Source organism: Mytilus galloprovincialis, chromosome 3 (genome assembly GCF_965363235.1).
Source record: "Mytilus galloprovincialis chromosome 3, xbMytGall1.hap1.1, whole genome shotgun sequence".
Lineage (NCBI taxonomy): Eukaryota > Metazoa > Mollusca > Bivalvia > Mytilida > Mytilidae > Mytilus > Mytilus galloprovincialis.
Genome location: NC_134840.1, coordinates 93,137,183 through 93,209,271, shown reverse-complemented (window position 1 = coordinate 93,209,271; position 72,089 = coordinate 93,137,183). Strand labels below are relative to the sequence as shown.

Genomic DNA, 72,089 nt, shown 5'->3' with positions numbered 1-72,089 from the left:
TCTACATAAGACTCATCAGTGACGCTCATATCAAAATATGTATAAAGCCAAACACGCACACAGTTGAAGAGCATTGAGGATCCAAAATTCAAAAAGTTGTGCCAAATACGGCTAAGGTAATCTATGCCTGGGATAAGAAAATCCTTAGTTTTTTTTTAAAAATTCTAAATTTGAAATAGACACTTTAAAAAGTTTTTAAAGATCAGCACTTCAGACAGTCGGATCACAAACTTGATGACTTTAGCCGCATGAAAATTCTAGTAATTGAACAGAACATTCACTGGAGTGATGCACATCGACAAGTTCGGGAAAGCTTTTGGATAAAGGAACTTAATGTACATCACCCAAACGGCATCAATAAGAAATACTAACAGTTTTGTTTTTTACTTTTTTTTTTATTGATAATATACATAGTCACGTATATTGATTAATAGTTTTTGTTTATATTGTGATATTCAGGATTAAAATCAATCGACCAAAACTTACCTGTATTATTACTGATCTATTTTCACACCTTATACATTATGTATCAGTATTGTTAAAACTTGTGACACAAGAAGAAGGCCATTTGTTGAGCCGAAATATTTGTCAACACGATTTTATAACAACATTTTCGTTTAATAACACCTTATATCAGTACCGTTGTGCAAATATTTAGACTGATATAACCAATACTAAATGTGTTAAACAACCAAAATGCTTTTATGTTAATTTACTTTCATTTTCAGTTCTCAGTTTAAGCTCATATCCAAATGATGTTATAATTTACACATATTCGAAATATTTCGTTCATTTGTTAATATTTCATGAACAATTACATAATATCAGTATAAAAATAAGTGAGTGAAATGTTTTACGATCACAAGTTAATAGAGGAGTGACAAAGTCGATGAATTTTCAACTTTAATGGACCACTATACCTGCAGGCTAAATTATACATTTTTAGATAGAGAAATGATTAAAGTTTAATGTTTGCATGGTCGTAGAATCGAAATATGGTGCATTTTTTTTTATTTGGGGTTAAAGTGCAGTGGTCGATTTTTTCCACCGAAGTACATTTATTTCACACGGGGTTATGAACAATCAAAAAAATAATATCACATTTGCTTTAATAAACAAAATTTAATACTTAAATGAAGCAATAAACTTATGTGACCAACGATATTTACGATGGTGTTGGGTAAGTCTCATTTGAGATATCTAAGGACTGCAATTGTCTACGGATTATTAAAGCGGCTGCGTGTAAAGTCTGGTCTCCATTTATCGGTCCTATTTCAGAAAGTTTTAGCTCACATTTTAAATGGCTAGCTGCTTGAATGGCATCGGCAATTGATATAGAACTGCTGAATTCTATATTGGATCTTCCCTGCCCTTTCTGTGTCTGAATGACGATAGAATTTCCATAATGCTTTTCTAGCCTTCGTTGAAGTTTGGCTGATGTATATCTCGTTTTTAATTCAGGAGGTAAGAAGAAACAGTATTTTTCTAAAAGAAAAGACATTAAGTATGCCTTTTTGTGAATAAGCAAGTCTTCATTTATGTGACCAACGAAGGATTGAAATGCCTTGTCATGTACAGTAATGTCCACCTCATCATTAAGTTCTTCTTTCTTTGGAATGCTAAGTAAATAATTAGCAATGCAAGCTCTGTGGTAAAGAGATTTTGATTTAAATTCTTCCGAAAAAAGAAGTGACTTCAACTCTAAATCACGTTTATGGTCTGCTAATTCACTTATTTTTTGTAGTCTTTCATCACTTTCTAAGTGACGTAGGTTTTTGTCGCGCTTATACGACTTGTGCTTACAGAAAATGAAAGTAGTCCAATCAAACGGCGTGAACATTGATCTGGTCTGAACAGGATGGGAACAACATGGTTGATTCGCATTGGAAGTGTCTTTAAGATTGTTAACATCAGGCATTACAAACTTTTCTAAATTGACTCTACTAGTGTAGGATTTGTAACAATATTTGTGATAACACAATCTTTCAATATCTACATCTGCAAGTGAACTATATTCATCATTAAGTCGACGAAACACGTCATCTTTTCTTGTATTCACAGCATCTAAAAGTGTTTGCTGTCCTTTCGTAGATAAAGAGGACAGTTTTTCCACTGTTGAAACTTGACATATAATGCAAAGATTCCACTGGTTTGACATACGGCGAATTTTAGCTTGCGAAGCCGTAAGCTTCAATGGGCTACTAAAAGTAGACATTTTCCGGATAAACAACTTATCTGCACCAATTCAACTTTTAAATTATAAAAGACCTATTAATTTGTCAAAGTAAAAACACATTTTAATAACCATTTGACTCAAAATTAATCAGTAACAAAAAGTCAATTAAACACTAACAATGTTTAATAACTCTATAATACAAAAATATTAATAAAACGACTTTAAAAAGGAACAACTACGAAAAATACTATAACAAAATGTTGATGTGATTCATCCAGGTAAATCAATCAAAAGTAATAATACTGCGTATCGGTAAGGAATTAAAAATCCGGAAATTCAATGAATTTCATAGCAATGTTTATAAATTGCTAAAAATATAGATATACTCATCCGAATGAACTGAAGTTGGTTTCATAAGTTTAGAAAATGAAGTTTTACTACTTTTCATATAAAAAAAACTTTGTAATATATCGATAAATTATGAATTACAAGTTTTGTAACCTCTCCGTTCAAGTAAAAAAAAGAGTATGCATTTTTCAAAGGATATAAAAAAGTTAAAAATATGGTTGAATAGAACAAATTTTCATTTTATAATATACATGTGTAGTTACTCTCTTAATAAAATCCAATATTAAGAGTTGTTGGATTATAAAAATGAAATCATGTTAAAAAATGTTCTTGGAATGCATTTCAAGTTAAAATCGAAAATTCATTTTCTTTTCACTTTAAACAAAAATTGAACCGTACGAAATGTCTACGACCGGGCAAAAAAGTAAGATTAATATATTGGCTTTGCAAAAATATAATTTTCAGCCTGCAGGTATGCCGGTCCACTAAACTCTTAAAATAAGCACCTTTTTCGTGATTTGTCAATCCACTAAAACCACTATTTTCAAGGGACCCAATGATAAGTACATGATTGTATAAGTTTTGCAATCATCCATTTTTTTCACAATGGAGGGGCGATAGATACCAGAGGGACAGTCAAACTATAGCTAACAAGCTACGATAATATACCAATAATAAGTAAAAAACAAACACACAAATCTTGTAAAAATCAAAACCACCACCATCTTGGCAAAAAATTAAATAAAATATCCAGCATAGAAAAACAAATTCAAACAGTGTGAAACAATAATGTTATACCATCACATATATTTAATAAAATAGCGTAGGAAAAGAGATATAGAATAATTGCAACATTAAAATGTTCATTATTCAATATATACTGAACGACTTTAAAAACGCAACACTCATTTTTTTGAATTTATTTTTACCAAATCTTGTTTTATTCTCTTAAAACTTCTTTTCATGCTAATCATACTTCTTTCTCCTTACAAAAAAATCAAAATCTGACTTACCTGTGGTAATTGAACATACCGAATTTTTTGAGTCGCACGAATTTCTTAAAGCGAAATTTTGGACCCATGAAAGATTGTTTCAGCTTTGTTTGCTCTGTGAAACAGTTCTTTCAATCTTTTGCCTCATTTAATTCAGTTTAAAAATGTTGCATCTCCATTTTGCCAAGACTGACAAATAAAAACACTGAATTAGCCCTTTTTTTAAAAGAAAACTGCAAACATGAAAACATAAACGTGCTGCAATCATACTTTATGACTTCAGAAACTAGTCTTACTGTCAGAAACCGATACAAGTAGACAACATTTGTTGCTGGCCATCATTGAACAGATCAACGTGTTGTAAAAATGAAACGTGAACCGAATTTGAATACGCAACGTCATTTGAAAGACATGTTTACTGCCGCAACGTCAACTGCTAATCAAATTGCCGAGTGCAATTTAGTACAGATACATACTATCAATGTTTCCCATCTACTGAATTGCCAAAAAATCGACTGAAGGAAAAACCTTTAAAGCCCTCAAGTTCCAACCGTATAATTGCCAATTAATGGGTTGAACAAATGCAAAATCAGAAGGTGTAAAACAGAACCTAAAACATGTCAGCCAGAAATTGTTGACCTTTCTGACAATAATTTTGGCGTTTTTTACAGACAGTCATCGCTTTTGACGAAGACACATTCGTTCAAAAATAACACAAAAATAATATAGTGTTGCGTCTAAAGTCGGTCAGTATATTTAAATAACTTTACCAACGCTGACAAATTTCCACGTATGTATATCATATCCGTATCCAATATTGATTTCGCGCCAAGGTAGCTTTAATTGACGATGTTACTACGGTAACTACGTAAATAATCTCCAGATAACGAAAGTAGAAACTACCCATAACTACCTGTGCAGTCTTTATCAAGTTATAAGTAACATTTAGTTAAACTGCAAGTCTTCGGAACTCAATAACTTTATTTTGAGTAAAATTCGAATTTAGTTAACTTTTTTTCTGAAGTTATGACACAAAAACAACTAAAAAACTTTTACAGAACTTCAAAATTGATCTTTGAACATGGGAAAGACGTACTCGTATTATTACTAGACGATGATTTATCCAACCAAAACATTACTTTAATAGATTTTATAAATCTTAACCAACATGAAATATATCATCTTTGTTATCACGAAGATCCGTGTTGTAGGTGTACACGAGGAACACTCACAAGAAATACTCCTTCACAAAGAGTTCTGTTTCCATGTCATCTAGATATTTTGTTTGATAAAACAAGTAAAAAAATTTCAGGTCATAACTTAAACAGTAAGTCAAAGCTATGTTGTAGTTCTGCTAAACAATCTTTAACAACAACCTGTCTAGACTTCACACTTTTGGCATGTCTGTTAATGAACTTTACTTCTACTTGCACGGGTGCTGTCCGGAAAAAGGTCAAGGACTTACTCAAGTACAAGAATAACCTGCACGGCCATTCGCAAGAGAGGTTTATTTCAGACGCAGATTATTCTATCTACAAAATACAAATATAAAGTGTTCTACTTTCAATTGCCAAACAATACATCAAAGAAAAGATGATAGGACAAAAGCTGAAAGAGACAGCGGTCAGAGCAATGGATGATACTGTATACATCGAATATCGAAATACGCTATTACATGAGACAGGCTGTGAAAAGGGTATGAAGAAGGTAATTTTACGAATTTAATTTTTAAGATTGATAACGTCATTTTTATCTTTATTCAGATTCTGATTTCTCTTCAACTATGCACTTTTTTTTAGTTTTTTTTTCTTTATGACTTAAAAGTGTTTTGTAGACAAAAAGCGCGTATGATACAAATACAAAATTCAAACTTGGTATCTATGATGACTTTATGTTCAGTTAAAAATTAAGACTGCTAGGCAAATAAAATTTTAAGATTCATGGAAAAAAATAGGAAAACATAATAAGAATATAAAGCAAATACTAATGTACTAATAAAAAACCCACAAATACAAGAACACCAAGGCATTTAAACGACGAACACATCGACCATGCAGACATCGTACACAAAACACGAAACAGATAACCTCAATTTGTGTGTATATAGTATTTATGTACTAGTTACATCACAAAAACGATACTTATATTCATAGATGAACTGCTATATACTTTGATATGAATATTTACAGAAAGATGACATGCAGTTTCTATAAGTCAATACTCGTGAAAGTTAGATTTATACAATAGCATTATACGTTAACTACGAAAACGGTTGTGTTATATTGATATTATAGGTAATCGTCAATTTGCAAGGTGTGGTAGAACAACTGACACAGAAAGTTTGAAACTGTGTTGTATTTTAACTTATATTTCTTTTCTTTTATTTGCATTAAGCAAAATAATGAAGGTGCTTCATTCATTACACAGCATACCTACACAAGGTTTTGACTCCAAAAATAAAATTTTGTCCTTTAAGAACAAACATGTTTGTATTCTCGATCATTGTAGAAAAACAACCCCAGAAAATATATTCTCACTTTTTTTTTATATTTTATGTTAATACAAAAGAATGCCTTACAACAAGAGATCTTCATAGATATTTGTTGCAATTATTATGGATATCAAAATGTTTTTCTTTTTGTCTTTACGAAGTAAAAAACCCGAGACTTAAGTTATATAAAAAAGAAGATGTGGTATGATTGCCAATGAGACAACTATCCATAAAAGACCAAAATGACACAAACATTAACAAGTATAGGTCACCGTACGGCCTTCAACAATGAGCAAAATCCCATACCGCATAGTCAGCTATAAAAGGCCCCGATAAGACAATGTAAAACCTTTCAAACGAGAAAACTAACGGCCTTATTTATGTAAAAAAAATAAACGAAAAACAAATATGTAACACATAAACAAACGACAACCACTGAATTACAGGCTCCTGACTTGGGACAGGCACATACATAAAAAATGTGGCGGAGTTAAACATGTTAGCGGGATCCCAACCCTCCCCTTTACCTGAAACAGTATATGTCTTTCTGACGGCATCGGTGGTGTCTTGGTCAACTATTCATTTGTTTGTGTGATTAGATCAATTTATTGAGAATCATTAGTTCTAGGTCATTGATATTTGGTGTGAAGCTATTTTAACATTTGCACATCACATATCCATTAAGATTATATGAGCCCGCCCCCTTAGTCATGTTCCATTAACTTTGTCAATTATCCTAACGTGTACGTTCGTGACTAGATGATTTTACGGAAACCTTTTGATAGTGGTAGATTAATGATATTTCGTATTTAGATGCATTATCATTAGCACATCTGATTAACAAAATATACTTGGCTCCTCCCCTCAATCATGGTCTATTGACATTGAATGTTTTGTATTAGAGAAGGGCAAAAGATACAAGAGGGACACTCTGACTCATAGATAGAGAACAAACTGACTATGCCATTGCTTTAAAAATGGAAAAAACAGACAAACAATAGTACACAAGACACAACATAGAAAAGTAAAACCCAAGCAACAAGAAACCTATCAAAAACTGCGGTTATCTCTGGTGCACTGGAAGGGTAAGCAGATCCTGTGGCACCCATCATGTTCCTCATGCTTTTAAAAACCCTGTTATTCTAATTGGGTAGGTCACATTCGTGGAAAGTTAATGTCTGTGATAAGATTAGTTAAGAGGATAAATAATAATAAGTCAATGATATTCGATATGTAGTTGTATTAGCATTTCCGTGGAAGTTGTTAAATAGGATTACATCCCCTCATAATTGTTGATAAACTTTAAAAGTAAGGCATTGATTACAAGAAACTGTTTTTCTTTTGGTTAGTGGAACTAGCACCACTTGTGGTAAGATAGTGATATTTGGCACGCAGATTTTAATATAAACATTGGCATTTCTCATTCCCATAGGTTTTGGTCATGCAAATTAAGTTTATTGACATTGAATATTTGCAAAATTTACATGTTTTTAAATATTAATATTTGGTTTCAATATTTCATTGTACAACCATAAAAAAACAATTGAAAAAGGTGAGACATATATTTGTGTCAATAACAAAGTTTGCCGTTACCAAAACAACTGAAATTCACGAGACCGATTTCGTTATTTAAAAATCTCGAAAAGACTCCTCTAAAGTTTTCTATCATACTTACTGAGTACTTTTGTCCAGGTTGATCGCTTCCCTACTTTACTTTATTCTTTGTTTATCACGCGAAGAGGTGACCAGTCTAGAATTGCTGTCCGCATATATAAAAGAGAAATTCGAAAAGAAGCGTTCTGGTTGTAGTTGAAAAGAACTTGACATAACTGAATGCAACTAGGCAAAGTGAAGACTTCGAATGGTTCTTAAACGCAACATTACTACATGACAAGAAGTCAAACTATTAACGTTTGCTTATTTGATTAATTAATATTTATATAACAGGTCTGCAGTCTATAGGTATCTGATGTAGTCCTTTTCGAGACAGTATTTGACGTGATATTTTTGAACCAATTTTTCAAAAATGTTTCACATATTAAACATTTTCTTTTTAGATTGGAGAGGTAGAAATATTCCAAAGAGTTTGCTGTTTTCTGTGTATTTGATAGGATATGGTGTGACCTATTACTATATGTTGATTCCAGATTTCATAGCTTTCTTGTGTTTTAGCTTTGTATTGTATTGTTTTTCATTGGGATCATGTACAGACCTTTTGCTTTGCTTATGCCATCAGTTCCTCTTTTATTTGTCATAAATTATTATAACCCCGACATGTTAAGGAAATTGAATGCGGCTGTAAATTTTTGTATCGATAGTTTTATCCAAATGTTTCCTCTTGTCGTCAAATATTATGAAGGATTTCCGTGGTTTTTTCTTATATATTTGTTTGTTCTCTTTAAAGCTAGGTTTGAAATAACGAATTATTTATCAGTATCACTGAAAGTGGCGGTTTTTTTATTTCCATTTGGTTGTGTCATTTTGTATTACGTTTCGCCGCTTATTTCATCGATAATATATGATAAAGTCAAAGTTGTTATTGCATTTATAATAGTTATAGTTGGCTTAAAATGTTGTATCTGGTAAAATTTCTGTAATGAAAAGGTTTTATACTAACAGTTAAACTTATAAACTTTGAAATGAATGTTTGCAAATGTATTTAAGTTAGCATTAGATAGATTAATTGACTGAGAGCGATTCAATTTTAATTTCTTTGTAATCAACTTCCATTTACGCATGCGCACTTACAATTGACAGGAGGTTTGTGCATCATGGATAATATTTCTGTGTGACTTAGTGATAATTTGCTTTATAAAAGGCTAATTATTAATTCAACTAAATCAGAAATAATATTTGAGTGATTTCATGGTCATGTGTGTGGGGGATAACATTTTCTATTTATTGTTAATCATGACAATTTTGGCATGTTGAAAGTGTGTTAAATATAAAGTCAGGAGAAAAAAAAAGAATAATAAAGATTCAAAATATGGACACAGCTTCTTCCAAAAAATCATTAAAATAATCGAAAAATAAGTAATGAGGCATTTCGAATTATCGGGAATTGGTCAGCTAGTAGGATACATTATTTTTCGTTACAGACCAATCCTCAATAAGTGTATAACTCTCCTGAAAAACGCATTGTGTGTTTACACTTTATCTAATTATAAAACCATTATTGAAGAGGCATAGTTTTTGCATATCATATTAAATAAAATAGAGTCACTTAAGGTAAAAAAAAGAATGCAATCTTATTGCATATGATGTACCGTCAAAGTAAAAAAAACATGATCATTGATAATTTAAAAGAAACTTTTATCAATGTAAACGAATCATTTGACACACAAGAATAAATACTCAAAAGATTTTCAACAAAATAGATTTAACTGCATTTGTTCATGTTGTATGTTTTAACCATCATGCACAGATCTATTTGTTCTATTGATAAAAATCTTAGATAAGTTCCAATGGAGAGAAAACATCAAATTACACTGTCAATATAGAGATTACAGTTTTATGGTCTTCACATGCAAATAAGAACAAGTTGAAGATTTCCTTAACAAAGTACACGAAATTGACCCTCAACTTAAGTTCAAATATGAGGTGTCGACGTCTAGTATGAACTATTTAGATACCGAAGTGTCCAAAGGTGACTGATTCCATAATAATAACATTCTTGATATTAAGTCACATATTAAAAAAACCAGAAACGTACAATATTTACCATAGACTACATTTATAACCCCCAGGGGTTCACACAACAAGGTCAAACCAACCATATTTCAATTACTATTACGTTATATTTAAAATCAGGTTACAGATAACTGGGTATCAGTTTACACTCCATTTATATTGGGCAAGTTGTATGTTAAGTCCTAGTTATCAGATACTTACAGATAAAAGTATATAAATTGTGCCTCTAAAATTAAGACTATTCTTGTCTACATTTGTGAATGTTAACCTTTATAAAATTTAAGGTGAAAGTTCGTGTTGTTTATTCTTTAGTTTTCTATGTTGTGTCATGTGTACTATTGTTTTTCTGTTTGTCTTTTTCATTTTTAACCATGGCGTTGTCAGTTTGTTTTAGATTTATGAGTTTGACTGTCCCTTTGGTATCTTTCGTCCCTCTTTTAAACGTTTGATACAAATGAATATAAAATCAGCTTGACCGTAGACTACACTAAGAACAAGATATCAAATATTTACTGAAAAAGTTCAGGTCATTTTTATAAATATTCAACAGTAAAGTATGAGTTATTCGAAATACTAAGGATTTTCTTATCACAAGCATTGAAAACCCTCAAGTAAGCCGCATACTTGGCACAACTTTTTGGAATTTTGGATCCTAAATGCTCTTTAACTTTGTACTTGTTTTGGTTTTTTAACAATTTTGATCTGAGCGACAATGATAAGTCTTATGTAGACAAGACACGCGTCTGGCGTATAAAACTATAAGCCTGCTACCGTTGATAACTATGTTCGGACACATCAATTCAATGAGTTATATAAATCAGGATTGAATATTTCCTGTATCTGAAGTAATGTTTACTGTTATTTTCGTTTATTTAAAGTAGCTTTGTTACCATAAAAATGAGGAGATGTGGTATGATTGCCAATGAGTCTATTCACAAAAGTATGACGTTGCTGTACGCAATTATAGACAACCGTTCTCCTATTCAAGATCACTGATACCATGTGGTCTACCTTATTACAATTTTATGTCATTGTATACCAAAAGTTAATTGTCAGGTTCTTTAACTGTCGATGAAATGTTCTTTATTATGGTTTAAACACTTATCAAAGTAATCTAAACTAGTCTTAAATTAATAATTGTAACTATCGTTATTAACATCATCATTTTGTTTAATATCACATATTTCATTTATTGACTGTTAAATCATACATGTAATATGCCATTAGATATAATTCAAATAAAAAAATGTCATAGTATTGTTTTGTATACTTCTGTATGTATAGTCAGTTTCACACCATTTAAAAACACAACATTAAATTTGTATTACAGTAATAAAATCAGTTAAATAAAGAGGCCCAAGTACACAGCACTAGAAATAGAGTACGATGGTTACTTAGAGCGCATGGTACATTTTCCTTCAACAACTTCAGAAAGCTTGAAAACACAAAATAAAACCCACATCAATTACCACAAAAGTAATGAAAATATTCCTGATATCGAATTCAAAGTTCAAAATTCATTTTGATAGGCCTTTTAATAAATTATGAAATCCCATTTTTTATAGTGACATATTCACCAACAAAATACAAGGTAAATATATATGTATATCTTACTGTTTTGGCAACTGATATCCCTTACAAATAATTATAATAGGTTCTAAAAGCAAATAAAATATTTTGACGACACGAAAACGGCTCTAGGTTTGTTGTTCAGTATTGAGTCATGAGAAGTGCAAATTGATCCAAGAACATGTTGCATAATTTTGAGTTCCTTATCATAAATTTTAACATATTCAATCACGTTCAATGTAAATTAACAATTAATGTTCAAACAAAGTGATTTTTACTTAAATGTTAGAATTATCGCGTTTATGGAATTAATTTGTTTAATAAATTCAAATAAATTGGTTTTTTTTAGATATTTGATGCGTCCTTGGACCTACTGATACGATCTTACAATATCATTTAAATCGTATATAGATAATTGTGAGAAGACATTACCATTGAAGTGTTTATAAGTAGAAATTTAAAAAAATGTATTTCTGGAATAATATTTTTTTTAAAGAAAAAGAACAATGATAAGGTACATATATAAGGCCTGTTGTTTCACTAACGGACGAAAAAGTTGACAGCCAGGAGAAGGCACTTTGAATTGACGCTAGCGAACATAACATAATAAATACGCCAATATTCGGGCAATATATGTAAATGATAAAGAATTTAGTTAGTAACGTACGCTGTTTTAGGTCAGAGAATGAGCCATGTGTCCCTGCAAAAGCTGGAACTAATGCGACAAATACCGATATGGTCTAAATACCCATATGGTCCGACCCGTGAATAACGAAACGAGTATGATACTTATATGGTCGGGCCATATGAATATACGTATAGAGTCCAAATACTATATGGTCTGGAAAATATATACAACAAAAATTCGAAACAGTGATCAACAATCATAACGTTATAACCTTTTATTTGCTATACTCAATTATCAATCATCAGTTACCTATTATTTAAAACTTAAATTTGAACAAAAGAGTTACATAAATCAATAAACTTAGTGCGAAATAAGACACTTATATATGTTTACATTTCATGTGTACCTTATTAAATGCCGATTTATTGTTGCTAACAGTATAAATGCACTGTTGTGTTTTGATCGTCGTATAATTAATGTAAGCGTTAATTGATAGTGTTAAAATCATATTTGTAAACCTTATTATGTGTTGTATTTACAAATAGTTAGCAAATGAAATACTACACGAAGTTACCATTTTGAAATGGATGCAAACAATTACTAGAGGAAGGCTTATCAAACGTCACAAAATCATGTAAGTAGTCAATAAAGATTACGTTTTGAATGTTTGAATGGTAGTTTCATATTTCTTTTTTTTTATAGAATTGAATGACTTAATGATGATCTAAAACACACTTTTAATCTTCCACGTTGATATGCTTGATGCCTGACTTAATTATAATAAAAGGTGATATAAAATTCATCTATTTTCAGTATTCAATATTATACACTGCATTTCCGATTCTTCAATTAATAATATACATAGATTTTTTGATGATTTTAGTAAAAGTTTTTTACATATCAATTACACTTTCCGGTTTCTAAAATTAATTAATGTTTCTCTTAATAAATTAATCTATTTTTAAGTTAGTGAATATATTTGTCAATGTAAATAATTTAAATTCGAAGAAAAAGTTGATAATGTAATTTTACGTCTTATAAAGTTTACAAACTATTTTTTTATCGAATAAGAATCTTTTCAAAAAGACATGCAAAATTTGACGCCATCAAGAGTTGTTTGACCGTAATTGAATAACCGTTTTCAAAGATGATATCGGGTATGTTCGTTATGTCGTAACTACAGTGCCCTTCCCTTTTCACGAATGTGACATACCTAATTAGACTATTTACCGGATTTGTAATAACACAAGCAACACGATGGGTGCAACATGTGGAGCAGGATCTGCGTACCCTTCCGGAGCACCTGAGATCATCCCTAGTTTTTAGGTGGGGTTCGTGTTGCTTAGTCTTTAGTTTCCTATGTTGTATTTTCTTTACTATTATTCGTCTTTTTGTCTTTTTTTATTTTTAGCCATAGCGATGTCAGTTTATTTTCAATCTATGAGTTTGACTGTCCCTCTGGTATCTTTCGTCCCTTATTAAGTATACAATTTATAATATGTGTCTTAATAGTCGTTGATAGTATATATTTCAGGCATGTAATCTTGTTTGTCAAATCGTTTTGGATATGCATAAAATCTTTGTTGTTTGGCATGAATCAACCAGTCAGCAATAACTAAACAGATTTATCTCATATTTTGCATGTTTTAAGTTGCATACACAGTAGGAGATTTTCTACACAGACTCACCTATTCAAACAGTTTGAAAAAACAAAAGCAGCAGAAAGTTTTCTTTATACAGCCGAAAGTCGAAAGAAAAGCCTACTCTTGTTTAAAATTTTAAACATAAAACAAATATGAAACAGACTTAAAATAAAAATGTCCATGATGAATGATAGTTTTTTTTGTAGATTGGAAAGCTGATAATGGCGGGAAGGTGCGAAGAAGCAAGTGATTCGTTGACTTTTTACAATTATCTTTGCGAAAAGATTGGATCTGAGGAGGTCGTGAAAATTCGGAGGGTGACTTTCCTAATTTATGACATTGGGCAAAGTGATAATTTTATCAGTAGTGGGAGTAAAGCCGAAGGACTCAATTTGATTGGCAGTGACACAGATGTAATGATTGTTGATAGTGAAATGAAAGCGTATGAGTCAGAAACAGACGTTGTTATTGATTTCAAAGTGACACCATTTATTATGAATACTGACGACACACAACCATGTTTTACACAATTATATGCTCCAATTGATCTTCAGAACTATACACTAGAGGCTTCTGAATCACTTCTGAATATGTCACAACAAAATCATCTTGGGTATCTGCTTTCAAATGAAAAATATAAGCTATTTAAAATGTCAAATTTTGGTGCAGAAAACAATTCAAAAATTCATGGTCCATGTATATCAGATGGAGATAATGAATATGATTGTGCATATTGTCTAAAATGCGATACATGGATATCTCAAGCAAAACCGTGGGTAAGTAGACCACGTACAGAATGGCCGTCACCTGAACTTATTTCAAAAATAATATCTTGTGGTGTACTTTTTGTTCCAGTTGGCAACAAAGGATCCACAAATGAAAACTTTGAATGGCGAATGTCATTTTCTGTAGCGGAGAAATATCTGATATTTACCTTCAGTCATACACAACTGTTATGTTATGCTATGCTAAAAATCTTGTTGAAAGAAATAATAGAGAAACATGAGGATTTGAAAGGTTTGTTGTGTTCTTACTTCTTAAAAACACTGATGTTTTGGATTTCAGAAGAAACAGACCCGTATGTCTGGAGACCAGAAAAGTTGATACCATGTTTTAGGGCATGTCTACAAAGACTGCTGTACTGTACAAGATATTCAATATTGTCACACTATTTTATACCTGATAACAATTTATTCTTTTTACGGTTTGATACATATAAAAAAGAAAAATTTACAACCATACTCATGAATTTGTATAGACAAGGAATCAGTTGCTTTGAATTTTCTGACACCCTACATGATTATCAAACTCAGCCCTTCGAAATCAATGAATTGTTTATTAGAGATAACAACAACTTTTTACAGCAATTAATGCCAACATTTTGTATTCTTCGTAAATTAAACTATTTTAGAAGAGTTGCTAGATTTTGGAGACTGATGCATGATTTTCTACATCACTCCAGAACTAGTTTATCCAATGGGTTATTTGCTATACAATTCTCGTTTGCATCTCGGATTGTTCCGGAAGTTACACAATATCCGAAATACTCAGGAAATAAATACCATTACGTAAGGTATAAACATGATCTTAGTTATTTAATGATCGCTTTGCATTCAGATACGGTATCTGGGTTGCTAATGTTAGCTTCTTTCTTCTATGTTAAGAAACAATACTTATCTTCATTAACTGTAATAGCATATACATTGAATAAATGTACAGCTGAGAACATTTATCCTGGATTATTAAATGATAGCAAATTTGATTCTATCAAACAACATATGATGAAACTGGTGAAAAAAGAAAAACTTCATACAATTTTAAAATCATTAACAATGTTTTCTTTTCGACTTAAGCATAATTCATCAATAGTTCCAAAAGAATTACAGCAAGACGTTCAAAACGGTGATACTATATTTCATCCATTGCCGTATTCTCATTTCCTCAACTTTCTGTGTCACTACCATCGACATGACATTACATCAAGCCGACAGTCTTTGAAACAACTTATACAGGTTGAATGGATTATATCAGACAGTCATAACTTTTTTTCCCGTCCTGATGGCATACATTCCATTATTATGTGCGGAATAGCTCACCAGTTATTGGGTGATACATACCTTGCTAGAAAAGCTTTTGAAGACGCTGCTGAGTTTGATGAGTATAATGAAACTAGTGCGGTATCCAGGCTGTTTAGTCTTATCTGATATTTATAGACCTTTTACTTTTATTCACATGTTTGTTTGTATAATTTGGAGGATGTATCAACGTAAAGTCCTGAATTTTCTTTCGACATTTTTTTTGTATTCTGTATCATTTAAACTCTTGATTAAACTGATGTGGCAACCAATTATCTTTATTTTTGTCACACAATAACAGTAAAAGGTCGATATCAACCAATTCAAATGTTCTGACTTTGGACATAACTGACTAGCTGATATGTGCCACATGCTTTACGTTGGAGGTATTCATACATGAAATTACATTTACTTTGTATGTATATTTGTTTATCAGTATTGTGAATAAAAATATAAGGACTTAGACATTTGATAATCAATGCACCGATATGAATGTATAATGGAATCTTTTTCTTATAAAATAACAAAAATGATGTATAAGCTACCACCTTAGTTGTTAGTTTGTTTTGGGTCATTTGGTCTCTGGTGGAGAGTGTTCTCATTGGGAATCATACCACATCACTTTTTTTTTTATATTATGGACATTCAAAATATATTCCTTTTCAATTGCTGCAACTACATGTAAAATCAAATAGTTCTATAGTCAATTCATAAAAAAAAGGTGACTTTCACTGTTTCATTGAATCAATTTGTTCGTTAAGTTGTTACAGTATGGCAGAGGTAGGACAAGAAAGAACTGTTCACATTTATTTATGATGTCTAGAACTTGTATAAAGATGTAGCAAAGGTCGTAACAATCCTTCAGAGTATTAATACAAAAGTATGATTTACATAACTGTATGTAGTTATTATTTTTCTGACCGATAGGTCATTTTTACGAAGAATCAACCTGAACGACACCAAATTTCAATGAAATATGCTCCAAGGCATGAATTAATTACCTGTAAAAGGTCATACTTTCCCATGATCAAAATACAAACTATAATTTACCTAAACATTTTTATAATTCGTTTGAAAGTTTGTTGTTTCTGATTGGGAAATTATTTTTTTATTTTCCATCTTTAAAAGGCTGAAGGCAGAACCAATCCTTTCCTACATATATTAGAATGAATAACAATGTGAGAGGAATTAAAAATGCAAAACTTTTCATAACACTTAAAACCTGTAAGATTTAACACATTCGTGTGTAGGATTTTTAAAATCTTATTGGTTCACAGATTCACACTGAATTTGAAATCCCACTTCGACCTATATGTACGGATACTTGTGTTCGTGTCAGTTTTTAGCTTTTTACGCCTTTATATACTTTTTTTCCTATCAAATGATCACCTGAACTTATATTATTATTTTCTGTAGAATAACAGCTACATGTATACCTCACAATGTGGTCGGGGAGTTAAGAATTGAATCCGGATTCTCTACTTATAAAAAATATTACCATACCAAAGAAAATTATTCTAAACAATCTGCTCTTCTGCGATAAAAATGTCATTACAAATAGAGACAACAAAAGTGTGTGGATAATTATTTCTCAAGTTATTTTTAAATCAAATAGTGAGTTTTATTTCACATTATAAACGTGCCGTAGGGAGTATCAAAATCTGCATGCATCAGAAAAGAATACCCCACTTAAGTGCGTTGGGGAAAGTAGGATGCAAATTCGACAAATCTTTGTAGAAAACAATATTATTTTGACGTTATATAAAGTGTATGAATCAGTAGAATCTGATATTGGGTATGCACTAGCTTCCTTAACTCTCACATTTGTACCTTATGTGTGTGATCATTTTGTCGGGGATTTCTTATGTGGATAATGACGATCAGACAATTCTTACACTTACCTCCCAACCCCGTCATGTTATTTATGTGCTTTTCTTGAGTCAGTAGTCCACGATTCTTTTGATGTTGTTGGTTACTGTCTATCATATCGTTTATTGTATAATAAATAGATCAGTCCGATGATTTTTACATTTGCTTTCATACAAATTTTCTCATGTCAGAGCCTACTGCGTCTTACTAGTAAATTGAAGAAATCTTTGACTTATCAATGACGATAGTTCTCAAATTTTTAACCGCTTTATTAAATACAATACTGTATATATATATATATTTTTTTTCTCAACGGAAACATGTTTATTGAAGTAGTGCTTATCAAAAACAATGTTTATCACATAATGAACCAAAGGCGCAAAACAATCAACGGATCGTTAAAAAACTGAATATTCTTTGACCTAACTTGAGTTTAGAATACTTTAAGAGATCAACTTGTTATCTCGCTCCTTTTGTAGTTCGTGCGATTTCCTCAGGTGTTGTCCTAACCCTTATTTATCTCTTCTTAAACGATTTACAAGATTGGAAATTGAACATTGGTACAATACGTTCGTCTTAAATTGAAAAATACATGACAAAAAAATAATAGATATGCAATGGTGTTAAACGCAATCCTTCCGCGGACTTCTTCAGTTATTTGTGGTTTAAGATGTAATGTAGTATTGCTGTAATTCGCCAACACTAACAAAAGGCAGTGAAATATACAAAAAAATCATTTCCACCTATTCAGCTTTACTCGTGTTGATAATTCAAATTTTGCTACATATTATTTTATAATTAAATTTTGGATGTAACGTGTCTTCTGGCTGACGTCGTTTTCTTTATCAGCCCATATATATAATTTTATTATGTGACCGTGACGTCATTAACGTTTTTTCATGATTTACTCCGGTTTAAAAGGAAATTAAGAATTAAATTATAAGAAATGTCTGTAATTTTTTTTCTGCCTATTCGAAATAACATAAAAAATGTGGTGCACACTGTAAATAACACGCTACGCGGTTTATTCAGTGTGCACCACATTTTTAAAGTTATATCTTCATAGACAGAAAAAATATTACAGTCATTCCTTATTAGAGCTTTCTTACAAATTGACGAAAGGTACGTATGCTTGACAAATCATACGTGAGACTCGTTTTTAGGGATCCTTTATTTTGACATATTTAGATAATAGTCGTTGAATTTCGGACAATTATCCTACATGCAACGACACTTATTAAATTGGACTTCTCTTGGGATATATTTAGAATTTCGGAACGTACGATAGGTTAAAATATGATACCACCAGGTCGGAGGAGGTAACACTACAAAATATCCTAAATACATCTAGTAGTCAGATGAATAAAATGTCCCTAAAAAACTAAAAACCGACCCCTCCCCTACACTTCAATATAACAATGTTGCACTGTTTAACCTCAGAAAATGTCAAAGCAAATACATTATCTTCTTCCCTTACAGAAAAATAAGAAAAAATTAAAACACAAATACTTCCTTGATTCAAAATGTTCAACGCTCGAAATAATAAAACGAAAATGAACAAAAAAGATTATCTTCATACTTTGCCATATGCTGGTGCTCGTTTAAGTTTAATAACTTTTGAATCATCGCCTCTCCTCTGGTAATATTCACCCCCCCCCCCCCCTAAATGTGTATATATGATACACCGCAGCAATGGAACGAATATTTTAGCGTATAATTGTGTTTTGCCTATAATCCTGAACATTCATGAAATATTAGCCACTGGACGATAAGTGACAACTTCGCGTCTATCTTCCAAACATGTGTACTGTTAAATCGTCATTATATTAAAATCCACAATGTATATGGTGCAAAATTGTATATTTATTTTTTTGATATACAAAATCTGTTTTTCTAGATTTATTCAACATTACTTTTTAAAACCATACAGCATCATTTTTTTTTTTTATCAAATCTCGATATTCCACTTTGACAATTTGCTGAAAGTGTACTATACAAAATAAAAATAAATGTGAATCTTGTCGTTAAATTTAGACTAACGTACTTCAAAATGCCATTGAAAAGTTAATCGCGAAACTCGTGCTTAAAAAATTCACGCTGAAATGTGTGTACTCGTGGTTTACGGAAGTAACGTATCGGACGTAAGTGTATTTGACACTATTTTTCTCTGTTTGATTATATTAAAATCGTGTATTATTTGCAATATTATTATTTTTGAAAAATAAACTTGATTTAGAAAAGAATGTTGTTTTACTGGATAAAACAAAGACTCTTTTAACTGTTATTGTGGAAATGAAATACGTGCTCCCTTTACGTTCGTTCGTACCTTTCGTCAATTTGTAAGAAAGCTCTAATAGGCGAGTGACATTTTCAGAAAATACGCTTAGTTAGTTACTTTAATGCACCCACCTAACACACAGCTGAATTTTTTATGTGATAGAATATCTGAACTTCCTTTTTTGGTCGGTCGTAAAAAAAATCGTACGGTGCAATTTTTGTAAAAATTGAATTAAAATCGAGAAATAATTCCAAATTGAAAAATGACCAACAGTGTTGAAGCGTGAAGAATAAACATGTAGCTTTATTTTCTGTTGTCACAATGCAAAAATTATGTACGTTCAACATGTCAATGTATAAAAAAATATTTTTCAAAAATAAAAGAAGTAATTTTTGCGAAAAAAATAGATTTTTGTAACACTTTTGGATTTTTTTTATAAAAGTTGTTCCAATTTTCATTTTTTTTTCATTTCTTCGATATTTTCAGCTTGAAACCCAAATTAATGATGTTCGTATTATTCAAAGGTTCATTACTTGTTTAATACATCTCGTTATCATTGTATTTTTCTGGATTTTATACATTTTTACACACTCCCCCTTTTCAATCAAATTTCCGAAATCGCTTTCTTTGTTAATTTCCCTCAAGTTAACGGACCTAAACGCTTCGAAAAAGAGTATGAATAACCATGAAGGCATTTTTTTGTTACAAATATTACGCATAAGTATATTTTTTTTTCTAAAATAACCATAGAAGCTGAAATGTCAACGTTATTTCTCGGTAGAAAACCAATATCTTATTGTTCTTAGTCAATTTGCACTTACATGTACAAAAGGCAGATATTATGAATAACTATTGAAAAATACTTCTTTCTCAATTGGATCAATGCACATTTTAAACTAAAAGTACGCAAAAATGTGTCAAATCCGATATTTCCCCCATGAACTTGAACGTGAGAATGATATGCCCACCTTTTAAATTTCCTACTGTTTTAACCATCGCATACGGTAGACTTATTGATGGTGCATTCAGTTGACAATTTTAAATTTTACGTCGATATTTGAAAAACAATAAATGTTCTACCTCAGGCACAGTGTGTTACGGCCAGAAATCGCCTTTAAATTGTAGCCAACAAAAGACACAAATCAATAATAAAATTTAACAATATTTATTATACAAAAGTTTACAAGAAGTATTACACAAATATTACTGTCAACTTAACTGTCAAAATATGAGTCCAATCTTTTATCTTTATCTGTATCCGGATATCTTTTGATCCAATCTGAATATTACGGTCACAATCCAGTATGATGTTGTTTGCAGAATAAAAATGTCAATCCAAATGCTATAAATGTTAATGTCTATCGATGTCTAAGTCCAAATCCAAGAGTGAGTGTTTTACTTTAGTGTCTGTATATATATATAGTTGACACGGAAAACTCTAGAACATTCTATAAATGGAAAGTTCTAGAAACTATAACGGAAGTTTCTGGAATAACGTAGAAGTTTAAATTACGCATCTTTTATAGGGATCATTCCGGAAAGTTCCAATCATTCTGTAATTGTTCCAGTGATTTCTAAACTGCACAGTTCTAAGATTATTCTGTAAAGTAAACAACTATCAGGCCACACAACACAAATTAGGCCAACATAAATAAATATAATAATTACAATATCATAACAAGTGTAGATACTATTCTGTACGCTATCCGGAAGTCGCGATTTTCGAAGCGAGAACTTTTTGGATCACATTTTAAATTTGATGGGTATACTGAATTAAACGGTAAGTTGATCATCTGTACATTGCTTAATGATTAATTCAGCCGACATCGATATTCTCAAATGGTTTAGAATTAAGTTCCGCACATTCATTATTTGTATCTTTGCCTTAATCAAGAGATTTTCAAGTGCATCACTCAGAAAATTCAGTCGGCGAACCTAAAACAATCTTTTTACCCTCTTAGTGTACAAATTAACGTAAAAACCAGACTTAATTAACTAAATGAAGTATATTTCAAGTGGTGGTATAAGTTTCAACCAGATCTTTGAACCCAGAAATAAGAAAATTACACTTGTTTGAATTTCTCACTGTACGATCAGTCTCGCTTGTATATTTTAAAACTGTATGATCAGTCTTAATGTCACTGTATTCTAGTGGTGATTTCAAAGTTATTTACGATACATTAGAAGGAGGCATTTTTCTAAATAACACAAATATACTTCAATACATTCACATCCTGAAAACTTAAAAAGGGTGTACTCGACTTTCTAAATTAAGTATAAGGATGTTTAAATGTTGCTAAAATAAGAGGAAGGTTTGATGTATACTAGTATATAAGTTTCAGAAATGTCCTCCGTTATACTTAAAATTGTACAAACACAGATTTAGTTGTTATATAAAAATGCATGTATTTACACACATTCGAGGCCGCACTGTAGCCTACAATTGATCACAGTTTCTTCACTTTGTTTAAGATGTAGAGCTGTCTCTTTGACACTCAATTGTACACCACTTTGTCAAGCTGGGGGTTATAGTGATAAAGAAGTCCGTCTTTCCGTTCGTCCGTTGGAACGGTACAATATGTTTCGCCGGTTTTGTACGCGCATCTCCAATCGGAACTACTCGGCCTTTCTGGTTGCACGAAGAAATAACTATTGTACTGCATAGCGAGAATGACCGAGTAGTTACGATTGCGCGCATCTCCTCATAAACCACTTTATATACATTGGGGGTTCCGGCCATTTTTAAATGGAGAGGGGTTCAATCCAGGAGAAAAGGGGATTTCAAATATATGTTCCCATACAAATGCATTGATAGTTAAAAAAGGGTTTCAAACTGCCGGATCCCCTTTATTTGAATCCGTCATTGATATAACTATTAATTAATCTTATTCGGATTCCTTATCATAAATGATAATGACTGTATTGTGCACCGTCTATTTCGAATTTTAGTAAAAATCTTTTATGGGGTTACTTTATATAAGATACGGACTTGAACATTGCATTATATGGGGCACCTATCAGGTATTTCCAACACCTCCTAAACCATTCATTAAAGTTTTCTGAAATTGCTCCATTTTTACTCGATTAATGCATTATGGACCTTCTATTTCTGTAAACTTACCAACATTATATCACATGAATTAACCCCCTACGCAAAGCTGTCTGTATCTAATTTTTGTTATTTTAAAAGAGACAAGCTTGATTTATGTTACCATCAATTGGTCAACGGAGGACGGTGTAAATAAAATTTTTAAAAATGTTATAGCTATAAACAGTTAACTGTAACGATACACTATTACAAAGTCCACAAGCGAATCATGTATTACTTTTTATAGGCATTTGATTTTAAATAAGACTGATGGAACAAAAATACAATTATTTTGTCATCTAAAAAACTCATCAGAAATATATTTGTATTGTCTGATGAAAGTAATTACACGTTATAGTTCCCTGGATAGTTCATAATATCACATATACACGTCTATACCTTCAAATTGCTGTTGTTTTTTCTTCAAAATCACGACTGGTCATACAGTCAAAAAATCTGAAATCGCTTCTAGAATACAGTCAGTTCTAGACTGATCGTACAGTAATTTATTTTTAGATCCTCAAGGAAAACATATTTTTTTATGGGAAATACGAATATTCTACGTAAATACGAAAAGAATATTGAAACAGTATATATTTAATTGTAAACTGATGCAAATATTTGCAATAAAAGATTATTTGCTTTGTACTACGAGAGAAAAATTGTCCATCGATTTCACTTTTTTCTACCAAGTTGATGTGATGCACACGTATATTTTATATTCTAATGCATGTTTTTGTTACAGTATCTCATATTTATGATGCTATATATACCTTGACGATGTTCAGAGCACTTTGTAGATATAGAAGTAAACAAATGATGAGAAAAGTTACCGTAGGCAAAACCGTCCTGTTAGCCAGTTGGAAATCATCGCTTCGAAAATCGCGACTTCCGGATAGCGTACAGAATAGTATATACACTGTGTCAGGGGTATATATTATCTAAGCCGTATTTTAAATAGGATTACGTGTTTTTAAATATTCTTCGAAGTTTTACTTGTTTCGAGCATCACCAATGAGTTTTATGTCGACGAAACGCGTGTCTAACGTAAACAATCGATCATTTGTCTGATATCTTTCAAATTGATTTGTTATTCATTATGGTTGTCATTAAGTGTTTTTTATGGTATTTGCTTGTTTGTAGTTTTGAGCATGAATCAAGCTTTTGGGTATCTAATTAAAATTGTTTTGGAACCTTTATAGCTGATTATACAGTGTTGGCTATTGCTTCTTGCTTAAGGCCATACGATAAGCTATAGTTGTTTACCTCAAAGCATTTACTCTCTGGTATACAGAGATCATAGTGTCCTTTTAATGATACTTATCAAAGGTACCGGGCTTATAATATGATATCATCAGGCTTCTTATTCTAAATACGGATTAACAATTTAAGAGGAGTAATGTCAGAGGGTCAACGACGACCTGACACTTTGTTGTATTCTAGACATGTAACAACTGTGTGCTGTTCACGAGTTCTATAACCAGTGGGAATTATGTTTGGCGATGCACCATGTTTATTGTGCATGTAAAGTTTCTTTTATTAAATATATGTACCTTTACCAGCAGTTCATGCTCTGACAGGTTCTATAGCTCATCATCTAACTTTGTTTCTAAGAAAACTCTCTTTTAACGCTTTCGAAATCACCAATAGATGGCAGGTCTATCACAAATTAAACAAAATTCATATTGACACGTGGATCGGTGCTGCAAGAAAACTCTAAAGTGTCCGAAACCAAAAATAAGTATGTATAAGACTAATCAAGACAATTTGAGTAAGCTACATAATATCAGACTTCCAACCAAAAAGATTGCCATCGTGTCACGCCTACTACCAAGTGCATCATCATTCAAACTACATGCATGTTCTGAAAGCTGGGAAACAAAGACATGGCGTCATAACAAACGGTTTCCGTCTAAAATGAAAGTGGCCGCATTCGTGTTCATTCATAATATTGAAATGTAAGTTGTATTTGATGATAATACAAAACATGAATAAAGGTTGAGGATGAACACGGATGCGGCCACTTTCATTTTTGACAAAAACAATCTGAAAAGTGACGTTTTTTGGCATATTTGGTAGATTTTTCATATCATGTTTAACTGCAAATCTTTTGACTGAACAAACGTGTGTGAAAATAAATGCAGTCGTAATAAAAAAACACGTTAAGAAATTAAAGTGTTTGTAAAGTATATAATCCAAAATGTCAAAATAAAGTTCACCGTGGGACCTAACTTTAGTTGGTAAATCACCGCATTCTAATTTTACATCTGGGGTCAGTTTTGCAACAAATCTTACGATTAAAGCTGGTCGTAAGTCATGAATAGTTCAGTTTACTTTCGATTAATCTTGTCTTAAGTTTTTCTGTGAAACCGACTTCTGTATTTGAAGTTTGGTAAACCTTAGTTTAGTAGCTATAAACGTCGCGGACAGGATTCCATTATAATTGGATACATATCATAGTGACCTGATTTTAGTTTATGACCATCACTTATTATATGAAGTATATGCTTATGCTTAAATTGGAAAACCTAGGTTAAACAGTTCAAAAGATATGGACTGGACACAAACCAGACAAGAATGTTTGAAAACTTGACGGCTCAAATGTTGATGTCAATGCCAAAATGAACTGATTTAATTTATAAGGAACCATGTGCTATCCCATAATACATCTCTGAACTAAGTGTGTTTAAAATCAGTTCTATAGTTCAAGGCAATGCATTTTATATTTGAAATCATTGTTTTTTTGATGAACTGTATATCTGTATAAATGTAAAAGTTACCTAATTTAATTCGACACGGGCCACAAACTAGTGGGGACTGACGGACGGACAGACTTAAAATGTGATTCATATATCCTCTTTAACTTTGCTTGTGGATCTTGACACGGTTTGTAGGCTGTTAACAAACAGGAGACATTTGTCACTGTTGATGTGACAAAGACGTCTACTTTTTACTCTCTGTTTTGCGTTGTTTTCTCTCCCTTTAACTCGTCCAACTTACACATATTTCATCATATATTTTTCATTTTGCATGGCACACCATCAATCATAGTAAATATTAACACATTTAAGGTCAAATATTTGTTATTATACGTCGCTTTTGTAGAACGTACCGTTTTACCTATAGCAGAGTAAAAACGTCAAAATGACGTCAATTATCGCCAAACCATGAATGATATGCAACTAAGAACCAGAGAGACGTTATCATAGTATCGTGTAAAGTAAAATTTTAATTAGCTATGTTACTAGCTGCTTCAAATAAGACAATAATACTACAAAAGTGTTATTCTTTCAATTTTTTATGAATGACCTTTGACCCCAATTTAAAAAAGATTGCACCATATTTCACTTTTACGACCGGCAAAAAATGAATCTACACATTTTTTCCGTTCGAATGATATATAATATAGCTGTGTGTTAGATAGGTGCATTAAAAATATTGTTAGGTCTGAATGTCACTCGCCTATAAATAGAATAACACCAATATTATTAAATTTGTTTGACCAGAATAAAAAAGAACTTTTAATTTAGAAGAAAATTTTACACGATAAAAAAAATACTTCATCAAACACACTAGTGATTTGACAGCATTGTGAATATATTTATGTAATATATGCTGATTTAATTCTAGGGAATACTAGTATGTGTTTAACAGGATTTAGTTGCGTGGGTTACAATGGGTATGCATCATGTTGTACAGAAAGAGGATTTAACTGTCACACATACCCCTGGGCAATCACACAGTACATTCTTAATACCTTTTAATTACTTTGATGAGAGCCCTGGTATGCCGGCTGGAAATGCAGTACGCTTATGTAGCACTCCACAGTAAGAAAAAAAACATTGAACCGCAGAATGTTTTATCATCTTCTATTCCTTGCTTTCGTATATATCAACCTTACTGTTTGTGTTATACATGTGCATATGTATGTAATCAGTATCTTCCATAGATTTGATTTTCAAAAGTTAAAAGGATGAAACATAATTTCTTTTATCTGTATCCATGGCAACATTCTGCATTTATTTACCATAAAATATTGCAAAATGGAGGATGAAAATGTCACATATTCCCCATTAATTTGGATCAAACTAGAATTTCAAGGCCTTTGCGTGATACGTTTTCAGAAACTATTGACATTAATCTACCTAATAAATAAAAAAGAAATTGGTGTCTTTCGCCACATTTTTTCGTAAAATTTAATCACAACGTTCGTGCGACAAAAAGTTGGGGACAATATTACAATAATTATCGGACCAATGTTTGGTATGTCATACAGAAAACAGCCTGTATTATTAGTTACATAGTGTGCAAGTGACCTAATACGGTATATGTGGGGTCCGTAAATTCCATATGGGGTGAGAGCGAAGCTCGAATCTCCATATGGAATTTACTGACCCCATATATACCGTATTACGTCACTAGCACACTATGTAACGAATTTATCTTACCGACTATCTTAACGTGTGAAATTTAGACTAGTGACCTATCAACATGAGCAAGTCTTCAATACAGTTAGCATTAACATGATTAAGAAACTACTTCCTTTGATCCTACAAAAACAGATACCAACAATGACAACTTGTTAGATCTAAATGTGTTTTATGAATTTATTTCACTTTATCATCACTTTCTTTGTCTGTTGAAACCTTTAAGATTTTTTTCTCAGTATTGTTTTGTTTTTATGAAATAAGCCCCGCCTCCTTATTACCTTATATGGAATATAAAGGGACGTAACTCCACTACTAACCGTGTATGAAATAAGCCACGCCTCCCAACTAACCTAATATTAAATATACACGGTTTCCGCGAGGACGCTTTTAACCAATCATATTCATAGAAATGTATAGGAGGTAAGATAATTATACATATATAACATAATCTTGATGTTCATATAAACCCAATATGAAGGCTATTTTAATTCTCAGCTATCCAAAAATTAATTTTATTGCATCTCTGAAAAATCCACATGGGCCCAAAATTAAAAACTGCACACCTAACTGTGGAGTGCTACCTTAGATCTAGAAGTTCGTAATGAAAAAACTAAGACGGTGAAAATCGACCGACTTGGATCCAAGAGTGATGTCGACTGTATCACTAAAAAACTTATTACAATGCAATATTGAAAACAAATCCTTTTCTTGCTTTTGAGTGTTTACAACCTTATGTCATAAGGAATAAAGTATCAGGGTATTTTAACTTTCTTTCCTACTTGCCATCACATAATCAATTGTGTCTTGTATAAAAAGAAATAGAAACTGCATTTGATACAACAGTATTTGTCCATACCAATTTTAAAACACATTAAGTCGTCTCGCAGGCTACCAGATTGTTTGGAAAATTTAGTGATCATCCCTAGAACCGATTTGGCTACCACATAATAATTTCAAGTTAATTTACAATTTACACCGTGTGTATATGTTAAGTATGTTTAAATGAGCATATGTTCCCATAGTTTAGGACTTTATTCATAAAGATTGAAAAATACAGGCACAGTTAAGATGTTTATGAAGTGTCCTATATTTTGACTTTATTGGAGCCTTAACTCAAAATACAAAATTGAGAAAAAAGAATTAAATGATGACATTTTTTTTTGGAACAAGTCTGTTTAGTTCAATTTGTCACTATATCGGTTATAATAAGGTTACAGGAATCAAGGGACAATGGAGAATGGCAGTGTTTTTCATGAGAAAAAAATAATGTGAAAATGCTATGGTAATATGCCTTGCTGATGTATCAAAAGAACAAAACGCAGTAACAGTAAAAGCAACACAAGTGATAATACTGCTTTGACAAAAATCAATTGACAAAACCCCGTCTAAAAAGAAAAGTAAACAGAGGAATAAAAACAAGTTATCAAACGTAAACAAATGTAAACACATAAGTTAACACTTGAACAGTTCAGGTAAATTTCGAAATGAAACCTCTTCTACAGTAGCCAATATGAATCTAATTTCTATCAACCACAGTACGATAGACATGAAACCTCTTCTACAGTAGACAATATGAATTTAATGTCTATCAACCACAGTTCTTTAACGATACACGTTTTTATGTATATACAAAGCCCCAGTCCGATGTTCCAAATGCAAGACCAGAGTCAACATCTTTGTTCTACACCTAACGGTAACCCCGGTATGGTATCGTACCCTATACACCAAGTTCAACACCGATCGCCTCTCGTCCAACAAATTCCTGAACAAAGGCAAGCTTTGGTTGACGAAATGTTCCGAAGAATGGATAACTTTAAAATTAAATTGAGTAACTTCGACCAAATTGACCTGTTATTTACGTAATTTTTTTTTTAAACTGGAACAAAATGTCAAATTGATAGACGATCGAATGGACCATGTAGAAATAATCTTCGAGCTAATAAGCAACGATTTTGATACTCAGAAATTTGTTTTTTCTTAATTAAAAACTGAACTTTGCAATATTTCGACGCAAATTAAATCAGAGGGAACACATTCTGTAGATGGAATAGGGGAAACTTTAATAATACTAAACTGAACTGCGAATTAAAAGACGTCTAAATGAGGTCAATGCGGAATAACTTGATGTTTTACAATATCCTGGAATCTGAAGGTGAACAATGTACCCATATTATGAACGAAGCTTGTTACGAAAGACTTTAAAATGAAAATGTGGCTGCAAAGTTATCTATTGTTGTGGCCTATCGTCTAGGAAAGCATGATGAGAAGACTCGTCAGATACTATATAGCTAATCGGGATTTGGTGAAAAAAAGCAAAAAAATGAAAAGATATTTCAGAACAATTACCCTTGGATATCCAGAAACGAAGAAAAGAAAAGCTGCCGATCCTAAAGAACTTACGCAAACGGGACATAAAAGATTACTTTGTGAAAGACCGTATGTTTGTAAACAGGAAGGAATATTTGCAATAGGACAAACCCAGAGAACAATTTTGTAAATTAAAACGTCTATGTTGGAATGTTCAAGGTTTGACTTCAGTCTACAAAGATAATGTCTTTTTGAACTTAATAAATTAAAATAATATTTTATTTCTCAGTGAGACCTATCTAAATAGCCAGTAGCAATTTTTGTTTCAATATATCTTGATTACGATACAATGAAATCTTACCCTTGTGGTCATTGATACGTAGTTAATTAGTACACGGAAAAAGTATGTACTATGTTAAATTGAAGGCAAATTCAAGCAATTTTATTGGACGAAAATTTGTAAGTATGTGCTAATTCGAACTAGACTTACCTGTCATTCATCAACAAAAATCTCCCCGAATTCATAAATTCATTAAATGGAAAAACAATAGTGGCAATGAGTATATTTAAATTTTACAGTTTCATCGTGACAAACCTTTGAGTTTAGTGAATGATATAGCATCCGCTAAATAGATGAGGTTCTTTCACTAAATAATTCAAAATTTGGTGACTATGTGGAACGCATCTATTCCATAGAACTAGAGATAACGGATACTACAGATACAGATAAGTCGGCCTCATATCTTGACTTACATATAGAAATTGACAATGAGGGTCGGTTGAAAACAAAACTTTACGACAAAAGAGATGATTTCAGCTTCCAATTGTGAATTTTTTTATTTTTTTTTACAATGATACAACGTCCAGGGATAAACGGTGGACTCTATTATATGAAAAAAAATCAATTTTATATTTTTTCCATACATAAGTTATACATTTGTGACAAAAATGCAGTTTAGGCATAAGACAATATCTATAGTTTATCGTTTAATTGTTATCTATAATAAATTACCCGTTTGGACAATGCGTTAACGATAAATGCATATGAAATCATTCTTTTATCCTTGGTTGTTAAGAGACGCGTTAATTGTTGCTAGGGTGCTCTCTTCGAGGTCCGCGCTCTTGGTATATAAAGACACCGATTCATTGCAAGTCGCTCATTTATTAATTGGCCGTCGACGGATGAACATCGGAAAGTGAATACCAGCCAATAAAGTAGTTTAAAAGGAAAGTTTGTAAACCTAGTTTGAGTTGAAAGCTTGTGGTTTTGAAGCAAGCGGTTTTTTGAAGTCTTTACGATTGTTGCAAGCTTCCGGGTTGTTCCGATACTGTAATTTCCCTCGGGAATGGTCGCAGTCCCTCGAACAGATAGCTTGTAATAATCTGGTGACTTAAGTGCTCCGGGGACTAGGTGCTTCAAAACTAGTTGTCTCAGGAACTAGGTGCTTCAGAGACTAGTTGTCTCAGAGACTGGGTGTCTCAGAACTAGGTGTTTCAGGAACCTAGGATTTTTGAAGCTTATTCTTAAGTTTAATATAATTGTTTGTCAAATCAGTTGGGACCTCGGAGTCAGTGAAAGGATCAAGGATAAATTGAGGTTCTAGTTTTCAGACTACTTTTTGATACAAAGTTATTTGTGTAAATAGCGTTATTTCTTTATTAAGTTTCAAAGTTGGTCTTGTAATTTTAAGTAAAGCCTCCAAGTTGTAGTTGGGTTTTTGAGTTAATTAAAAGATTGATATTGGAGTGTCTCAGATTCTGTGAAAACGGATACGAACATATAGTTCATAAGCCAAACACGTTACAAAATTGGTTAGCAGCGGTGGGATCTGAGAAACTTCAATATTATATGTGAATAATCACATTGTTTTATTGTCATTATTTCCTATTTGTTCTTAATTGCAAGAAGCAACACACTGTTTTGTAAATATATTCATTGTCAAATTGTTTAATAAAATATATTTGGAAAATTGTTTAATTTATTCTTCAAAATAGGTCCCGAACATACAGAGACGATAAAACGTTGTATGACCCTTACAGTGACGAAACCAGAAATTTGACAAAGGAGTTAGATAGATTAAACAAGGAAATAGAGTGCTTAAGAGCTAAGAGTTTAGAAAATGTCCCAGACTTTTCTCACTCAACTCCTATCAATCAAGCAACATGGCCAAGACAATCTGACTCTGTATTTGATACTTCTAGAATTTCAGACCCCGACTTTGTTGCAGGCAGCAATATACTCCAAGGTTCAAATGTTGGGAAAGGGACGACTAAGTCAAAACTTATGCCAGGGCCTGCAATACCTGATAAACATATCCCAGCTTCGGTAAAGTTAACGCCAGAGATGAGAACTTATTCAGATTCTGTTCTCGAGAAAAACTCCGTCACTGAAAGGCGAAAGAAAGATATGCCAAAATTACAAGACGAAATACGTGCACATAGGGGAGACAATTCTATCCACAAAAACAAAACTATTATAAAGCCCGCTACGTTTGACGGCAAGGGGTCATTAATAGATTACAAGTCTCATTTCGATGCCTGTTCAAATATAAATGGTTGGATAGATGTAGAAAAGGGTTTATATTTGGAAGTCTCATTGAGAGGACAGGCCCAGGGGGTACTAGGAAATCTACCCACAGATAAAAGACAAGATTTTAAAGAGCTTGTCATGTCTCTTGAAGAGAGATTTTCGCCTGCCAATCAAACGGAATTGTACCGAACACAATTACGAGAGCGTCGTCAAAAGGCTTCAGAAAGCCTTCCGGAATTAGGTCAGGACATAAGACGCTTAGCGAACCTTTCATATCCAACAGCCCCAAATGACGTTAGGGAAACACTTGCTAAAGAGCAGTTTATTGACGGAATAATGAGTGTAGACATGAGGCTAAGAATAAAACAAGCTAGACCTTCTGACTTGAACGACGCGATTCGACATGCTGTTGAACTAGAAGCTTTTAATAAGGCTGAAATAAAGCGGGAGGAAGGGAAAGGTTATTTAAGAGCTACAAATACAGATGTAGACACCACTGACGCTAGCGAAAAAACAGTAGAGCTACTTAAAAACATGCAGACAGCTTTGACTGATCTGCAGCAAGAAGTCAGAGCTTTAAAGCAGACTCGGGCGCAATACCAGAATCACAAGAATCGAGGATGTTTCAATTGTGGAAAATTTGGACACTTCAAGAAAGATTGTCCCGAAAGTAGTGTGAAAAGGGAACGTTCAAACTCCCAAAACGGACCCGAAGTTTCACATGAAAAACAGAACGGTGTAATAGGAGTTAACAAATTAGCAAATGAGGCTGGTATGTTTATAGAGGCTAAGGTCAATGGTTGTAAAGCAAAGATGCTTATAGACACAGGGGCGACAGTATCCCTTATTTCAAAAAAAATGTTTGACAGTATGAAATCTCAGGTTCTGTCACCAATGGACAGAGAGATACTGACTGCAAATGGTTCTCCCTTAATTCTGTTTGGGAAAACTATAATTGACATTGACTTAAATGGACATGTTTGATCAAACATTGCTGTAGTAGCAGACCTAAACGTAGATGGTATATTGGGAATAGACTTTCAAAGGAGCCAAAATTGTGTAATAAATATTACTAAAGGTAGCATTTGGGTAAACGGAAGAGAGAACCGTTTACATTTTGAAGGTCAGATAGGCTGCTACAGGGTAGATGTTGCAACAACTATAAAACTGCCTCCTACTAGTGAAGCAATGGTGTCTAGAAACATAAAAAAACCTGTTATACCAAAGCCAGAAGTTGGTATTATAATTATAAATAAAGATCAAGAGAAGAGCAAGTTGATATGCTACCAGTGTAACAGACGGTATAAAAAGACAGCATATCGTAGACGTCATATGACAAGGTGTCACCAGGGTAATGGTGCTGAAAACTTTGAGCTACCAAAAGATCAAGATGAAACACACGACAGTGGAAAAGAGATGTCAGATCTTGTAGAGTTGAAGAACTTGGCCAATAATGACGAAAACAGTCTGATACAAGAAAAAGTTGTTAGAGAGCCCAAAACAGATGTGGAGACTGTTAATAAAATGTGTCTTAAAACGAGGAACACAATAAGGCCGTCAGGACCAGTGAAATTTGTGGCTCCAAGAAATGAAAAATCACTTGATCTTTTGAAATTTCTCGAAACTGTTAATAGATATATTGGAAATAATAAAGAATTAAAACACACAGTTCAGGAAGAATTTTCTATATTTTGTTGAGTTTTAATTGGTTATTGAGATAGCAATGTTTGGTTGTTGTTTTTTATAAAATGTTATTGTTATTGTAACTGTTGAGGTCTGTTGAAATACACTCAGCAAAGAGAAAAAAAATATATAGATATATATGTAGAGTCCGTCGGATGGGGACGTTAAATCCGAGGCCCCATGTACAGGAAAATGTCACGCCCTGTGCATGTAAAAGACCCCTCCTGCAGATTTCGTTAAGAGTAGGCTCCTTGGGGCCGCTGCAGAGGCAAAATTTGTTAGGGACATTTAAAACTTATTCTTTTCAGTTGCTTTGTGTAAATACAAATAGGAAATAAAAGTATGTTAGTCATGCGAGGACGCATGAAATCGGAGGCGTGGGTAATGTGACAAAAATGCAGTTTAGGCATAAGACAATATCTATAGTTTATCGTTTAATTGTTATCTATAATAAATTACCCGTTTGGACAATGCGTTAACGATAAATGCATATGAAATCATTCTTTTATCCTTGGTTGTTAAGAGACGCGTTAATTGTTGCTAGGGTGCTCTCTTCGAGGTCCGCGCTCTTGGTATATAAAGACACCGATTCATTGCAAGTCGCTCATTTATTAATTGGCCGTCGACGGATGAACATCGGAAAGTGAATACCAGCCAATAAAGTAGTTTAAAAGGAAAGTTTGTAAACCTAGTTTGAGTTGAAAGCTTGTGGTTTTGAAGCAAGCGGTTTTTGAAGTCTTTACGATTGTTGCAAGCTTCCGGGTTGTTCCGATACTGTAATTTCCCTCGGGAATGGTCGCAGTCCCTCGAACAGATAGCTTGTAATAATCTGGTGACTTAGGTGCTCCGGGAACTAGGTGCTTCAAAACTAGTTGTCTCAGGAACTAGGTGCTTCAGAGACTAGTTGTCTCAGAGACTGGGTGTCTCAGAACTAGGTGTTTCAGGAACCTAGGATTTTGAAGCTTATTCTTAAGTTTAATATAATTGTTTGTCAAATCAGTTGGGACCTCGGAGTCAGTGAAAGGATCAAGGATAAATTGAGGTTCTAGTTTTCAGACTACTTTTTGATACAAAGTTATTTGTGTAAATAGCGTTATTTCTTTATTAAGTTTCAAAGTTGGTCTTGTAATTTTAAGTAAAGCCTCCAAGTTGTAGTTGGGTTTTTGAGTTAATTAAAAGATTGATATTGGAGTGTCTCAGATTCTGTGAAAACGGATACGAACATATAGTTCATAAGCCAAACACGTTACACATTCATATTAATTACACAGATTGAGTTTGCGTATAAAATATTCATAATATTCTACAGTAAATAAAATACATCAAAAGTCCCCAAAAACACACAAAAATCTACACAATAATTTACCTTAACTTATAATTGACATTTAATTTTTTGTACTTTTAACACTCAAGATTACATTGTTATGTGTCGGTCAGTGATTTTATAGGTCACATGCTCGACCTTGTAAATGCGTGTATTTTATTTTTTTATCGTTGGATGTATTATGTTCTAAAAAGGAAAAGAAAGTAAGTACAAATTTTTAAGTCACTTTAATACTAATGTATAAGATTTATTATAAGTTTTATTTCAGCTGCAAAATTTTCTTTTTTGGAAGATAATGATTTGTCCATAGATTCAATTAAACTGCCCAGTTCCTGTTTTGCATATGATATCAATTGACTGGAAGTAAAACTTTTAGACTGATATTTGATTATATCCCTACATTTCCAAATAATCCATTTAACTGTATTCATAATCGTATTAGTTATGACATTGTACTTTTTGTTGTAATCGTACATTCCTAGTATGATAAGTTTTTCGCTCAATGGAATATTTACTGTGTTATTAAGTACATTATATTTTTTAAGCGCATCAAAAATGTGTTCCCAAACAACCATTATAATGTTACAGCTGTGAAAAAGGTGTGTGAGAGTTTGGTTTTCTGTTTTACAAAAATGGCATTTGCCATTATTTGATTTGCCGATTCTAAATAGTTTTTGCTCCGTATAGATAATGTTATGAACAATTTTCCAGCTAATTTGATTTGCTTTCCTAGAGGACATACTTTTATTTAAATTTATCCAGATCTTTTTCCACGGTAATTCCGAATTATACTGAATATTCCATTTTATTTAACAGTTTGGTACTATATCTAAATTTAACGAATATTGGATTAATTTCAAAGATATCTCACTTGGGATTACTTCTTTATTCTGTTTATCGTAGAATTCAAATGTATTTTTGATGTAATAACCATTTTTTGGGGGTTCTGGATCAACGTGGACGTTTTTTAGTCTGTCATTTTGTAATCCTCGTAAGTCAGATCACTTTGCTAAAAAAATTCTCACAATTATATTTAATATCAAACTTCTGTAGCCACCATTTGGCTATCGTGTTCCAGTTATCGGTTTTTGATCTTAAAATCTTTTGCATACTTTTGATTTGTTTGGATTTAATGAACGAGTCTATATTGATCATACCAATCCCCCCTTCCTCTACCGGTAAGCAACACACGTCCCTTTTAATTAAATTTACTTTCCCCTCCCATATAAAATTCCACATGACATTGTTTATTTCTTTTTTATATTTTTCAGGTATACCTCGCATTTCGATTTCGAACCCTATTTTAGATATAATCAATGATTTTAATATTAAGACCCTGCCCTTCAATGTTAGGTCACGAGATTTCCAAACCTCAAGACACGCCTTAATCTTCTTTATTTTTTCTAACCATATAACTTCTATATCAACACTGTATCCATGCATGACTCCCAATACTTTAATTGGTTCGCTTGACCACCTATTTTTTTTTTTTATATTTTGGGGTTTTATTTTTCCAACGACCCAAATATACCCCTACAGTCTTTTCATAATTTATCTTAGCTCCCGATGCTTTCTCATATATTTCTAAAACCTTGAATGTTTCCTCGATTGATTCCTCTGTTCTATTAAAAAAAATTGTGTATCGTCTGCAAACATGTTAATCTTAACCTCTTTCTTTTCATTTTCTATGTCAGGGTGGGGTAAATTTATTTCTTGAATTTTCGGATTAGCCCTTATTGTGGCTACCATCGGCTCTGCTTGTAAAATGTATAGCATCGGCGATATTGGACAGCCCTGACGGATTGATCTAGAAATTGGGTCGTATCTTGATTGAAAACCGTTAGTCATTAAACAAGTTTCAGCATTTTTTAGTAACATTTTAACTAGGGATGGCAACGAGTACTCGAGTACTCGGGTACTCGCTCGGAAAGCCGAGTACTCGAGTACAGTTTTAGTATTCGGATACTCGTTTGCTTTTTATAAATCTTGAGATCTCAAAATCGATCATGCCCGCTTGGTTAGTACCTATATCCGGTGTTCTGAAAATACACGGTGGAGATAGTTCTCTTCACATTTCTACTCAATTTTAGTTCTGTTGAAATTTCCCCTTCGTAATACTCAATAAAATCAATAAACAACATAAATATGTTTATCCTGAGAATACTATCTGTTATAGTAGTACCGGCAACGTCCTTTCCTTTCGAGGGAATATTTTCATGTGCACTCCTTGTAACAAAAAAGAGAGTTAAACAGTCTTTCGTCTGAAATTGTTGACCAGATCATATTTTTAAACAGACACAAAATCAAAGTAACCTGCGGTGAACCCTACACAACTAATTAGAGACATTTTTAACGGTGTTTGTACACGGATCAACACTTTCCTGGATTAATAATTAACTCATCACAAGCCGTAAAAACTTACCTTTGTTTGTTAATCAAGACTTCTGATTGGTATGAGATGTATATTTAAATTAATTTAATTACTTTTTTTTTAATTTACAACTTAACTATAATTGTTTAATTTACAATTTAGATATATGCGAAAGCATGAGAGCGACATTCAACCACAAAAGTTGAAAATAAACTAACAACGTCATGGCTAAAGAAAAAAGGAAAATCCGACACGAAAAAGCACAAAAAATTAAGTAATTTGAAGTCCAATATCATAATTGTTGTTGACAAATTAATGGACATGTCGTGTTATAAAAAATACCAACTCCTCAGGAACAGATGCTACATATATTGTCTACTTTGTCGGACTCAAAATGCAAATATTTTTGATTTTTGCTTAAAAAATATTTTGATTTTATTGAAATTTGGTTCATAAACACGTACACAAACAATAATTGGTATTATGATAGGTTATTTGTAAAAACAGCAGTCGTTAATTTATTGTTTCATTGACAAAAAAAAACAGAGGAGCAAGCTATGTTTGTAGTACGTTTTTCTTTCGTCAATATGTTTATGAAAAGTAATAACAAAAGCACTGCATCCCATCTAAAATCTAACTTAAACTTTTTAATAGACGTTTAAGATTCATCCGAGTACTTGCGAGTACTCGAGTATTATGACCGAGTATCCGAGTATTAAATGTCAGATCTTTTGACATCCCTAATTTTAACCCATTCCCGAAAAATTTCCCCAAATTGAGATTTTTCTAAACATGCATCTAACCATTCCCATTCTGCATAGTCAAAAGCTTTTGTTTGGTCAAGAAAAAGGATTGATCCTTCCTCGTCTTCCATATCTATAAAATCGAAAATATCCTGCAGCATTCTATTAGAATCAAAAATATTTCTGCCCTTAACAAACCCTTTTTGATCTGTTTCTATAATTGATGGTAGAACTATTTTCAAACGTTCAGCCAGAATTTTTGAGCAAATTTTATAGTCTACATTTTATAATGTTAGGTCGCCAGTTTTTAATATCCTCCCTCTCCCCACTTTTATATAATAAGCTAATCATTCCAAGCCTCTGCGATTCGGAAAGTGTTTTATCCAAAAATTTTAATATAATTGTGAATTTTCCATTTCTAAGTAGCAACATTCCGGCAGCACCTGCATACGAGGTATTTATCGTAACTACAATCCCCTTCCCTTTCATGAATGTGACCTACCGAATTCGACTACTTATCGGATTTGTTATCACATAAGCAACACGACGGTTGCAACATGTGAGCAGGATCTGCTTACCATTCCGGAGCACCTGACATCACCCCTAGTTATTGGTGGGGTTCGTGTTGCTTATTCTTTAGTTTTCCTTGTTGTGTCATGTGTACTATTGTTTGTCTGTTTGTCTTTTTCATTTTTAGCCATGGCGTTTATTTCCGATTTATGAGTTTGACTGTCCTTTTGGTATCTTTCGTCCCTCTTTTGTTATATGAGTATTTTAGAGGACAAATATCATTTTGTTTTATCATGTCCAGCGTATAGATCTGTGCGTATAGAAATTTTAACTTTATTTTACTATTCTTGGTCAAATAGGTACAAGTTAGATGATTTCTTATAAGCTCATTGTAAATCTCTGACAGTAAAGTTATGCTTTTATTCAAATGCAGCTTAGAAAATTAGATCACATATATTGTCATAATATTATTAGTTACAATAGTGTGCTAGTGACCTAATAATTCCATATGGGATAAGAGCGAAGCTCGAATCCCCATATGGAATTTACTGACCCCATATATACCGTATTACGTCACTAGCACACTATGTAACGAATTTATCTTACCGAATATCTTAACGTGCGAAATTTAGACTAGTGACCTATCAAAATTAGCAAGTCTTCAATGCTGTTAGCATTAAGAAACTACTTCATTGATCCTAGGCTACCAAAAAAAGATGCCAACAAAACAACTTGTTAATTTTAAACATGTTTTATGAATTTATTTCAATCTTAATAACCAATTTCTTCTTCTGTTGAAACCTTTAAGAGTTTTTCTCAGTACCGTTTTGTTTTTAAAAAGGGACGTAACACTACTACTAACCTAGCCTGGCATCCCAGCCCATTCTAACGTCGGGTCGGAAGGGCCAGGTGGGGAACAAATACTATGTGATCGATTCAGTGCCAGTTAACTCTGAACCTAAAGGGAGGCTGAATAAATATTTGCATAAATTTTGATGTGTAAATTAGGTCGTAAAAGTGAAATCCAATTCACACCTTGGTCATGTGAAATCTTAAACTTTTAACTTTCTCACCAGGTTACTGTTGATAAGAGTTAACCCTTTTCTGCTTACTAATTATCATCATACTAATAATTCATGAGATATGATAACACTGTACATCAATTCATAAAGAAAAATAAATACAGTCTAATTTTTGTAAATTGATGTTAAACTAAAATTGATTGGATACAGATGTATAACAAACATATCGGGACAAAATTAGTAGCCAATCATTAACAGGCAGGACATTGATACACGCCTGGCTATACTGACAAGATTAGCCATGACCCCAGGCTACTACTAACCGTGTATGAAATAAGCCCCGCCCCCCTAATTCTTACCTAATATGGAATATAAAGGGACGTAACACCACTACTAACCGTGTACGAAATAAGCCCCGCCGCCCTACTATCCTAATATCAAATATACACGGTCTCCACGCGGACGCTTTTAACCAATCATATTCCTAGAAATTTATAGGAGGTAAGATACTATTGTATACTCTGTAACTACTGTTCTCTGCTGTCTTTTTGTAAAATGTCGGTTTCATCTGGCTCAGAACTGTCATTAACCTGTAATTTTCCTGTTAAAAACTGGAGCAAATGAAAAACAGTATCAGTGCAAATGAAATGCAGATCGACGTAAATGTAAAACGCCGGTATTGAATTGTGATTTATACTGCACTCGTTCCATTTGAGCAGTCAAAATGCGTTGACCGTATATTTCTATGTCATATACAGTCACTAACCTGATATCACTTTTCCTCATGAATATTTAAATAGAAATTGTCGAAATTATGTTTAATTATTCATACGACCTATTCAACCTGTTCTTGTTTTCAATGTAAACAACGATGCGTTTAACGACTCAAACTTGTTTCTTTTGCAATTTTCGGGAAAACATATTTCAATTTTTAATATGTTTTTGTTTGCAACCTATAAATCATTATGTTTTATGTTTATTGTTGATATTTTAGTCTGCAACGAATTCGTTCACCATTGATTGCGGTAATGATGTACATTTCATCGTGTTTTATATTTCTCCGTCTGTGTGATATGAGGCCTTTTTAAGGGGGGATTTTCCCCAATATTTAAATAAAAAAAATAACATTAACACAATAAACAACAATTGAAAATGTGTTTTTTTTAGATTGCAGTTTAAAGACAATAATAGTGCATTGACTTGACATATCAACGAAATAAGGATTCGGCCCGAAACGGGGAAAATGCTCGGCACAGCCTCGCATTTCCCCGTTTCTAAGCCTCATCCTTATATCGTTGATATGTCAAGTCAATGCACTATTATTGTCTATTTAGGTTATCGATAATCTTATAGCCGATGGTGACTTCTTCTAGACTAGACTTAAATGTTGTCTCTAAAATGAAAATTGTGCGCCACATTGTCAAAGATTCTGATCTTATTGATTATTGACGCAAAGAAAATTGGATCAATTCAGTGCGTTAGACATGTGCATATGAAATATGCATCCAAAAATTGCAATTGAACATGACAGAGTATAAAAAAAAAGTCAATACCATCATACATGCTACTGATAATATAGTTCCATTGTAAACTAACAGTATAAATTCAATGGACACGATCCAGTGGTAGTCACACAGATGAAGGTTGTCAGTTTCAGTGTTGGGAACATGTGTTATAAAATTTGAAGATCGAACTTTAATGGTTCACTTTTACAAATATTGACTTGGATGAAGAGTTGTCTCATTGGCACTGATACCACATATTCTTATACTATCTATAATAATCAACAGTTTCCTCGAAAAAACTGTGAAATATTTCCTTTTCAAGACGTTGTACAATCAATTCAAGAAACATCGTTTAAACTTTAAAATGATACTTTTAATTTAAAATATGATACAAAGATGTTTTATACAGACCGATACGTCCAAAGTTTAGTGTCTTAGGCGTAAGAAAATTAAAACCGGAAGTGAACCCATGTGCCAATAAGGCTTTTTCTTCTTTTGCTCCTATCGTGTAATAAACACACATATTAAGCAAGAGTTTTCTGTTAGAAATCGGAGATCTTCTAGTCCAGGGACAGCCATATTTATATACCGCATTTAACCCTTGGTGTTTTCAAATTGTGTAAGACAAATGAAACATACATTTTCTGAAATCTCTCCCCCAAAAAAATCTTAGATTTAACGGATCAGAAAGTGGGCTTATAATACATTCTACTTTTATTATGAAATATTCATTATGTAGCATACATATTGTATCGGACTAAATTCAAATCTGTTGTTGGAAGACTGATATAGTTCATATCAGAGTAAAACAGATGTTTTATTATTAAATTTGAAACATTGGAATTGTTGTATGTCTTTTATGAAACAACCATCTAACGCATGAATAAACCATTCGCGAGTATCTGAAGACTATATTTTGGTTTGGACTGCGCTTTCCTATATTTTGACAATGCAACTAAAATCCAACAATCTTTGGAGATAATTCTGTTTGACCATGTCTTGGTTTTCTAACTATAGAACATTTTACCATAGACAGCTGTCAAAGTGGAACAGCAATAACATATTCCTCTTAAGAACCTAATGTTGTTGGTACTTTCTTAAGGATACAAGAAAAGTAATTGTGTGTGCAAATGGAACATGCGATGTAGTAGTAGGCATAAAATTCAAAACTACAGTAAAAATGGAAAACTGGTAAAAAAAATAAAACTATCTAATATATAAATGAATGTAAATATAAAAACAATAAAAGTCATAAAAATCATAAAAACCATTCTGTTCATATTTAATATTTTCTCTCGTTTGGTCAATATTACTCATGAATTTGTTAGCAAAAATTCATCTCAAAGAAATTGTGATTCTTTTAAAAATAAACAAAATAACATAGATAAAAAACAATTTAAATATTTAATAAAAACTTTTTTCACAGATAATTATTGTTCAGATGCAAATATTACAGAAAAGCTGATAAATTCAGAAACATGATTGTATACAATACAAAGAGTATATATACAAAGCTGAATGTAAAAATTGTACCAATTAAATTATTATTTACATTTTTCATTCAGACTTCTGTCGGGGATTCAAGGAAAAGAATGATGCCCAACACTTTCTTTTAACAACTTCACAATATCATCATAACCTCTCTCTGAAGCGATTGCAATCGGTGAATTATTGTCCACGAAACACACGATATTAGGTTTAGCACCATGTTGCAGCAAAATGTTTACAATAGCAGTATGATGTTCTGCTGAAGCTAAGTACAAAGCTGTTTTGTTAAACTTGTCTCTAATATTGGGATCAGCTTTGTATTTTAAAAGTAGAGTCACAATGTTCTCGTTACCTTTCTCTGAGGCTATTTGTATAGGTGCTTTTTTGTCCCGACTGCTATCAAACCAGTTACTGCTTGTGTTTGGATCACCGTTATTTTCTAACAGCACCTTGACAATGTCATAGTGACCTTCTTCGGCGGCAATATACAAAGGCGTCCTGTTAAATTTATCGCAAAAGTTTGGTTTAGCTTTGAATTTCAACAACAAAGACACAATTTCAGTATAACCCTTAACAGTAGCTATATATAGGGGTGTCACATTGTCACAACCATTTTCTAGATTAGGATCAGCTTGATGTTTTAAAAGCATTTCAGCAATACTAGTAAAACCTTTCAAAGCAGCTATATACAAAGGGGTTTTCCTGTAGCCCTTGTTTGTGTCGTGTTTCTTGAACGAAAACTGAACGTCCTCTCTATCAGATTTACAGTAGACTCTTTGATTATTGGGTAAAGACAACTTTTCGAAAGTATGGCCAACATTTGCGACAGAATTATGTACGCCAAGTAGCGATCTGTGCATTGGTCTAGAAGTATACCAAGAAGAAATGTTAGGATCGGCATTGTTTTTTAAGAATAAATCAACAATATCAGTATATCCTTCATTTACAGCCAAAAAAAGTGGGGTTTCACTGATTTTGTGATTTATGTTCAAATTAACATGCTCTGTAATCAATAAGGGGACAATATCACAAAAACCTTTATGGAGCATAGATAAAACTAAGATGTATGTCTTCTCACATGACATCTGACGAAGCAATGCACAAAAATCTGACGTGCCTTTGAAGTGTTGAATTAATTTCTGGCGGTAAGTAGCACATGACAAATTTTTGTTCAAAAAAATGTTTTCAAGAAAGCCTTCATTAACATCTCTAAACAATCGATCAAAATATGTTTCTTCTTTTTCTACTGGTATGACTAAAACATTCTCATGAGTACTATTACTGTCTTTTTCTGATAATGACGTCATAACAAATCTATCACGGATGACGTCTGTATGAGCAATATCAATAGTAAGTTCAAAATCATGTTCTCCGAAAAAGCAAACCAAAATGTCGAATACTTTGTCATGAATAATACTATACCCCTTTTCATGTTTTTTTACATAAGAATTTTGTAAATTTGCTAATTCAGACATGACAGCCTTGATTGTAAAAACTGATTTCAAATGTAAGCCATCTGATATCTCTTCAAGAATTGATTTTATACCAGATGTCTTATTTAAAAGTGCTATCGGCAAAAAATTATCATATACTATAAACAGTATTAATGTACCAAATGTCTTCTGATCAGCGGCTTCCCAAAGTAAATTTAATTCGTCTCTTATGACTTGAGTTGGATTTGTAAAAAAATCAATTATTTGTCCAGTTCTATTTTGAGAGTATAGACAACACAACAGTGGGAAAAACTCAAAATTTAAGCGTTCTGGACACTTTAACAGGTGACTTGTTTCTTCTTGTTTTAAATATATATTCGCAATACTTTCTCTTTCTTTAATTGTCAGACAATATTCACCTGACAAAAAGTCACACGTAGCTTTTCGTAAAAGTGTTATAGGTTTAAATAGTCGGTCCTGAAATATGTGAGTCCTACAAGAAGCTAAAATTCTTCCCGGAGAGTTATTCAAAATTTGAGTGATGTCATTTGACAAATCATACCACTTATTGACCTTATTTGTATCTATGGTAGCTTTACCACACAAATCATCTATAACAAATACTTGTTGACGGTCAGGATTATACAGTTCTACAATTTGTTGAGCGCTGTATACAGGAACAATACTAAATTTACATTTGCGTAGTAATTTTACTGCAACTCGACGAATTGCAGTAGATTTTCCACAACCAGATGGCCCAACAGCCACTACCACATGTTCTGTTTCAACCAATTTGCACATCTGTTTGATTGCCCGAGTTTCAATCACATTTTCCATTTCCCATTCTCCTACCTTTTGATCATTAATAACTACAAAAAAGAAAGAAAACAACACATTATCAATTTCATTCGTTTGAAACGTTTTTCTTGATAAACCTTTAAAAAATAATAGAACAATTAATTAACTCCACATAAGGACAACTTTCATTATTTATTTACAGACAATTTTATAAAGTTTTGTTATAATCAGTTATAAATTTGATATGCCAGACGCGCGTTGCGTCTTCATAAGACTATTAGTGACGTTCATATCAAAATAGATATAAATAATGCCAGTACCGAAGTACTGACTACTGAACTGATGATATCCTCGGGGACTGGTTGTCCATCGGCAGAGGTATCGAGCCGGCACTGTAAAAATGGAATACGTTAAATTCATGCGTCCGAAGCGCTTTTCTAAACTAATGACAATAACCTTTATTTATCAGTACGTTCGAATTGTTTTTATGGATTTACAGTATAGTCTGAAGTTTGTCAATGGAGAATACAAGGTCAGATGAAGTATGCCAGACAGACAAGTCATGTTCACCTTAACATCTATCTTTGTATTAAATATAGTTGATTTATTGCTTATAGTATCTCAGAAACACACTTTACCATGAAAAAACATAACATTGACCATAAACAATGAACGTCAGATGATACCTGCCAGACAGACATATACATCTTACAAGCTTTCCTTACAACAAATATAGGTAACCTATTGCATACTGTATTTGAGAAAAAGATTTAAACTGAAAAACTTATTTTTGACCACTGAACCATAAAAATGAGGTCAAGGTCAGGTGACACCTGAACATGTATACTTTACAATCATTACACACATCAAATATAGTAGACCTATTGCTTAAAGTATCTGATCTAAGGACTTGACTACGTAACCTTTACCTGGTTCACAGATCCATAAAATGAGTTTGAGGTCCAAAAAAAACTGGCTTACGGACATGAGTACCTTGCAAGGTACGCACATACTAAATATAGTTGTCGTTTTATACATAATAAGAAAGAAATTAACATTATAAAAAATCTTAGACTTTTTTCAAATAGTCACTGAACCATGGACATGAGGTCAAGGGCAATGGACATATGAAAGACGGAAAGTTCGTAATATATCGCATCTATATACGAGTTTGAAGCATCCAGTTATTCCTCCTTCTAAAATATAAAAAAATATAAAGCTTTTAGGAAGTTAACTAACGCCGCCGGATCACTGTCCCTATGTCGAGCTTTCTGTAACAGAAGTCGCAGGCTCGACAATACTGCTTACCTCTCATTCCCTTTGGTATAGGATCATACGACCTTGAAATATATCTGATCTCTGTCAGCAGTTTCTTGTCATCATCGCCAAGTTGTCTTGCCTCTACTTCACGACAAATCAGCTTGAATTTAGTTCCACCAAGTCTTATGATCGCCTTAAATAATATTTTGTCTAAACAATTACTAGCTAACAATCATAATTATCATCCAAAGAAACCCTTAAACTTTATAAAAATGAAAAATATTATGTATTTCATAACATGGAGATCTAGTTTATCTAGCTAGTAACAGGTCAACAAGACAACAACTCTGTATAAGTATAATATTCCATTCAAAATAGCAAGACATTATAATAATGCTTGAAGGTCGCGTTCACGAATCCTGGCAATCTTGTCAGGTCAGATTGCTAGAAATCCAACAATGTGAAGACGTAACATAGGGTTTGTAGAACGGGAGGAACGGTTTATGTGGCCTAAACTTAAGTCTCATATTCACCTCTAACTGTCAATCCAGTAAAGCAGGCAGAACAAACATAATTATTTTACTATAGAAAAATGAAGAGAGTTAATTTTGCTTCCATGTTATGTAAAACTATTATATAACAGTATAAGATAAGATAAGATAAGCTAAGAATTTTATTAATCTAACCAAGAACCCATAAAGGGCATTTTTTTTATGCACAATATGAATGGGAAAAAAGCAAAATAGAAACCTAATACTATACTATAACTTTATGGACAGGATTAGAGTATATGATGCACTAGTTTTAACAAAAGCAAAAGATTTGCATAGTTTGTGCTTATGTTGTATAGTTACACCACTGTCCTCGGTTAGTAGAGGATTGGCGCCTTCAAAATTGTTTACCCCACCATACACATAATCATTCTAAATGTGTCTGTCCTAAGTCAGAAACTTGTAAGTGAAGGGATGTCTTGTTGCTGTTTCTCATATATTTGCTTTTTCGTTTGTTATTTTGCATTGTTGTGCCATTTCACTACTGTCCAAGGTCAAAAGAGGGCTGGCGCCTTCAAACTAGTTTAATCCCACCACATTCTGTATGCGCATTTACTAAGTCAGGAGCCTGTAATTCAGTAGTTGTCGTTTGTTTATGTGTTATATATTTGTTTTGCCTTTATTATTTTGTATATAAATCAGGCCGTTAGTTTTCTAATTTTCTAATTCTAATTGTTGTAACATTTGTCATTACGGGGCCTTTTATAGCTGACTACTTGTCCTTGGTTTTGCTTATTGTTGAATGCCATGCTGTGACATGAAGTTGATAATTTCGATGTCATTTGGTTTCTTGTGGAGATTTGTCTCATTGGTAATCATATTACAGAACTAAAGAATGAACAACACGAATACCACCAAAAGGGAATAAATTCATTTGTAAGCTGTTCCATACGTGGCACCGTTCATTTTGGTTAAGTAAGTAAACAATTAAGTCGCTATTTATAACTCGTTTCTTTTAAGCATCGATATGGATATTGATATAAAAAACTAACCTCTGATATATCTGTCCAATATTCCTGGAAAGGTTTATCTGAAAACGCAACTTTTTCACTATGAACTAACTTATTTCTGTAATATTTCATCCTGGAAAGATCTGCGCCATCACTTGTGTCCGTCTGTAAAGGCAACTTCTCCCCAACTGTTATATGTGTTAGATTTCTTATCAGACATACCATTAATGAAATATCAAAGGTACTTGAATTTGCTTTCCCTGTAAAATATTAGTATAATATACACTTACTGATCCTAATTGCTTTTGTCCCCTCCGTAAAATCATAATTTATCTATACACTCCCACGTCGCCCATGTCAGATTGATCGAGTTATACTGATTATTGGTATGGGAACTCATTAAATCAATTTATGCAGTTTGATCTAGGAGGACTACTATGTAAAACCCAAGTGTAAAGCCAAACTTATCGGCATAATCACCACTATCCCCTTTTTGCTGATATCTCACACCTCAGTGTACATTGCAATTTTACAATACACATACAACCGGAAACGTAATCCACGGAGTTAGTTAATGTCCACCATAACCTTTTCGTAAATATGGCTGTATGCACACCACAAATTGCACTCTTGAAAAACCTGTGCACGTGGAAAAGTTTTAGAGCATGGCTGAACCTAGATAATTCAATTAAAATGCATTTTAAGTTTCAGAATACTTTTAAAACTTATAATAACTAGATATTGCTATTCATCTTTTGTCATTCCTGCAGAAAGTGCCTAAAAAGTCGAAGTTGGGAAAGAGATTCAAGAAGCTTCCCTAATACGACACATCTCAAAACAATAGCCGATTTATAAACTGTTTAACTGAGTGAACCGTATCAAATAGTTTATTTTGCTATCTTCTGCAGACGGTGAAAAAAATGCACAGCAAATTCAAGATAACTTTTAATTTTCTAAAACAAAAACTACATAGAAATTGTATACATCTAGGTCCAGTCAGGGCTTAAAACTTTCCTATGTGTCTGTATTCAGAGTTGATTTTTCGGTTTAAACACGGTCATATTTTTCAATTCGTTTAGATGATCCTTAAATTCATTATATTGATTCATAATATAATAGTATTAATTTATATTTTACATTTTGAAATGATTTCGTAAATTATGACATCTATTTATCACTATGTAAATTGTAATTTAAATTGTTATATTTCTTTTTCCCACCAATTTCGGATTTGTTTAGGAAAAAAATATCAGCACCTGATAGATTTGTTTTGTCAAGATGCCATCGTCGGTTGAACCAAATGGATCACGCCATCACTGTTTCATATATCAATAAGGAAATTTAGTATGATTGTCTATGATACCCGTACAACTATCCACTATGACGTTCAAATGACGTAAATGTAAGTTACAACTGAAATGACACTTTCAGCATTCTTTGCTATACCATGAAGGTGTGGATTGGGCCCTTCGCTTCAGTATTTTTTAAAACATTTATGTCGTATATCTCTATGCTTTAAAAAAGAATTGCATGTTATTTTCTATTCTTTATAATTTCGCATCCCATTTTCCTAATATATTTCCCCCCTATTTTCTTAATTCTTTATTCTAATCCTTAATTCTTCACATTTTGCCGATTAATATTAATTTTGTAAACCCCACTAACACATTCTTACCAGTCAGTTATTATTACACAAGGGTGCAGCATCAGTCAGGATTTTTACTTCGTCAAAATTACGCCACATTAATTTTAATTGTTGTAAAAATGGAAATAAAATCAGCATATCATATACCATGATTGAAAGCTATTGTAGCGATGACGCGCTGTCAATTTAGCACTTGAAAATCGATAAATTTATTCCAGTTCCTTGTTTACCAGTTGTATTTTAAAAGCAAAATGTATCTTGCATAATCTGGGACTATTATACTAATAATACTGTTAGTATACTAGTCCCAGGAATAATTTAATGAACCTTTGTGTCTGATCAGGGGGAATTTTCGAAAGTTCAAAAAAGCATAACAATATTATACCTTATCAAATATTTCATAAAATGGCAGACTAAAATCTTTTCATAAGCTGAAGACGTATTATCCTAAATAATACACACAAGTTAGGTATTGAACGATCCATTTTCAAAGTCTGTCGTCTGACAAAGGTTTTTAGTAAAACAAATATTTTGCAAACACACGTGGAATTTTTTGGTCCATAAGCATAAATTCCGCCGATAAAATTTGCACCTACCACAATAGACCGTTTTTTGTTAAAAGTTGTCTTCAATTTAAAAGTTAACAACTATCTCGAAGCTCCCTTCCACGGTAGGTATAGCCGTGTTTTTTTCTCTCTCTCCAGTGAATCCTTCCACTTTTGTACGAGTGTAGATCGATATTTTTTTGGAGTGAATTTACATGAGACCAGATTAATATACTGCTATTTCGCAAGTATACTAGTTCTGTTCGTGACTGTTCATCTAATTCCTAATATTAATATTTACCGACCGTGCGAGGGCTGAAAAGTAAGTCAAGGTCGTTAAACACGTCCATCATCATCTTATTATGAATGCTATATATGTTTTGAACACACACGACGCAGAATTGTCTTAAAATATAGTGTTTAAAATTGTGTTTTTTTCGAAAGCATCATTTAAAACGTGCGGATTTTTTTTAAACAAATGGATAATATTTCACAGTTAACAGCAACGTTGGTGTTGAAAAATGTGTAGTGGAAGTTGGTCAATCGATTGTTTTCAATTTTATTCCCAACATTGGTTCCTGTCTGAATTGCGATTTTTGTTTTGTCTTATATCAGGCTGTTGTTTTTAACGTGTGATTTTCTACACAGTTTGTCATTTGTTAAGCTGACTTTATTTATATCTGAAAACTGAAAAAATCAAAAGAGTTATTGGTGAATTCAGTGGCGGATCCAGAGGGGGGCGAAGAGGGCGTACGCCCCCTTCTTTGCCCGGACTTTTTTGTTATGGTATAATGATTTTAATCAGACTAGACTTCGTGAACTTTGCCATTTCCCGTGTCTTTAATTTTTATGCGACAATTCTTTACTAATTAAGATATTTTTCGCTGGTATTTACTTATCATGTAAAAGTCATGTGATTCTCTATGGTCACTGGTGGAGTTGACGAGTGCGTCGAAAAAAACGTCACTCAGTCATTTTGAAATTCAAAATATAGTAACACATTGCTTACGCTGAGACTGACAATCATGACACCTTCAAAGCGACCCAGGATTGAGCGTGTTTAACCCCAAACACCCCATCCTATTCTAAAGAACATAAGTTAATTAACTCTCGTTGTATCTTACTCGGTTGACTCGAAATTTCGGATGAGTCGAAGTTTTCACGTGGTAAAATAACATACATGTAGCTAAATAATGATCACCACTCAGTATAAGCTCTAGATATATTAACTCTAAGTATGAACCATTTGATTTGAGGGTACAAAATCTGACTCTGATTTTAGCCTTGAACAAAAGTTCTGGCCGTATTTCGATTGAAAACAATACTCCTATCCACTTTTTTGCTATAAGAAACGAAAATTTCCAACAGAATCATTTAGTATTAAATGAACATGATAAATAAAAAACGGGGGGGGGGGGGGGGGGGGGGGCGGAGGTCTGCAGTTCTGCTGTTTCGCCGAACTAATATATGTTTTTTTCCCTCAAGACCAGACTGCAACCTGCTTGCTGGGTGTGGTCTTTATGTCTCCATTTATCGACCGTCGTTCATAAATTCGTTGTCAATTCAGACTCATTCGTAGCCTTTTGTTGATTTAAAACCCTCACTTCCCTTAATTTTGTTTGGTGAAACATAACAACCAAACATTTGTAAAAATTGTGTGTTCGTCTGTGTTAACTCGTGTCGTTCGTATTGTAGATTTCTTTGAATAGCCCGGCGTATATCTTGTTTATAGGTTATGCTCACTTAACATACAACATACGAGAATATTCCCGGTCTATTTTTCACTGACAAGTCTCACATCAAATATATCAGTACATAGCTTTGAATCCATACGATAATTTTATGATAGACAGTTAATAGGGAGAATAAAGCATCAAAAATGTCCTACCCTTACACTTTGCACTATAAAAAATACATGCCCCACGTCAGTAACCGTTTAAACAGTGCATTTTACACTTATTTTATGTTTTTTGGCTAAAATAAAGTCCTAAAATTTTTTTCGCCTAGCTACGCTCGGCAAAATTTTTAAAACTTCGCACTCCTTTTTAAAAATCCTGGATCCCCCCCTGGAATTTACAATCTTAATCACTAAAACATTGTACCAACATTAAAACCTTGGATTTTTCAACTCTTTACACCACTATTCCACATACTAAACTTAAAGCTCGACTGAAAGAGCTCGTCAGCTTATGTTTCTTTAACAAAAAGGGCACTAGGAGTTTTAAATATCTAGTTTTGGGCAGGAATTCAGCTTACTTTGTTAAAAATAATACAGAGTCGAGCAAAAAAATACACCGACCAGGATATCACTGACATGCTGGACTTTATAATTGATAACATATTTGTTGAATTTGAAGGTTCAGTCTTCCAACAGACTATTGTAATACCAATGGGTACCAATTGCGATCCTCTACTTGCAGACTTGTTTTTGTATTCCTATGAAGCAGAATTTATCCAAGGGCTTGTACAGAAAAGAGAAAAGAAATAAGCCCAGTCTATTAATTTCACCTTTCGGTATATTGATGATGTACTGTCTCTTAATAATAATAAATTCAGTGACCACTAACATTTAATATATCCAAGTGAACATGAAATTAACGATACTACCGACACAGATAAGTCTGCTTCATATTTAGACCTTTTTTCTCGAAATGACTACTGATGGAAGGTTAAATATCAAAATTTATGACAAACGCGATGATTTTAATTTTCCTATAATCAACTTTCCATTTCTGTGTAGCAACATCCCAGCGGCACCAGCATATTCAGTATATATTTTTCAATTGAGTTGTTACTCTAGAGGTCAAAGAACGTTGATTTTGTTGAACGAGGAATACCGATTTCTCAAAAGTTGCAAAGACAGGGCTATGAATCAATCAAATTAAGGTCATCACTCAAAGAAATTTTACGGTCGCCTTCATGAGCTGATTGGTCATTATGCATATGACAAAAGTGTGTCAGAAATCATATCTGATATTCTTCTCCAGTCATAATAACCTTCCATCATTACCGGACTCAACAAAGAAATAACACGCCGGCTGCCGTTTACGGTGCAGGAAATGCTTACCCTTCCGGAGCACCTGATTTCATTCCCGGGTTTTAGTGGAGTTCGTGTTGTTTCTTATTTATTATTTTTAACTGTTGATGTAAATGTCTTTCGGTTTTACGAGTCTTTGTTTACTCCTTGGCGTTGATTGTTATTGTCCTAGATCTGATATTGAAAATTCAATTAAACAAACTGATGATAGAAAGTACATTACCGGGAATATATTTGTTAAATGACATGCTATATTAATATTTTCATGTTTCATGTTTTCATGAAAATAAGGAGAAGTGGTATTATTGCCAATGAAACAACTATCCATCAAAGTTCAAATGAAGTGGATGTAAGAAGTTTTACCTCTATCTGGAAACAGCAAAATCCACTGAGCTTGAGTAATGAATCTCCTTTTCTTTAATTGTTCTATCACTGTCCATTTAGCTTTTTGTAATTCCTTGTCGAGCACATCTGGATTAAACTCCTTGTCAAACTTAACTTGCACGGCTCGAGGTGCTACTTTTAACAGAAGATAGATAATTCGTAAAAAATTCGTTTCGTCAATTGGCATACCACTGATAATGCCATCAGCATGGACATAAGATGCTTCTGCCATCGACTCTTCGTGAATGTGAAAACCAAACCACGTGATGATATTCTATGAACGCTGTGACTGCCTAGACAAAAATAATATCAACTAATAGAAAAGATTATATACCTCTAATGGAAACATATAATTCAAAATAAGAATTCAGTATACAAACTTCATATGTCTAAAGTATGAACTTATTCGCAAAAAAGCACTTTATCTACAGTTAAGTTTACACACAGTGACGTTTCTGACCATGTTCCAACTGAAAACATTTTATAGATTCACGCTTTGCCAACAGTGATTCAAATTCGCATGTGGTAATAATTGTTCGCATCGTCATAAACTCATAAAAACAATTACATTCTATCAAAATTAATGTGTTTACACTATATATACATAAACTAGAGGCTCTAAAGAGCCTGTGTCGCTCACCTTGGTCTATGTTAATATTAGGTATATGTGAATATTAAACAAAGGAAACAGATGGATTCATGACAAAATTGTGTTTTGGTGATGGTGATGTAGTTGTAGATCTAACTTTACTTAACATTCTTGCTGCTTACAACTATCTCAATCTATAATGAACTTGGACCAGTAGTTTCAGTAGAAATTGTTAGTGAAAATCTACAAATTGTATGAAAACTTAAAAATTGACTATAAAGGGCAATAACTCCTAAAGGGGTCAATTGACCATATTTGTCACGTTGACTTATTTTTAAGTCTTACTTTGCTGTACATTACTGCTGTTTAGTTTATCTCTATCTATAATAATATTCAAGATAATAACAAAAAACAGCAATATTTCCTTAAAATTACCAATTAAGGGGCAGCAAACTCACTTTCACTTCATGTCAGATAAATTTTGACCTGATCAACAATTTCACTTCATATCAGATTTGCTCTAAATACTTTTGTTTTTGAGTTATAATCCAAAAACTGCATTTTACCCCTATGTTCTATTTTTAGCCATGGCGGCCATCTTTGGTTGGTTGGCCGAGTTACCAGACACATTTTTAAAACAAAATACCCTAAAGTGATGATTGTGGCCAAGTTTGGTTTAATTTGGCCCAGTAGTTTCAGAGGAGAAGATTTTTCTAAAAGATTACTAAGATTTACGAAAAATGGTTGAAAATTGACTATTAAGGGCAATAATTCCTAGAGAGGTCAACTGACCATTTTGGTCATGTTGACTTACTTGTAAATCTTACTTTGCTGAACATTATTGCTGTTTACAGTTTATCTCTATCTATAATAATATTCAAGATAACCAAAAACAGCAAAATTTTCTTAAAATTACATATTCAAGGGCAGCAACCTAACAACGGGTTGTCTGATTCATCTGAAAATTTCACGACAGATAAATTTTGACCTGACAAACATTTTTTTTTCTGTCAGATTTGCTCTAAATGCTTTGGTTTTTGAGTTATAAGCCAAAAACTGCATTTTACCCCTATGTTCTATTTTTAGCCATGGCGGCCATCTTGGTTGGTTGGCCGGGTCACCGGACACATTTTTTAAACTAGATACCCCAATGATGATTGTGGCCAAGTTTGGTTAAATTTGGCCCAGTAGTTTCAGAGAAGAAGATTTTTGTAAAAGTAAACGACGACGGACGACGGACGACGACGGACACCAAGTGATGAGAAAAGCTAACTTGGCCCTTCGGGCCAGGTGAGCTAAAAAAGTAAGTATAAGTGATTTACATCGTGGTTTCAGAAGGATTGTCCAAGAGAAAATTAATGTGACCTGACAGAAGTTTATGGAAATTGTAATACAAACTAGAGGCTCTAAAGAGCCTGTGTCGCTCACCTTGGTCTATGTGAATACTAAACAAAGGACACAGATGGATTCAAGACAAAATTGTGGTTTGGTGATGGTGATGTGTTTGTAGATCTTACTTTACTGAACATTCTTGCTGCTTACAATTATCTGTATCAATAATGAACTTGACCCAGTAGTTACAGTGGAAAATGTTAGTAAAATTTTACAAATTTTGTGAAAATTGTTAAAATAAAAAGACTATATAAAGGGCAATAACTCCTTAGGGGTCAATTGACCATTTTGGTCATGTTGACTTCTTTTTAGGTCTTACTTTGCTGTACATTATTGCTGTTTACAGTTTATCTCTATCTATAATAATATTCAAGATAATAACCAAAAACAGCAATATTTCGGTCATGTTGACTTATTTGTAATTCTTACTTTGCTGAACATTATTGCTGTTTACAGTTTATCTTTATCTATAATAATATTCAAGATAATAACCAAAAACAGCAAAATTTCCTTAATATTACATATTCAGGGGCAGCAACCCAACAACGGATTGTCTGATTCATCTGAAAATTTCAGGGCAGATAGATCTTGACCTGATAAACAATTTTACCCCATGTCAGATTTGCTCAAAATGCTTTGGTTTTTGAGTTATAAGCCAAAAACTGCATTTTACCCCTATGTTCTATTTTTAGCCATGGCGACCATCTTGGTTGGTAGGCGGGGTCACGCCACACATTTTTTAAACTAGATACCCCAATGATGATTGTGGCCAAGTTTGGTTTAATTTGGCCCAGCAGTTTCAGAGGAGAAGATTTTTTGTAAAAGTTAACGACGACGGACGACGGACGACGACGACGGACGACGGACGACGACGACGGACGCAAAGTGATGGGAAAAGCTCACTTGGCCCTTCGGGCCAGGTGAGCTAAAAATACAGTTCGGTTTCTTTCCGGAAAATAAATGAATGTGAAACATGAGACATAACAAACGTCACTACATACCAATTCATCAACCTTCGAAAAAAAGAAAAACAGGAAAATCTCAATTGCGAAGGCGACATCATATTAACTTCGTTCATATTAAGTTCGAAGTCGCTTGAAACTTTGGAAATCTGTCAAAATAATGCTGAATATGTGTACATACAGCTTTTAAATATTGTTTCTATTGGTATAAAAGTATTGATTTTGTCATGAGTAAATTAAAACCATACTACATATTATTGTTATACACGTATGCACTTTCGCGGTACTACAATCTGTCGATACCTATATATTGGAATTGCGGAAGGTATTGTATTCTCCGACAGTTAAGGTCGTGTCGTCCTTATACTAAATCCATTGAATGTTGGATGTGTCCTTATCTGAAATACATAATTTGTTTTAACTTTACTAGTAGTTGTTTTTTGCTTTGAAATAGCTGTTTAATTGTTAGAAATGTATAAATATCCTGCAACAACCGGTTTGTGCTTTTGTTAGATGCTTGTCTGCTTTGTATCGATGAGTAGAGTCCTTTTCAACTGATTTTTAGCTCACCTGGCCCGAAGGGCCAAGTGAGCTTTTCTCATCACTTGGCGTCCGTCGTCCGTCGTCGTCCGTCGTCCGTCGTCCGTCGTCGTCGTCGTCGTCCGTCGTCGTTAACTTTTACAAAAATCTTCTCCTCTGAAACTACTGGGCCAAATCAAACCAAACTTGGCCACAATCATCATTGGGGTATCTAGTTTAAAAAATGTGTGGCGTGACCCGGTCAACCCAACAACGGATTGTCTGATTCATCTGAAAATTTCAGGGCAGATAGATCTTGACCTGATAAACAATTTTACCCCATGTCAGATTTGCTCAAAATGCTTTGGTTTTTGAGTTATAAGCCAAAAACTGCATTTTACCCCTATGTTCTATTTTTAGCCATGGCGACCATCTTGGTTGGTAGGCGGGGTCACGCCACACATTTTTTAAACTAGATACCCCAATGATGATTGTGGCCAAGTTTGGTTTAATTTGGCCCAGCAGTTTCAGAGGAGAAGATTTTTTGTAAAAGTTAACGACGACGGACGACGGACGACGACGACGGACGACGGACGACGACGACGGACGCAAAGTGATGGGAAAAGCTCACTTGGCCCTTCGGGCCAGGTGAGCTAAAAATACAGTTCGGTTTCTTTCCGGAAAATAAATGAATGTGAAACATGAGACATAACAAACGTCACTACATACCAATTCATCAACCTTCGAAAAAAAGAAAAACAGGAAAATCTCAATTGCGAAGGCGACATCATATTAACTTCGTTCATATTAAGTTCGAAGTCGCTTGAAACTTTGGAAATCTGTCAAAATAATGCTGAATATGTGTACATACAGCTTTTAAATATTGTTTCTATTGGTATAAAAGTATTGATTTTGTCATGAGTAAATTAAAACCATACTACATATTATTGTTATACACGTATGCACTTTCGCGGTACTACAATCTGTCGATACCTATATATTGGAATTGCGGAAGGTATTGTATTCTCCGACAGTTAAGGTCGTGTCGTCCTTATACTAAATCCATTGAATGTTGGATGTGTCCTTATCTGAAATACATAATTTGTTTTAACTTTACTAGTAGTTGTTTTTTGCTTTGAAATAGCTGTTTAATTGTTAGGAATGTATAAATATCCTGCAACAACCGGTTTGTGCTTTTGTTAGATGCTTGTCTGCTTTGTATCGATGAGTAGAGTCCTTTTCAACTGATTTTTAGCTCACCTGGCCCGAAGGGCCAAGTGAGCTTTTCTCATCACTTGGCGTCCGTCGTCCGTCGTCGTCCGTCGTCCGTCGTCCGTCGTCGTCGTCGTCGTCCGTCGTCGTTAACTTTTACAAAAATCTTCTCCTCTGAAACTACTGGGCCAAATCAAACCAAACTTGGCCACAATCATCATTGGGGTATCTAGTTTAAAAAATGTGTGGCGTGACCCGGTCAACCAACCAAGATGGCCGCCACGGCTAAAAATAGAACATAGGGGTAAAATGCAGTTTTTGGCTTATAACTCAAAAACCAAAGCATTTAGAGCAAATCTGACATGGGGTAAAAATGTTTATCAGGTCAAGATCTATCTGCCCTGAAATTTTCAGATGAATCGGTCAATCGGTTGTTGGGTTGCTGCCCCTCAATTGGTAATTTTGAGGAAATTTTGCTGTTTTTGGTTATTATCTTGAATATTATTATAGATAGAGATAAACTGTAAACAGCAATAATGTTCAGCAAAGTAAGATCTACAAATAAGTCAACATGACCAAAATGGTCAGTTGACCCGTTTAGGAGTTATTGCCCTTTATAGTCAATTTTTAACCATTTTTCGTTAATTAAAGTAATCTTTTACAAAAATCTTCTCCTCTGAAACTACTGGGCCAAATTAATCCAAACTTGGCCACAATCATCTTTGGGGTATCTAGTTTAAAAAATGTGTGGCGTGACCTGGTCAACCAACCAAGATGGCCGCCACGGCTAAAAATAGAACAAAGGGATAAAATGCAGTTTTTGGCTTATAACTCAAAAACCAAAGCATTTTGAGGAAATCTGACGGGATAAAAATGTTTATCAGGTCAAGATCTATCTGCCCTGAAATTTTCAGATGAATCAGTCAATCGGTTGTTGGGTTGCTGCCCCTGAATTGGTAATTTTGAGGAAATTTTGCTGTTTTTGGTTATTATCTTGAATATTATTATAGATAGAGATAAACTGTAAACAGCAATAATGTTCAGCAAAGTAAGATCTACAAATAAGTCAACATGACCAAAATGGTCAGTTGACCCCTTTAGGAGTTATTGCCCTTTATAGTCAATTTTAACCATTTTTCATAAATTAAATTAATCTTTTACAAAAATCTTCTCCTCTGAAACTACTGGGCCAAATTAATCCAAACTTGGCCACAATCATCTTTGGGGTATCTAGTTTAAAAAATGTGTGGCGTGACCTGGTCAACCAACCAAGATGGCCGCCACCGCTAAAAATAGAACATAGGGGTAAAATGCAGTTTTTGGCTTATAACTCAAAAACCAAAGCATTTTGAGGAAATCTGACATGGGGGTAAAAATGTTTATCAGGTCAAGATCTATCCGCCCTGAAATTTTCAGATGAATCGGTCAATCGGTTGTTGGGTTGCTGCCCTTGAATTGGTAATTTTGAGGAAATGTTGCTGTTTTTGGTTATTATCTTGAATATTATTATAGATAGAGATAAATTGTAAACAGCAATAATGTTCAGCAAAGTAAGATCTACAAATAAGTCAACATGACCAAAATGGTCAGTTGACCCCTTTAGGAGTTATTGCCCTTTATAGTCAATCTTTAACCATTTTTCATAAATCTAAGTAATCTTTTACAAAATCTCCACTGAAACTACTAGACCACAATCATCTTTGGGGTATCTAGTTTGAAAAATGTGTCCGATGACCTGGCCATTCAACCAAGATGGCCGCCACGGCTAAAAATAGAACATAGGGGTAAAATGCAGTTTTTGGCTTATAACTATAAATTCAAAGCATCTAGAGCAAATCTGACAAGAAGTTAAATTGTTAATCAAGTCAATATCTATCTGCCCTGAATTTTTCAGATGAATTGGACAACTGGTTGTTGGGTTGCTGCCCTCCAATTGGTAATTTTTAAAGAAATTTTGCCGTTTTTGGTTATCTTGAATACTATTATAGATAGCGATAAACTGTAAACAGCAATAATGTTCAGCAAAGTAAGATCTACAAATAAGTCAACATGACCTAAATGGTCAATTGACCCCTTAAGGAGTTATTGCCCTTTATAGTAAATTTTTAACAATTTTCATTAATTTGGTAAATATATGTAAATTTTTACCAAATATAGTTCTCTGTTACTAATGGGCAAAGTTCATTATAGATATAATTGTAAGAAGCAAAATCGTTCAGTAAAGTAAGAACTTCAAACACATCACCATCACCAAAATACAATTTTGTCATGAATCCATTTGTGTCCTTTGTTTAATATGCACATAGACCAAGGTGAGCGACACAGGCTCTTTAGAGCCTCTAGTTTTTATAGTTTCTTCTTATAAAGAGCTGTAACTCCACAGTTCTAGGTTAGTATTGGTTTTCTCAAATGAATTGTTTCATAGCCGATCATACGGTTTCATTGGCATTCATATCACATCTCCTCATTTTAAATACTTGTTTGCCCTCTTTAACAACCTTTTTAGATTACTGGTTACAAATGAATGCTGACAGCTATTCAGCAGAACAAAATGCTATTACTCGGGACTTTTGCGATTCTGCAATCGCTGACTATCCTAGTACTGTCGTCCTGGAAATCAAATTGATTTGTTCAGTTTCTGAAGATCCTTTTGGGTGTCCAATGTTGTTCTCTTGAACGCACATGCAAGAATATGACTAAGAGAGAGAGAGATAGAGAGATAGAGGTACCACTTACCACTCTCAGAATTTTCTGTTAAGAGCTCAGTAAAAAAAAAGAATGCTGACACACTTAAAACTTAAAATCTTAAAATGTAAAAGGTGTAATCGAAGACGACCTCAATGATGTACTAAAAAGTTTGAAATTGACACTATAAGTCAGAAGTGCATTAGTTAAAGAACAAAATAACCTAAAAATTAAGGTTATGAAGCATTTTCGATTTAATTGATATTTTTAAAATGGCGGGGAAAAGCTGGCTCGGACTTTTACCTTGTATATATGCATCGATATCATTTTGGTCTCAAATCGAAGGAAAAGTCATGTATGTGAAGTTATCATGCAGCTATTTCGTTATTCGATATTTGATATTCAATATCCAACCACAGCTGCTAGCAATGAGTTAGATATTCAAAATTTAGTTGAATAAAAAAACAAACAAACTTGACAACTTAAAACATGTTTAAACATGATTTTTCATAGTTAAAACCCTTTCAATGCCAAGACCAAAATTCAAAATTGCCAAGACGTTACAAACGTAACAATATTACGACGTCATCGATAGTTTCCGATTTCCAACGTTGACGTTCCTACTGCTTTCGTCAGCTATTGCTACTCTTTTTCAATGCATAGGACACATACTATTTATTCATTGCACGCTGTGGCGATTGTGGATGGTTGCGTATCTTTAGAGGGAGGAGCAATAATCATTAGTAATATAGAAATTAGTTGAATATTGGAGCATAAAAAGAAAAAAGAAAATATTGCAAAAAACAACATTAAACTAACAAAACAATGCAAGTTAGAAAAGACGATAGTTTCAAAAAAAAATATGACAGAATAATGGGCAAGGTGTCTAACCATTTGATTGTCCTTTCATGGACGTATTTACCACATCTACTTTTATTCATCATTGACATATTTACCACATCTCATTTTATTTATCATTGACTTATTTAGCACATCTCCTTCTATTCATCATTGACGTATATACCACATCTCCTTTTATTTATCATTGACGTATTTACCAGATCTCCTTTTATTCATCATTGACTTATTTACCACATCCCCTTTTATTCATTGACGTATTTACTACATCTCCTTTTATTCATTGACGCATTTACCACATCTCCTTCTATTCATCATTTACGTATTTACCACATCTCCTTTATGTCATCTTTGACGTGTTTACCACATCCCCTTTTACTCATCATTAACGCATTTACCACATCTCCTTTTATTCATCTTTGACGTGTTTACCACATCTGCTTTTATTCATCATTGAAGTATTTACCACATCTCCTTTTATTCATCATTGGCGTATTTACCACATCTCCTTCTATTCATCACTGACGTATTTACCACATCTCCTTTTATTTATCATTGACGTATTTACCACATCTCCTTTTATTCATCTTTGACGTATTTACCACATCTCCTTCTATTCATCACTGACGTATTTACCATTCTCCTTTTATTTATCATTGACGTATTTACCACATCTCCTTTTATTCATCTTTTACGTGTTTACCAAATCTCGTTTTGTTTTGTATTAGTTGGTTTATATATCAATGCTTACGTGGTTTTTTACATGATTGTAAGCTAATAAAAACCACAAGAAAAAAGAACATATACACGTATTAAATTTATGAAGAATCCGGTTGAAATTCAAAGACATGTAAAATTCTACTAGAATGGGATAATTATGAACTATGAACTATCTTGTCTTCTTTAGTTTATTTTTAATTTCTTGTTTTGTACTTTTTTTTTAACTGTGGTCTTCATTTTCATTCGTGATATAATTACATTATGCAACAGCTGATAAAACGCACTTATATAGATGTAAAATTAATATAATGCTTTGAATTCGCCGTAAATTAGAATTTCGTTCCCTGATTATAAGACATTGCATAGTTTCGTTCTATTCATTCTTGAGGCCCCTCATGGGGGGTCCTAGTAATCACATAATCACCATTTTTTTGCCAATATAATCACATAATCATTAAATATTTGCTTATCTTTAGTAATCAAATAATCAAAAACTAAAAATACAGTCCTAGGTAATCAAATAATCATGAAATATTTGGCTTAATAATCAAATAATCATTAAAAAAAAACGGCCAAGTAATCACATAATCAAAAACCCCATGAGGGCCCTCATTCTTCGTCTTGCAATTTATTTTTTTTTGGTTGGAGGAAAGTCAGAGTGCCTAATTTTTAGAACCACCGACCTTCCGCGGGAAATCTTACATTAAATTTTAAAAAAGGGTTATTTGATAAAGTTAATTGCATTTTTTAGGGGGGCAGTTTCTCGACAACTAATAACACATTTAACTAGCTCATGAACAAACTGGAGGCGTCATAGTGGACGAGTGTTAATTGATTTTTTTTTATAAAACATGTACACATTTATCATAAATCTTAGAAAAAGATTACTAGGTTAACAATAAATTTCTTCCACATCCTTTCATCTTTGTAGAAGGCTGTGAACATATCATTCCGATCGAATTCTTCCATAGTTTTGCTAAAACTTTCTATAGCGGTTGGTTTGCCATGTGGTGAAACTCCTGGTTTGCAAATTTGGACACTAAGCAAACTTGTTTCTGTTCGTTTTGTCTGTATGTACATTGAAAGCAATGTTTTTCGTCTTCTCATAAATACAGAGTCATCCGGACGTTATTCATGTTGTTTTTTTTAATTCTTTGGAGCATGTTACTTCTCAAAGTTCCAGTTATAAATGTCCTTCTTACAAGCAGTTTTAATGCTAGTGATAGACTAGAAAAAAAACTATCGCAAAGCACTTGGTATCTTTGATTAAATAAACAACTAGCAATCAGAAGACTTTTAACTTCTTTGAAGTTCCCCATCAGGCACATGATCAAAGTTACGGCCTCTGTAAACAGTACTATGAATGAGATAACCGGAAATATATTCAACCAGCATCCAAAATTTAATGCCAAATTTGAGGCTTTTTGATGGTATATATTGTGTCATTACTGAGCGTGCACGTGTTCCAACCAAAGACTGGTCAATCAATCGTTAGGTTTCTTTCATGTGTATACAGATATTTAGATCGCATGTCAAACGAATCAAGAATCGGCTTAAACTTTACCGATGGGTCATAAGTGGTATCGTTTCTGCCTGAAACTTTACGTTTTGTAATACCGTGTTGTAGATAATTCAATATGAGAAATCAATCAAAAGTCGAGTTAATCGATAAGTTCGAGAAAAAAATATCCGAAGTTAGATATTCAGAGGTAATAATTCTGCTAACCGCATCATAATTTGCAATTGTCTGTTAACATTCCGGTCCGTTAATGTTATGTTCATGAAATTAAAAACATTTTGCCAAGATTTTGATGATTTTTTGGTAAATATGTGTTTGGTGTTTTTGTGTTGTTTTATTCTACTTGGAGCGGGATTCGTGGGTATCTATAAATAATTCATACTTAATGTTTTAAAATGTAAAGGAGTTTCTCACTAATCCAATCCGTTCAGTCGCAAACAAAGAGTAGTAACACACGATCATTGTCATACACTTACAGTTAACATTCATGATACGCACACCCTCACCCTCACCCTCACCCGACTCCCCCCCCCCCAAAAAAAAAGTAAACCCCACTTCATTAACTTATCATATTGACATACTGAAACATTTTTCAATAATGCCTTTGGTTATATTTACTATGATAGTTCCTCTAGACTTTTCACTCCTTTTCTTCTAAAAGTTATACATTGACTACATTAGTTTTTTTAATCATCGGGAAATTGAGCTTATATTTCTTTATTATTTTTTTGGTTGGAATTGGTGAAGTTGATGTGAAAGAATCATTAGATAAGATTTTAGGAAATTCACATGCAGACGGAAGCTTTATTAAACTGTTTCTGTTCAATTTTTACTGATATCTACAGATAGATATAGGATAATCAAAGCCATGAGCCAACTCAATTACCTCCATGTTTTTAGTATGACAAAATAGATACACTCTATCAATAACATTGTATCAGTTTCATGAAAACAGAACTGCAAAAAGAGCGAATATTTTTACTTGTTTGTTTCAAGAACTATCTTCTTCATAAGATAAGTTGTAAACATGAGCATAAAATATGCTATTGCAGGCATATTCTTTACACCACTTTCGACAGTAAATTCGGGGTCTTCAGCACTTTGAATTTCTTCCGGCGGAAAAAAAACGGAACCAAAAAGTTGCCATATTTGCCATATTTGCAGTATTACGCAACTCTCCATTTGACGTCATAAATTCTTAGTCGACTTTCATATTCGTGCATTTTTCTGTAGTTTTCCTATTTCACAATGTTAATGGTATTTGGGGAAAATGTCAATTTTGCAAATGCACAGAAAATTCTAATAGAATTACTTGCTGGTCAGACATTTTTTAAGTATGCAATAAACATTCCAATTGAAAAAAAAAATAATGCTATAAATCGTATCAGTGTATTTTTTAGACTTGATATTGAATTTTACATGAAACGAGTGTATTGCAATAACAGGTTATTAAAATTATTGAACTAATGAATGCTACATGTATATAAAGAAATAATTCAAGTATGAACGTTTTTTACATTTATTACATAGCGTATTGTCGACAAATAATATTTCATTCATTGCTTGTTGATTGCAAGTTACTTTCGGTGTGTTGCCGAAGTTTACTGGTTTATGGCATTGATAAACAATCAACACATAGCACGTGGAGCATATGAAAAATAAATGAATTGATAGAGCCATAGTTTTTTAAAACATTTTCTATCAAACTTTTTTCCTTTTAACATATTGCTAAATGATTTGGTGTATTTAATTTGTTCCTTCAAAATCTTTTTTTATTTACATTGAAGTATACGTTTGTTTACATTCGTTCGTCACGGATTCTCCCTTGCACTTGCAATGTGCGCAGTCCTAACAAGTAGTAATTCGTTACTCTTCATTTTTCAATTTTTGCCCGATAATCCCTACTTTTCTTTTCATGATTTTATAACATATAGATAATTATTTGATAGCAGTACACGTACGAAGATTATGATAGTATTAAGGATTAATTTTTCTTACACTTGTTTTACAATAAAACCTATAGTATTTAAGTCTGTTATCAACTTTTCTTTTAAATTTGAAGTTTCATATGACTAGTCTACAATTGTCAAGATGTGACTCTAAGTTCTAACGTTTTGTTTGTTTCAGCGCGGGTACCTGTTGTTGTTGTGAAAGTGACGTAATAAACGTCAACGTCAAACTACTGTTTACAGTATACGAAATAAAACCGTTAAATTATTTAAATTTAACTGTAATTATTAAACCAACGTATTTTTAACATTTTTGAAAGACATAACGTCGTATTTGTTCAAAAATTATGATAGATATTTTTACCAATTAAGGGCCAAAATATTGGCCTTGTGGCATTTTTCAGATATTACCGAGGCCAATAAATTGGCCCTATGGCACAGAACTCGTTAACGAGGACTGATAAGATACGTAGGAAATCGTTTAATGACCTCTTAAGCTGACGTAAATTATCGTTGTCCTCGAATATAAACCCTTTCCTAAGTTAAATACATGTATTTGTCTGTATGTAATATAAATTTTTATCATTAAAGCGACTTCAAAGATGTACTTTTATATATGATATTTCTTAAAACAAAAAGAAAAACCGATATAACTCTAGAAACATAAAACTTATAGAAATATTTATGGAAAGCCCGAAAAAGAAATATATACATGTAGTAAAAACCTAACTGAGACCGGTTAAATGAGGGTGAGACCTCCCTGGTCTTTCAATGTTCATAAAACTGGACAAGCTCATATACTCTGTATATATAAAGATTGTATAAGAAGGTATCCCGGAATAATGTCATCTTCGATAACTATGGAGGCTTAGATTGACACTTTCCAGCTAAAAATTGTCAAAACTTAAGGACAAAGAACACAGGGCAATGATGAGAGCCCCTTGATCTCCCAATCTTTCTAATATTATGCAGACTTTTAGTTAATAGGTAGATACAGACGTGACTAAAAGGAATTTGGGTACACTTATTGTGTCCTATGTTAACGGAGGGCCCAAAGCGCCAGTTGGATATTCAAAATATGTAATGAAAACTTACTTGAGACCGCTTAAATGAGGATGAGATCCCCTGGTCTTTCAATGTCCCTAAAATTCAGGTAAATAAAAGACTCTGTATATATAAAGATTGTATTAGAAGGATTTCACGGAATAATATCATCTTCGATAACTATGGAGGGCTTAGATTAACACTTTTCAGTTTAAAATTGTCAAAATTTTAGGACAAAAGGGCACAGGACAATGATGAGAGCCCTTATCTCCCAATCTTTCTAATATTATGCAGACTTTTAGTTAATACATAGATACAGACGTGACTAAAAGTAATTTGGGTACACTTCCTGTGTCCTATGTTAACGGAGGGCCCAAAGCGCCAGTTGGATATTCAAAATATATAGCGAAAACCTACCTAAGACCGCTTAAATGAGGGTGAGACCCTCCTGTTTTTTTCAATGTCCATAAAATTCTACGAATTCATAGACTCTGTATACATGTACAGATTGTTCTTAAATTTTTACAATTTTTAGCTAAAAAGTGACAATCTTAGCCCTCCGTAGATATCGGAGATGACATTAATTTTGAAATCCTTTTGACACAATCTTTATTTATACTGAGTCTATGAATTCGTATAATTTTATGGACATTGAAAAGACAGGGGGTCTTACCCTCATTTAAGCGGTCTTAGGCAGGTTTTCGCTATATATTTTGAATATCCAACTGGCGCTTTGGGCCCTCCGTAAACATAGAAGACATGAAGTGTACCAAATTCCTTTAAGCCACGTTTGTATCTACCTATTAACTAAATGTCTGCTAAATGTTAGGCAGATTGAGAGATCAGGGGGCTCTCACCATTGCACTGTGCCCTTTGTCCTGAAATGTTTATATTTTTTTGTTGAAAAGTGACAATCTAAGCCCTCCGTAGATATCGAAGATGACATTATTCTGGGAAATCTTTTTGATACAACCTTATATATACAGAGTAAGAATTTGCAGAATTTATGGACATTGAAAGAACAGGGGGTCTCATCCTCATTTAAGCGGTCTCAGGTATGTTATTTTTTTAGTGCTTTCCATATATTTCTATTTATATATTCAAATTTGTTTTTCTTCAGTGGTCGGTTTTTGTTTTTGTTTTAAGAAATATAAGATATAAAATTGCAGTTTGGATGTCGTTTTATTGATAAAAATCTATATCACGTAAAGATAAATATGCAACTTACATAAGCATGATTGATACGGGTTTATATTTGAGGACAACGAGAGTTTAAGATAACTTGAAGGGGTCATAAAACGATTTCCTACGTACAAATGTATCTTTTCATTCCTTTCAACTATTAAAATTATGCTTTAATGTTATAAAAATATATAACATTTTGTTATGATTTTCAACAAAATTTGAATATCGATGGATATTGAATATCAAATATTGAATAACGAACCGGCTGCTTACTTCACATCCATGGAAAAGTAATAAAAAATCTGCTTGAATTTTAATAAATGATTTTTTTTTTAGCTATTGAAGACTCATATGTCTGTATAATCAGATACTTAATCCACTAACTCTTATTATGTCGATTATCTGCACTCATTTTAGTAAATGCGTCACTATATTTATGCCATCAAATACCGTTTCGATCCCTAACATCACTGAAGAGACATTTATTGTTGGAAATCCGAATCTGGTGTACAAATTTTTTTTGACACCTCATGTTTGTGGTATTACATAATTATAGGCTCTTAACGTGGGACTGGCCTGTACAGAATGTGGCGTTGTATAACATGTTTACTGGCACCAAATCCGCCCTCTAATCTGGAACAGTATATTAGTTTTTTTTATAAAATAAAAATCACTTCTTTGTATCTAATTCCGATTTGTATAGTAACATATATATATATATATATCAATCAAAAATCTGGTTCTCATACAACAGTACGTAGAAACAATGGACGTCGTCAAACAAAGAGAACATATCTCCGTTTTTATTAAACACTATTGTTTTAACTTTAGTGTAATGTTACAGTTATTTTTAACCAGTCAAAAGTATGTATAGTTCACGTTTTTGTATTTATTTATCAAAAGTTGAAATGACATTTTGTGATATATCAGTTTAAATAAATACTTTCTTTAGCATTTCCATCTAACCCATTTCTGTATTCACACACACATACATATATATAAGCGTTAGTTTAGGATTAAAAAAAAGACTTGGAATTCTATTCATTCTCAGTCTATTCATGTCATGCAATAGATTATTTCTAGCTAGCTTTGTCCTAGAAATCACAGATCATAATATTATGATGGGAGAGATCCGTTTGCGCCAAAAATGCGTCCTTTTGCGCCACAACTTTTTTCTCCAATGCTACGTTTGCGCCACCTGTTTTAAAATTACATGGTATCATTTGCGTCAAAAATAAAACATACGATTGCGCCAATTAGAAGAAAAATTACTTCCCTCCTCCTTTATTGGGACTTGGAACCGGCAGTTTACACTGCAAATGTTTCTTTTTCTGAAACATACTTTCTTCTTACTGCTGTTGCATGGGTACTTCCCAATGTAATGTATGTAGTAGCTTGTATCGTCACTTTATTGTCAAAAAAGACAAAACACTGAAGAATGAAATGCATAAAACAGTTCATAATAATTCCTGTGGAAGGCTTCTGCTCCATGACTGGTACGTATTGTGGTAGATAGATTTTCATCCCATACAGATGATGGGAACAAAGCACTGTGTCATTAACATATGTGGCTAAAACATAATCAGCAAAAGCTTCTATTTCCTTCTCTTTTTGGCATATCTGTGATTAAATATTCACTTAAGCAATAAGTTTTCTTCTCTCTCTGTACATTGACTGTCGTAATGCGTTTTAAGTCATTTATCTCCAGATGCTCATCTTCATGGTGAAATATTTCCGAACATATGATACTTTTTAAGCCAAAAAATAAGAATAAATATTAATGATTTATTTTTATGATAGACATGTGTACAGGTAAATTGGCGCAAATAAGTTCCGAATATTGGCGCAATTGATAGTTTGGAAAATAAAATTTGGCGCAAATGATACCCCTGAAAAACAGTAATTGGCGCAAAAGGACTGCTGCCATTATGATATGGTCACGACTATTAGTTATATAGATCTGGAAAAAATCAATAAAATGATATCGTAAAACATTTTGCCTATATATAACACCTACCGTATTACAATACGTGCAGTTAGTTCAAATTTTGTCTTTCCACGAACATATTCTGTGTCTAGTTCGTAGAATCAGTGATTGACCAAGTGTTATATCATTGGTTAATAAACTAAGGTTAAGGACAGATATAAGCCTTCATATGTTTCGCTCACACAATGGATGTAGAATACACGTAGACACGTTTTTTTTTAATGCATTCAAAAGATAGTACAACAACAATCTCTATATCGTTTACTCAGGTTCAAATCTTACAACTAGTTTACATGTCTATTACAGGCATGCACAATATATTAAATACTAGATCATTTATTTTTAAGATATAGGTTATCTTCTAATAAATATTATTAAAATGTCCTTGAAATATTAAATGCAACCGGCTTTTAAATAGGGCAAAATATATACAGGCGGAAACCCAGTTGAAATAGAACAAATGAATTGAAGCTCTTTGTTAGAGAAAGCGATAAATGCTAACTGTAATGTTTACTATAATAACCGAAATTTAAAAGTTAATAGAAACAAATAAAACGACAATTTTCTTCTCAATTACGAAGTGTTTTATTTTAAAATCACCCTTTGCACAGGTTTTCAATTTATCTATTACATAGTAATGCAGAACAATTAGATATCAAGTCGACGACATGAGTATCTATCAAGTTGGATGTAGAAAATGCGTAACCTCCGATTTTAATTTAATTTTTACCACGGATGGAGAACATATCAATCTATTACTTCATTAATTTTCGTGCCTGCCCTTCCATTATGTGACTCAAATAAAAATTCCAAAAAATGGGTAACAATTGTATGGAAAAGAGAAAATCGAGCGCACCTACTCATGTTAGGGCGTGTTTGGGGTGTATATTTTGTCTTTAAAACGTACAAAGCAAGAGTATTTGATATATCATCTCGCTTCAGATTCTATGATCATTTTTATATATCAAAGCTACAAGTTGATTTAATAACATAAAAAAATCGCAGTACGAAAAAAATAATGAAAAGTTCGAGTAGTGCGATGTGTCTTCAAGCCAGAAGATATTTATCTAGTCAGAATGTGTTCGAGTAGTTCGACGTGTCTCCAAGCCAGAAGACACTTATCTAGTCAGAATGTGTTCGAGTAGTGCGATGTGTCTTCAAACCAGAATACACTTATCTAGTCAGAATGTGTTCGAGTAGTGCGATGTGTCTTAAAGCCAGAAGACACTTATCTAGTCAGAATGTGTTCGAGTAGTGTGATGTGTCTTCAAACCAGAAGACACTTATCTAGTCAGAATGTGTTCGAGTAGTGCGATGTGTCTTAAAGCCAGAAGACACTTATCTAGTCAGATTGTGTTCGAGTAGTGCGATGTGTCTTCAAACCAGAAGACACTTATCTTATCAGAATGTGTTCGAGTAAACGTAGTGCGATGTGTCTTAAAACCAGAAGACACTTATCTAGTCAGAATGTGTTCGAGTAGTGCGATGTGTCTTAAAGCTAGAAGACACTTATCTAGTCAGATTGTGTTCGAGTAGTGCGATGTGCCTTTAAGCCATAACACACTTATCTAGTCAGACCATCATCAAAATAATACAGGTGGTACTTGTGAAAGAAGAGGTAATCATTGCTAGCCATTTAAACCAGCTTTATTTATATTCTTTAAAAAGAGGGACGAAAGATACCAGAGGGACAGTTAAACTCATTAATCGATGATAAACTGACAACGACATGGCTAAAAATGAAAAAAAAGACAAACAGACAAACAATAGTACACATGACACAACATAGAAAACTAAAGAATAAAAAACACGAACCCCACCAGAAACTAGGGTTGATCTCAGGTGGTACGGAAGGGTAAGCAGATCCTAAATAGTCTAATTCGGTAGGTCACATTCATGAAAGGGAAAGGGATTGTTGTTGAGACGTAAGGAACATATCCGATATCATTTGTGAAACGGTTATTCCATAACAGTCAACCAACTCGTGATGGCGTCTGTAAAATTTACGAAGTGAGGATTGCAACTTCACCATTTGGAACTCTTGGTTTAATAGCTTTCTTGTGAGCAAATTAAAATCTAATTAAAAACAACCTTAATTTTGATTC

The 72,089-nt window shown here is 33.0% G+C and overlaps 1 long non-coding RNA gene across 1 annotated transcript; it reads right to left on the bottom strand.

The window, feature by feature from the left end:
- Positions 1 to 42,542: 42,542 nt before the first annotated feature.
- LOC143069407 (uncharacterized) lies at positions 42,543 to 70,091 on the bottom strand. The gene is made up of 5 exons (XR_012976387.1): positions 70,015 to 70,091; positions 53,343 to 53,656; positions 47,795 to 48,012; positions 46,300 to 46,444; positions 42,543 to 45,062 (listed from the first exon to the last, which is right to left on the bottom strand). It is a non-coding gene; the product is annotated as an uncharacterized LOC143069407 (long non-coding RNA).
- Between the last annotated feature and the right edge of the window lie 1,998 nt (positions 70,092 to 72,089).